We start from the raw sequence: 72,089 nt of genomic DNA, 5'->3' as shown, positions 1-72,089 counted from the left end.
GATTGTACAATTTTTTTTTTCATAGAGGAGAATTATGTTGCCTATGAATACTTAATGCAAGCCAACATTCTATCTTCTAAAATATAATCATGACAATTTAACTTTCTCCTGAAAATTTTTGGCTCTGGTATGGGGGAAACTGGAGTGTGTCAGTCCTTTCATCATATATTCAGAATAGGCAGCTCTTTGTTTTCTATCAAAAACTTTGCTTTTTGGATTAAATGCTCTGAAACTTTCTTCAGTGAAAATTTGATTTTGATTTCCCTAGGATCTTATACTTAGAGGAGACAAAAGCCTTTGGAAGGAAGATTTGAGAAGGGGCTGGAGCAGTGATTGCGGTCCCATCCTTGAAAGTCATAGTGAGGACAATGTGGGTGGAGAGAGAACTAGATTGAATGAGGTTCCAGTGTCTACTTTAAAATGAAAATCTTTGGGCCTGTGTTGGGTTAAGTTATTTGGTGAGATCTTTCTTATTAAAGTTTCTTTTATTCATTTACCAGTGAAAATCATTCAATAAACTTTAATAGTTCACAGTTCTACTCAAAAGAAAGGTCTCTTTCTTTTAAAAGATATAATATGTAGTATTATATCATATACTATATGATACATCATATATTATATCATATACTATAGTATCATATACTATAATATGTAGTATTATATCACTTGAAAATTCTTTAAATCTCTGTAAGGAGCAATTATTTATCTAGATCAGGGGTCCTCAACCCCCGGGCCATGGGCTGGCACTGGTCCACGGCCTGTTAGGAACCAGGCTGCACAGCGGGAGGTGAGTGGCGGGAAGCTTCATCTGCCGCTCCCCATAGCTCCCCATCACTGGCATTACCGCCTGAACCATCCCCCCTCCATACCTTCAAATGTGTTCCTGAGTCTTTCTTTGGACAGAATGCTCTCAGAGGGAGACTTCTAAATTGAATTTTGATCATATAACTCTCCTGCTTAAAACCTTTAATATTTTCACACTATAACCAGGATAATGTCTAGGTTCCTTAACTTAGTTTTCCATAGACCAGCATGATTTGGCTTCCACCTGCCTCTCTAGACTTATCTTTCACAAGTCCCTAACGCCTTGGCACTCTCTGCTTCAAAATACTGATCTTCTTTTAGTTTCTTGAAAACATTGTGCTGTTTCTCATCTCAGGGTCTTTGCCTGTGTTGTTCCCCTACTCAGCGTCTCCCTATACTCTTTCCCCTTCATCTGTCTAGCTATTGTCTCAGCTCAGTTTAATGGAATTTCTTCCAAGAAGTATTCCCTGATCCCATTTTAAAAATATAAATATATTACACGTCCCTGATATACATTCACCATAAGATCTTGAATTCTCTTGTCATAGTATTTATGACATTTTATTGCAAGGGCTTGCTTAACTGTCTATGTCCCTCACTAGAGAGTAAGCTCAGTGAGGGTGGGGACAATGGCCGTTTTGCTTATTTTTTCTTGTCATCTATCATAATTTCCTGCATTACAGAAGGCTCTTTCAATATTACTGAGTGAATAAAGAAACCTTCTCAATGGCAGTTTCTGATTTTACAATGATTATTTTAACACCCTATGAAAGAGAACCTGAAGTTCAGTATGAGAATCTCATGTCCTGTCTATAAAAATTGGATTTCCATGATGAGTCAAATCGTAATCCAAATCTAGAGACTGGACAGTAAACATATCAAGGAAATGAAGGTGTCTTTAAGGACATCCAAGTTAGATAGCCTGCTGCATCTATTTGACCATGGGTTCACCCCAACAATGGGTGCTGAACAAGTCAGATTACTGGCTAATGTGCACTTTTTCCTCATTAGTATTTAGAGGGCCTAGGGAAAGTTTACTTTGATTCCCTCTCTCATATACACTTTCTATCTCAATGATTGATAAATTCACCTTCTGGCTAACATATTTTCTTTAAATATTTTGAAGTTCTGGTTCTATTCTCAGAAGCAGCCTGCTTCATACCCCCAGAGAGCTTGGAAAATGCTACTTTTTGCACTTGAACTGACCAACGCATGTACAAAATAAATAATTGTTGAATAAATTAATTAAAAGAAATAGCCATTGTTGATAACAATGGACAATTTGTTTTAGATCAGTAGATCTAAAATTGTCTGAGATTCAAATCACATGGGAGTTTTGTAAAAATATAGATGCTTAGTCTTCTTTCTTTGAGATTTTTATTCACTAAATAATGAAATGATCAAGGAATTTATGGAATGGTCATTTTCACTTTTATCATCTTACCATAAGATTCTTTTCATTAGATGTGCTAGGAAACAGCTATTTCCTTAGATGAAATATGCTAGCTTTCAATGTTTACAGTACCATGTATGTGTGTGTATATTTATTTATATAAATGCATGTGAATAGATATGCTTATTCTCCTTATGTAGAATAGGCAAATTTTGTTGTGTCCCTGAAGGCTTCACTCTAATCTCATCTTTACTGGCAATACATTCTTATCAGACATTTCACAGAGTATTTAATTTACAACCCTACAAAATACATTGACATATTGCATTGATTTGAGGACTCTAAAAACTGGATTGTGCAAAATTTTCAACTTGAATGAAAACAGTTTTAATTAAACTTTACTTTAAGGTTTTAGGCCACTATTCCTATAACTTAATTTTTCCCTATAACCAGTACCTAGATATACTTATAAATCTGAAAGTTAGTAAAATTATGTCCAAAAATAAAATGTTATCTTAATAAAAATACAAAGATACTGATGGCTCTCTGAAAGACTGGACCCTGAGAAATATTTGGGCTAGTACCTAATAAAGTAATTAAAGATAAAAAAAAAAATTATCTTAGTAAAAATACAAATGACGACTAGGTGACTGAAGAGTTTTCTATCAGGTACAAGCTATTATACCAATGTGCAGGGTTTTTAAAAAATATAGTTTATTCAATACATACTCATGTTTTCTCTATATATTAAGTGCTGTGTAAGAAATTGGAGATTACTGGAGTGAATAAGGCAGATATGATACCCATCCTCATGGAACTAAGAGTCCAGTATGTAACACAGTTGTTAAGCGAATATCTGTTTATAATTATGATACATGCCGTGCAGGAAAAGATCAGAGTAACTATCCAGAAAAATTCCTATGAAAAAATCATACAATATGTGATCTTTTGTGACTGTTTTTTACCTTAGCATAATGTTTTCAAGGTTTATCTATATCTTAGCATGTATTAGTACTTCTTTCCTTTTTATCACTGAATAATATTCCATTGTATAGATATGGCATACTTTTTTAATAGAATTTTTGCTGTATCCTTTGGTAGAACCATGCCCACTCTTGAATCTAAGGCATTTTGACCGAAAGAGCCTGGAGTTGCAGGGGAGAGAAATACAAATTCTCTAAGTGGATTCACTGGGCCTGAAGGAAAATAGGGTCACTTCTACTTTCACCCTGTGGTTCTTGAACTCAAGTATTCTACCTATTAGACATAAAACACCATATAATTGTCATTGATTTAGGGCATACACTGCATCTTGGGGGATGGGTCCCTATCCTCTCAGGGTCTTCTCTTCAGGGTTGCAACTCAAAAGGTTGTTTTCTCATTTCATCAGCTGACAGCTTCTAAGCAGTATGGTATATGAAACGACTCATGGATCCCATGGTTATGTGTCCACTGCTGAACCTCATTTTCTCTAAAGCAGATCATTGTCCCCAGTTAAATATGATGGAGGATGCTATGTTGATGAGTCAAACACTGAAAGCCTTGGGAAGGTGGTGCTGGCTGAGGCACTGTGGGAAGAAAAAGCAAACAAGATGATTTGCTGTCCCTTGCAGGTTATATTGGTTCAATGTAATCAACCTGTCACCAAGTGGCTAGTTGTCCTTCTTAAGAGATGCTGACATTTTTGGTCTGTATTGCTGAGAGTTTTAGTCATTTGGTAATAGCAGTAACTAAATAGGCCTTGGTGAGTGAGAGCTTATGCTGTTATATCTATTCCTACACCCCATTCCTGCCACCGTGGGCCTTTGTACAGTACTGAGGTAGATCAGGAAAGTATTTGGCTAATATCAACTGCCCATTATTATGTCTACTTGGTTGTTTGAGAAACCTTCAATGGCTGATGCTTTCTAGAGGCTGTTAGTATATGATATAAGATCTTCACATTCTGTGCTCAGCATAATGGATCTATTTATATGCCTCTTCCCTAGGATTTTTTGTTCTCAATTTTCCAATTATTTTTTTTCCAGATCCCTGACCAACTAACAAAGGAATTTGGAACTGCCCATTTGTCTTTGTATAGTCTTGCTTCATGCCACTTTCCACACAAAGTGGATGACCAGGTGCATCTTCCAAAGCTATAGCATTTGGTAAGTTTTTTCCTCACTGTTGCTTTTCAGGTGCTGTAGTGTTGAAAACATTCTGTTGTACCCATATCTGAGTTGACTATTCTGTGAACAAAGTCAGCCTTTATTCTCCTCCATCATTTGGTCATTAAGGATACTCCCCTTCCTGACATGTGTCCATAAGCATGAGTTGAAGATAAATGCAGGAAAAATAATGTCATGGCCTTTGGGTCGTCTGCTCATGCATCTTACTTGTGCCTTCTGACTTTGTTTTTGTCTGATCCAAGATGTATCGTTCTACCTTATGATAAATTTTTGTTGGGCTGGCACAAGTTTATCACTTTGTGTAAATATAACAGAACCCAGATTGTAAAGAAAAGTTCCAGCTGCATGGTCTTTATTTGTCTTATAATCAGGCACCCCTTCTCTACCAAGATCCACTAGGAATCTAAGACCTACTATTTGAATGGCTATTCTCTGTTGGAAAGGACATGGTTATGCAGGTGACTTACAGTGAAGTACTCTTGGGATAAATTTCTGTAAAAGAATGAATAAAGCAAGATTGGGCAGAAAGAAGTTAAACTGTGGTGAAGTTACAAGAGTGACCTCAGTTAACCTCTCAGGGAAGTCTGAGGCTGAGATTTTCAGAGACATTCCAAATTAAAGCAAGGGTTTTGATCTTTGTACCTATACATCGACCGATTATTAGAAGCTGACTTCCCCTAAGGAAGAGCTTTATTCTTGGACAAAGCAGTCATGGAGAGTGACTCAGCTATGGAAATTGGGGAAAATGAGTTCCTGAATCCTGAGGGAGAGATTTGGGTGGTGTATCAAAACTTTCGCTAGATGTAGTGCTCCTAAATAGGTGAAGAATAAACATCACCATCTATATTTGGTATTTTTCTCTTCTTTCTACTGCCTTTTTAAAGTTTTGCATGCTGTTAGCCTATGTAAAGGTTTCAGTAGTTCCATCTTTCAAATATCCAAACTTTTGACCACACTTATTAAGAAACTGCTTCCAAGAGAAATTAGTGAGGGAGAATACAGGAAGCAGGAAAAGGAAGGGGAAGAAAACCAATAAGACTGTGGTTCAGGCACAGTTCCACAGAGGGTTGTTTCTCCTTATCCTGGAGGATGACTCTGGTATGAATTACACTTTAGGTGATGGAATTACAGTTTCAAAGTTCCATACCCTTCAGTCATTGGTTAACTGGATCATAAACTCCCTGGCTTCTAGCTCTGTACTATGAAGGCAAACAGTTCTAGCAATCTCTGTAGAGCACACTAAAGAAAATCAAAGATGTGGGCCACAAAAGGCAAAAGCACACCAGAAAAGAAGAGGGCATATTAAAAAAGTCAAAAGGAGATAGAAGGTAATCTGATTTGAACACCAACAGTGTTAGTTACAGGGAGTAATGTGGGAATAACCACGTAAAAATAATAGTTTGTAGCCTAAACTACTTTTTTTAACTTTATTTTTTTTCTGTTTTTGTTTGTTCACTCTCTAACATTTGCAACTATTAGAATATTTAATTATCCCTATCATTTTCTACTGAGCAGAGTGATGCCTTCTTTTGCTTAGAGTGTTTTAGTATTTTTTCCAAGCTGATGCAGAAAATTAATGCTATTTTGGTATTGATAGATTTATTGATTTTGGAGATTGGTGAACAACTATGAGATATTTTAGGTGTCCAGATGTCAAATAAAGGCCTGAACTATTTGGAAACGTTTCAGTTTTTAGTGTGGACTAAATAAGATGCCAAGGGCTTACAAAAGATGAGACCTTAGAGAACAGTCACTTCTAATTAAAGGAGAATGTTACATTCATAAGCTGATTCCTTCCACATAGCTTGCTAATTTCTCATCTGCTTCACTTAGGATGTCCCTTGTTATAGTACTTGGAGGGGAATGGAAGTTGGAATAAGACAGCAAAATGCCAAAATGAGAGAAAAGTTTCCGTGTGGTGTTTGTGTGTGTGTGTGTGTATGTGTGTGTGTTATATGTTTTAGTCAAAATGTAGTTCTTGAGCCAGGAAGGAGATTCCATAGCCTTGTTTCCACTTAGTAGCAAACATCAGGGCATAAACAAAATATTCTATGATTTTGCTAGTCAAACTAGATCCATCTTCTCTTTCTGATTGTAGAATCCTAAAGGTCCATGAAGCCTCAAAAGTATGGTAGGGTTCTGATACTTTTATCAGGATAACTAAAGCATTGCTTCTTTTTAAAGCCTTTTGACCAACCTGAAACCATATTCATAGTCATTTCTCAGAATCATTTTCCACTTTTTGCCTAGATCATGCAATTGTCACTTAATGAATTAAGTAATAAATCACAATAAACAACCTATTCATTCACTGAACATGTACATATTCATTCAATGCATGAGTATGTTGTTGTTTCTTTCTGAAGATTTTCTGAAAGGCATTCATTAACCTACAGCTCTCCCTATTAAAATCTTCAATAGCTTTTCACTGCTTTCAGGAAAAATGACAACCTCCCTCCATGACATAAACAGCTTCTTCACCACCTAGGCTTTGCCTCTTTCTCCAATTTCCTTTTGTACTTTTCCCTATATGGCCCAAACTTCAGCTATACCAAGCAAATTTTCACAATTTTCTAGATGGGTCATATTTTCTTCTATATGTATTTATACTATATATACATATAAATATAATATATAAATATAAAAATATAGAATATAAATACATATATTATACATTATGTATATGTACACAAAATATATATATATATTTTTACTTTTCATTTTTCACAGTTCATCATTGTACTGACTCCTGTTTTTCAGAACTTATCTCATGTCCAAAATATTTTCTAAGTTTTCTCTAACTTGTTCCCTTCTAGGATGAGTTAAGAGTTCTCTCCCATTCTTCCACATGTAATGTCAACATTGCATATATTCCACTTTATTGCATGTGTTGGTTTCCTTGTGTCTCTCTCCTGTCATAATTCATCAAAAGCATTTTACTGATTATTTAAAATTTTCCAGTCTAAGTGCTTGGGGTATGAAGATGAATGAAATAATCCCTGTTCTCTAGTAGCTCCAAAAGTAATACTATTATATTACAAAATAAATATTATGAGTGAGATATGAAAAAGAAACAAAAGAACATCTATGACATTATTTGGGACAAAGGAACAGTTTGGAAAAGTGATAGAGGAAGGAGGACAGTCAAGCTAGATGTGGAATAATGAATAGGACTTTTCTAGACTGAGTTCAGGATGAAGGTGAAAAGAGTATTCCATACAAAGGAAATGGAATAATCAAAGGGAAGTATGAAATATTATAGTATTTCTAGAAGAACTAATAATTGGAGTATATGATGAGGTTAAACTGTGTGCAATGAACAAGGTTTCTTTTTGTTTAACTTCTTCCCCTTTCTTTTATAACGTTAATAAATTTATTGTTTTAAAACAGTACATCATTTTTCATAAAATTATTATGTAATTAGGGAAAGCACACAAAAATGGAATGTATTAAAACAGCCACTATGCCACCATTCAAAAATAACATTGTTTACACTTAGTGAACATAATTTGAGTCTTCTAAATCTGTAGGTATGGTTTGTGTGGTGTATGCAGAGAGAGAGAGAGAGAGAGAAAGAAAGAGAGGGAGACTTTTATAAGAATGGGATCATAATATTTAAGATATTTAAAATATAAAAACATTAAATTTCTTTTATCTATAGAAAAGAAATCTGTTTTCTGTTTAAACAATTGCTTTTTAAAACTCTGATATGTATTAATTTCTACAGTGTCTCTTTGAGATTAAGCAAAAAATGATCAACCTTGTGAAGGGGATAAATACAATACTTATTTTTAAAAGTAATTTCAGTTAATGACAGTATAGATCAACTTGCTACTACAAACTATTAGGCAATTAGCAATATTACTTTTCCTACCTCTTCCACACCACCCAGCACTCATTTTCTTTTTTTAATTTTGCTTCTGTTATGTTTGTTTTGTCAGACTTATTTCACTAAGATTCTGTTCTAAAATAATTGTCTCAGTTGCTGTTTTTTAAATTTTTCACAGAATTTTAAAATCACTGTTTCATTATCTCTGGGCATTTTGGCCTCTATCGCTGTAGAGGACTCTGCTGCCAGCCAGATACATTCCCCCTACTCCATAGACAGCTTATGTTTTAGAACTGAATGATTTAAAATGTTTCTCTTTATTTTAAAATATATAACATAAATATGGGTTTGATTTTGATCATTTTATATCATTGCTTGGAGTATATCATGCTGTACAACAGCAAAACCTTCTCTTCTCCTGACTGTTCTTTCAAATTTTATTATACAAGGTAAAAGACTTTCCTTTGTTCAGTGCTTCAGGTGACTTATTTATCAAAACAAACAACAAAAAAAACTCCAAAAAAACAAAAATTAAAAAACAAAAACCCTCTATGTTTTCCAACTTATTGGCTGTTAGGTAAGAGTCTGTGATCATAGTTCACAATGTCATCAATATCTAAAAAGACCACCAATTTGGATAACAAAAGACTGTTTTTCTTTTTTTCCTGTCACATCTCTAGCATCTAGAACAGAGTAAGAATTTAATAAATATTTGTTGAATATTTTAAAAAAAAAAGGTAAATAAATAATTTACCATTGCAACAAAAAGAATAAAATACCTAGGAATAAACCTACCTAAGGAGACGAAAGACCTGTATGCAGAAAACTATAAGACACTGATGAAAGAAATTAAAGATGATACCAACAGATTGAGAGATATACCATGTTCTTGGATTGGAAGAATCAATATTGTGAAAATGACTATACTACCCAAAGCAATCTACAGATTCCATGCAATCCCTATCAAATTACCAATGGCATTTTTTACAGAGCTACAGAAAATCTTAAAATTTGTATGGAGACACAAAAGAACCCGAATAGCCAAAGCACTCTTGAGGGAAAAAAACGGAGCTGGAGGATGTAGGCTCCCTGACTTCAGACTATACTACAAAGTGACAGTAATCAAGACAATATGGTACTGGCACAAAAACAGAAATATAGATCAATGGAACAGGATAGAAAACCCAGAGATAAACCCACGCACCTATGGTCATCTAATCTATGACAAAGGAGGCAAGGATATACAGTGGAGAAAAGACACTCTCTTCAATAAGTGGTGCTGGGAAAACTGGACAGCTACATGTAAAAGAATGAAATTTGAATACTCCTTAACACCATTCACAAAAATAAACTCAAAATGGATTAAAGACCTAAATCTAAGGCCAAACACTATAAAACTCTTAGAGGAAAACATAGGCAGAACACTCTATGACATAAATCACAGCAAGATCCTTTATGACCCACCTCCTAGAGTAATGGAAATAAAAAAAATATAAACAAATGGGACCTAATGAAACTTAAAAGCTTTGGCACAGCAAAGGAAACCATAAATAAGATGAGAAGACAACACTCAGAATGGGAGAAAATACTTGCAAATGAAGCAACTGACAAAGGGTTAATCTCCAAAATATACAAACAGCCCATGCAGCTCAATATTAAAAAAACAAACAACCCAATCCAAAAATGGGGAGAAGACCTAAATAGACATTTCTCCAAAGAAGACATACAGATGGCCAAGAAGCACGTGAAAAGCTCTCAACATCACTAATTATTAGAGAAATGCAAATCAAAACTACAATGAGGTATCACCTCACACCAGTTAGAATGGGCATCATCAGAAAATCTACAAACAACAAATGCTGGAGAGGGTGTGGAGAAAAGGGAACCCTCTTGCACTGTTGGAATGTAAATTGATACAACCACTATGGAGAACAGTATGGAGGTTCCTTAAAAAACTAAAAATAGAATTACCATATGACCCAGCAATCCCACTACTGGACATATACCCAGAGAAAACCATAATTCAAAAAGACACATGCACCCCAATGTTCATTGCAGCACTGTTTACAATAGCCAGGTCATGGAAGCAACCTAAATGCCCATCGACAGATGAATGGATAAAGAAGATGTGGCACATATATACAATGGAATATTACTCAGCCATAAAAAGGAATGAAATTGGGTCATTTGTAGAGATGTGGATGCATCTAGAGAATGTCATACAGCGTGAAGTAAGTCAGAAAAAGAAAAACAAATATCGTATATTAACACATATATGTGGAACCTAGAAAATGGTACAGATGAACCAGTTTGCAGAGCAGAAACTGAGACACAGAAGTAGAGAAAAAAAACGTATGGACACCAAGGGGGGGGAAGCGGCGGGGGGTGGGGGTGGTGGTGTGCTGAATTGGGCGATTGGGATTGACATGTATACACTGATGTGTATAAAATGGATGACTAATAAGAATAAATACATAAACATTAAAAAAGGAACTTAATATTTGTTGAATAGTTAAAAAAATAAATGAACAAGTTGAGATTAGTTTATGTGGTAACAAATTGTCTATTGTAAAATATTTTATTGTGAAAATTTCACAGTAATATTATTTGTTCCATTTTGAATCTTCCAGACTTTATATTTCTGTGATTTCAATACTATATTGAGGAGTTGTTGAAATAGTTTTTTTCCCTACACTTTCACCTTAAATGTGTCTATAAGTCTACAAAACTTTGTTTAATCATTCTCAAATAATCTTTTTCCTCCATTTAAAAGGGTATTTTAAAAATCACAAGATTTTTGTCTAAGTTTTGACATGTAAAGAGCTTAGAGGTCATCATTTCTATCCTTACAAAAAGAAAAAGCTGGACATACTAGAAATCAGTCACTCTTCTTGGATTCATGAAAGAACTTATGTCAGGGAAAATCATCACTGCAAAAATCTGAAAAGGCTACAAGATACAGCAACTGAGATCTGCTTACCCGCAAGAGAAGTCACTAGAGCCATAACCTAAAAGGAGCAAGAGAAAAAAAATCAAAGAGAAGAATGTTAAGAATTATGGCATGCCCATTGTCAAAAATCATGCAAAGCACTAGAGAATGAATGAAATATTTAAAGAAGAAGCCACCAAATTAGAATTGTACATCCAATAAAGTTATTGTTTAAAAGTAAAGGAGAGACTTCCCTGGTGGCGCAGTGGTTAAGAATCCACTTGCCAATTCAGGGGACACGGGTTCGATCCCTGGTCTGGGAAGATCCCACATGCCACGGAGCAACCAAGCCCATGTACCACAACTGCTAAGCCTGTGCTCTAGAGCCCGTGTGCCACCGCTACTGAGCCCGCGTGCTGCAGCTGCTGAGGCCTGTGCGCCTAGAGCCTGTGCTCCACAACAAGAGAAGCCACTGCAATGAGAAGCCCGCACACTGCAGTGAAGAGCGGCCCCTGCTCACCGCAGCTAGAGAAAGCCCGTGAGCAGCAACAAAGACCCAACACAGCCAAAAATAAATAAATAAATATATTTATATTAAAAAAAAAAGTAAAGGAGAAATAGACTTTCTCAGAAAAATAAAAACTGGATAAATTTGATGACTTGTCATGCAAGAAATGTTAAATGAATTTCTTTAAGCTGAAGAAAAATAAGTGAAAAACTTAGATCTACACAAAGATAAGAAGATTATAGGAAAAGGAATAAATGAAGGTAAAATAATATCTTTTATTTTTCTTGTTCTTAGTTGAACTAAAAGATAACTGTATCTTTAACTCAATAATAATAACAATATATCAAGTGACTATAACTTATGGATAATTGTAATGAGTGACAGCAATACTATAGGGACAGGAGGGAGGAACTGAGGGTGATCCGTTATAAGATACTTTCACTACACATTAAGTGGTAGAGTGTTATTTGAAGGTGAACTTAGATGATCTAAAAACATATAATGTAAACTCTAGGGAAATCATTGGAAAAATGGTTGATTCTGGGATAGGAGCAGGAAATATATAAGATGTACCTTCAGCATCTTGCAGTGCCAGAAAGTAAGCAAGTGCTGAAAATAAAAAAAATTAAAAATAGACACACAATAATGGGAGTATGTAAAAGGGACACAGGAGCCAAATGAAAGAATGCCCAGTGGCCAGAAATGGAACACTTTGAGCAACAATGTGAATAAAATAGTATTGGATTAAAACAGAAAGTGTAAAATAAATAAATATAAAGTAAATATCCACGAGTTCATTCTGATAGAAAGAAATGATTAAATAAATTAAAAAATGGGAAGAATAGACAAATCTCTTGAACCCCCAAATTCCAAATAATTTATGTAGATACCACCTCCTCTTTAAGAAGGTAGATCATAACTCTCCAGCTCTTACCTGTAGGATGCTTATAGTGACTTCTTTTAAAGACAACTGTGTTGTAAGGGGAAAAGAATAACTTCATGGTGGAGAAGGCTGACAAACACTAAATACCACCTTAGCCAGGTGATCAAGGTCAGCATCAGTAGTGATAAATCATATGGACTGCATGAATCCTTAATATGATGTGATGAGAATGGCACATAATCTCAGTCTAATCATGAGAAAAACATCTGACAAACACCATTTGAGGGATATTCTACCTAATGCCTGAGCTGTATTTCTTAAAACTGTCAAAATCAAGAACAAAGTTGGGAAAAGTGTCACAATCAAAAAAAAAAAAAATCGTTCTGAAGAACCTAGGGACAGGACAGGAATAAAAATGCAGACGTAGAGAATAGACTTGAGGACATGGAGAGGGGGAAGGGTAAACTGAGATGAAGTGAGAGAGTGGCATGGACATATATACACTACCAAATGTAAAATAGATAGCTAGTGGGAAGTAGCCACATAACACTGGGAGATCAGCTCGGTGCTTTGTGACCACCTAGAGGGGTGGGATAGGAAGGGTGGGAGGGAGCTGCAAGAGGGAGGAGATATGGGGATATATGTATATGTATAGCTGATTCACTTTGGTATAATGCAGAAACTAACACACCATTGTAAAGCAATTATACTCCAATAAAGTGTTAAAAAAAAAAAAAGAGGAAACTAAGAAGATGTGATGACTAAATGTAATGTGGCATCCTGTATGGGATCTTGGAATAGAAAGAAAAAGTACATTACATTAAAAACTCTGAAAGTCTGAATAAAGTATGGATTTAAGTTAATAATAATGTGTAAATGTTGGCTCATTAACTGGAGAACTATGCCATACTAATGTACGGTGTTAGCAATATGGGAAATTGGGTTTGGGATATATGGGAACTCTACTACATTCATTTTTTTCTGTAAATATAAAATTATTACAAAATTAAAGGTTTATTTTTAAAAGTCACTATTTCTTCTCTTACTTACCACTTGCCCAATTGTAAGGAACCAGACATTAGTGGTTGCCCTAAATATGAATCATAAAAAGCTATTCTTATTAAAAGAGTGAACTCCTGCTCCAGGAAGCCATGAGTTTGACTGAAGTTTCAGAATTTGGACTTCCTTGCCCATTAAACCAAAGAAGAGAATCTTAAGCACTATTATTTTTAAAAAGCACTAAGCAGAGTAAATATTAGTTTTAGTAGATTATTCCTTTCCCTTGTATTTCTCAAATAATCTGTAACTGTACTCTCCATACCAGCCACAAACTTTGGATTCTCTTTATGCAATTGTATGAAATAAAAATACAATCCCTTTCCTTATAAATTGTAATCTAGATCTCCAGGATTCTTCTGGTATTTTATTTCTAAAATTAGATGTTTCTCAAATTCTAAAATTGTGAAGAAATTTGACTAGATAGTCGAAAACATGGATGGATAAAGGACAATGCTTTTTTTCTGGTTGTTGCTGTTGTTATTGTTTGATTTGTAAGATATCCTTATTGATATTCACTTTCCTAATGAATTTGAATTTTTTGCTTTCAAATTCTTCCTGGGTAGGAGTTTCTTGTATTTACTGTGTTGCTTCCTTTTTTTCTCCCTAAGCTCACATACAGGTGAATACCTTTTATCTCTTTTAAACTTCATATTATACGAATGTAATACATGTGGCAGAATGGGGACGTGAAATTGAAAAAAAGAATGATTCAGTAGTAGAAAAATAGAACCATTTTTTTGCATATCTGAATTTTTGCCTGAGATTCTTGTTGACCAAATAGCACATTTTATGCTATGTTCATTATTATTTCAAGAAGGGGGGATAAGGAGATGTAAGAAACAGATTAGAATATTGTCCTAGGAGTTAAGATAGGGGGTTCAAGTCCTGGGACTTCGATGGATCAACTATTTGACCAAGAGTAGGTCTAAATGGACTCAACTGCAAAATGGAGTGATCACTTTAAATAATTTCTAGAGTCCTTCCTGGCTTTAACCTATTTTTGTAACACAATTAATAGTCAAAACTCAAGTGCAAAAGTGTTTGAAAAATTCGCCAAACTTATGTGAAATTCTGTTGGTAACTCTTTCCTATAACCAATTCATATTCACATAAGGGGCCTGGGTTCCTCCACTAGGGTTTTTGCTTTGTTTTTGTATTATATTACATTAGTGTTAATGTAACTCAGTAATTGAACAAATCGCAAAACATAATTTGGATATCAAATAAAGGGAATAGAGATCTCTTAATCACTATCTTTAAATGAGCTTCAGAAATAATTTCAAGAGAACTGTGACCTTTTTAAAAGAATTCTAGAGAATGGACTTGAGGACATGGGGAGGGGGGAAAGGTAAGCTGGGACGAAGTGAGAGAGTGGCATGGACATATATACATTACCATATGTAAAATAGATAGCTAGTGGGAAGCAGCTGTATAGCACCGGGAGATCAGCTCGGTGCTTTGTGACCACCCAGAGGGGTGGGATAGGGAGAGTGGGAGGGAGACACAAGAGGGAGGAGATATGGGGATATATGTCTATATACAGCTGATTCACTTTGTTATAAAGCAGAAACTAACACACCATTGTAAAGCAATTATACTCCAATAAAGATGTTTTAAAAAAAAAAAGAATTCTACTATGTGTAAAAAATAGAGACAAAGGTTTCTTTCCCTCTCAGACTCCATCTCTCTTTAAAACTTACTTTCTCTGCTCATTTGGCCTATATGACTGCATTAGTTTCCTGAGGCTGAGGTAATGAAGTTCCACAAACTGCTGAGTTGCTTAAATTAAGATAAATTGATTTATTGTCTCACCGTTCTGGAGGCTAGATGTGCAAAAAGCAGGGCCAGCCTCCTTCTGAAACTTGTAGGGCAGAATCTTTCCTTGCTTCTGCGAAGCTTCTGGAGATGGCCATCCATCCTTGGCACTTCTTGGTTTGTAGCTGAATCCACTTCAATCTCTGCCTCGGTCATCAAATGATATTCTCCCTCTGTTTTGGTTTCTTCTCTGTTATAAGAACACTGGTTATATCGTGTTAAGGGCTCAGCTTATACCAGTATGATCCCTCTTAATGAGATTATTAATTACATCTGCAATGACCCCATTTCTAAATAATGTCACCTTCTGAGATGGTGGGGTTAGGATTCAGCATATCTTTTTGGGGTACACAATTCAACTCATAACAATAATACAGTACAGATTAAATATACACAGAAACTCAACCATGGAATCATTCTAAAATGATACTTTAAATATAGCAAGCATAGTTCATTCAATTGATTGATGCAAGGAGATGGTAATGGCAGCTCAGCATGACTTTAAAAATCAAGTAAACTAGTAATAAACCTGGAAAAAAAGTGAAGGGATTATTTCTAGGTAAATAAGCATCGTATCACAACTTTTCCCAGGAAGCAGTTATATGTTAAGCTCTCATTTGAACTTATGGAAAATAATAGGAAACTGTTCGCTGTTCTTATTTTTTCAGCACATGGTATATGCATATTGTATATTCATGGAGTTTTTTGCAACTTAATGGAATGGATAGCACCTGTGAGTTTCAGACAACTAAGAATTGGGACCTCATTAGGGCATGCTGTTTGCTGCTGCCTGTGGCTCAGTTGATGACCATGTAAATGATTCACTGACATCCTGTTACTAATTTCTGATCAACATGTGGTCCCTGACTATTTTAATACATACCACCAGAATGCATTAACCTCTAAAACAATTCCGTTTTCATTAGCTCTCAGACTGGAACCACTTAATTTAGACAATAAGATAAGGTATTGGAAGTCTTTAATAATTACTCTTTTTAATCACTGCTGTGGCCTTTATCAATATTTCAGCATAGAATTTGTTTTCTGGAGTATTTATCTTTAAAATAGATTTTTAAAAAAATTAACATTTATTATTCAAGACATTTTGTTTCAATCTGTTTCTTTTTTATTTTAAGCTGCATTATCTATCCAAATAAAACTCCTCAATAAGCAGCATTTATGAATACATTTTTTAATCCTTTTATATTTTGGTAAAAAACACATAACAAAATTTACTATCCTAACCATTTCTAAGTGTACAATTCAGTAGGTTAAGTACAATTACATTGTTTTGCAAACAGAATATTATTTTTTATAAATTCTACATTTTCTTATACTAATCTATTTTGTGTATGTGTGTACAAATTGCTATTTGATAGTTTCTTTAGAAATCTGTATCAACAGGTACTTTGCCACATAATATTGTGTGTATTTACTTAAGGTATAATTGCACGTGGGTATTGATGTTCAAATTGTGACCCAATATAGGGTTTATTTATCCTCAAATAGTGTGCATTAAATACTCCAACTTTTTTCTAGTATGAAGTAAGGTCATAGAATTAATTGTTAGAAAAAACCTACAGAATTCAGTCCAGAATGAATTGTGTCACCATGGCTTTTGTCTTAAACAGCACTAGAAGAAGGATCTGCTTAATGGCTTGTTACAACAGAGACCCGCAAAATGTTAGCTAAGTTGAATCTGAAGGCAAATTCATGCTCTTTTCTAATGTCATTGTTACCAGTTATTTCCTTGTCCTTTTGCAATAGTACAGGATCTCTTCAACTATTTATAGTAGAGTTAAAATTCCTTTAAAATATACTTTGAATGAGAATTCATTTTATAAAGCCCAGGCAACTTCTCACTTATTGCCAAATGTTTCTTTGAAACCGCCGGGGTGGGAGTGGAGGGTACAATTAGAAAACAACTATGATCCTTGTAAGGTGTGTTGCATTTTTTTTATTTAAACGGAAATTTTGTTCCTGATGGAGAACTTAATATCAACTCAGTCATAGCCATAGAGCCTCATATTCTAAAGCACAAAAAAAATTTTATAATATTTATCTTAATTTACATTTGAAATGTAAAACTTAAGCTTAAATGAACATTATATACATTTACATATGATAAATAGGAATTGATCTTACTATAAATTTGCCTCAAATTTTTGGTAAATGTTCCCTAAGTTGACCATCATGTTTATAATAAGCAATATTTAAATAAAGTAAGATTATATTCTGTCTTAGAATATTAACATTTTTTTGCCAATTATTTGAAGGACCTGTAACTCTTAAAAATAAGCAATATTTCAAAATTTGAATCAATACCATTTCTTCCTTTTTAATTTCTTTTAGCAATAAGAGATATGCAAGTTGTTTCTGTTAACTTTAGAGCTGCCTGCAGAATACTGCAGAATTACTTCAATTATGAAACACTTTATATCCACTGGAAAGCCATAAAAATATAGTTGCGTGGTCATCTGTCAGAACTTTTAAGTAAAAGCTTCAGTGTAGCACTGTAGAAGTTACTTGGAGGTTTATGCTGATTCTACTGACTCAGTTTCTGTGTGACCTTGAGCAATTTACTCAAACTTTTGAAGTTTCCTTTGCCCTTATTTGTGAAAAGGAATGACTGTGAGTCTCTGATATCCAAAGTTCTAGGCAGTTCTCACATCCTGTGAATAAGTTACAGAATTTTAAGAGCAGGCCCAATATAATATCCTATTCATATGCTCACATTTGTGCTTTAACCTGAAGGGTTTAGAAAATTTTGAGAGTACAGAGATATTTGGTTTGTTTGCAAGAATGGCATGCATACGTGAAACTATTCAAGATAGTTTACACCTGCCAAGATGCACAAACTTTATTTTCATGGAGTTTCTTTTCTTGATTTTAAATCCTAGTAATATTTTATTAGAGAAAAACAATACAAAAAATCCTCTTTAACAGCCAATTTCCCAAACAGTAGACTTTCATTAATAATCTTAATTTCATTAAAAAATTTTTTTAAAATTAATTAATTAATTTATTTTTGGCTGCGTTGGGTCTTCGCTGCTGCGTGCAGATTTTCTCTAGTTGCAGCGAGCAGGAGCTACTCTTCGTTGTGGTGCGCGGGCTTCTCATTGCGGTGGCTTGTTGCGGAGCACTGGCTCTAGGCGCGTGGGCTTCAGTAGTTGTGGCACACGGGGTTAGTTGCTCCGCCGTACGTGGTATCTTCCTGTACCAGGGCTCGAACCCGTGTCCCCTGCATTGGCAGGCGGATTCTTAACCACTGGCCACCAAGAAAGCCCTCATTTTTTAGCTTTTGATATAAACTATACAAATTAGTCAAAATTGCAATGATGGTTGCATTTAACCATGCTTAATATCACAAAATTTCTTGAATTTAATTTAAAATTATGGCCTACCAATGTAAAAATCATTCTTAATATTGCTTTTAGGAGCATTAGTGAGCATTTGTTTCAGTAATATGTCTTGTTTATGCTTTGCAAATATGATAGGAAATTAGATGGCTTTCTATTTGTAGTTTCTGAAAGTGTAAACACAAAATTGCATCTGGCAGTTGTTTCAGCTTAATAAAATCCCTCTAAAGAAGTATCATAAAAGAAGTACAGGACTTCCTTGGTGGTGCAGTGGTTAAGAATCTGCCTGCCAATGCAGGGGACACGGGTTCGAGCCCTGGTATGGGAAGATCCCACATGCGGCAGAGCAATTAAGCCCGGGCACCACAACTACTGAGCCTGCCTCTAGAGCCCGTGAGCCACAACTGCTGATGCCCGTGCGCCTAGAGCCTGTGCTCCGCAACAAGAGAAGCCCATGTACTGCAACGAAGAGTAGCCCCTGCCTGCTGCAATTAGAGAAAGCCCACGTGCAGCAACGAAGACCCAAGGCAGCCAAATGAATAGATAAACAAATAAATAAATAAAATAAAATTATAACAAATTAAAAAATACAAGTATAGTATTAATCACCTATTTCTTAGGATTATGCTTTAATATGTTTGATATAGTCAATATGCATTACTTTGAATTTTGAAATAGTAACCTGGAAAAACATATCTACATATACATATTATATACATAATTATATATATATATATATAATTCTGTACACATATGGTCAGTTTAATGCTGGCCATTTTCCTAGCAATATAGAACCCTGCCAATACAGCATCTTTGTCAATTGATTTAACTCAGTAAGTAGCTATATTTAGACAGATGTGAGAGCCTATCAAACTATAAACCTCAAAAGTAGGTATGACTTTTATTTGCAATAGTTCTTGTATCAGAGCTCTATTTAGTTTGAACTATTTGGAAATAATAGAGAAAATAATGAAACTGGGACAGAGTTAAACTGATGATCCATGAGCTGAATTCTGTCCACAGATGCATTTTTTTTGCCTTCATAGTTTATCCAAAAAGTGATTTAAAAATATTTCCCAGTCAAAGGCTAACCGTAAATCATTAGCAGCATGAAGGCAGTGGTCTTTGCATTCTGCGGTTCCAACATGCAAACAATCTGCTGTAGTTGCTCCCATTGCAAGGGACATGCTTTCTAGACCATCCTACTTAGTCTGATTCAGCCAGTTAACATTACTTTCGGTCCATGGAGGTATCTGAGTCCTTTACCTTGTGTAGTACAGTTTATTCTGCCTTTGCACTGCTTCTTGAATACTGTTTATCAATGTCATGATCCCTTAGTTATTGGTGCAATTGCAAAATTACCAGGGCAGAAGTTACTTATCTTGGTTTTTTCTTTTTTGTTTTTCTCATCTTAGCCCTAATCCTTTTCTCCTCACTTTCCTGAGCATTTCCCAAGATAAAATTTTTTACCAAGTCCAAGCTTGTACTTCTCGCCCCATGACAGGCCAATAAATCGAGAGATGAGGTGTTGGGGCAAGGAATAGCGACTTTATTTGGAAAGCCGGAAGACCAAGAAGATGGTGCTGTAGTGTCCCAAAGCACCATCTTACTCGAGTTAGAATTCAGGCTTTGTTGCAGACTTTTTGGTGCCAGCCAGACCCCGGAGGGGATGTGATAATCCTTTGTTCTTGCAGCTGTCCGCTTAGGTCTGGTCACAATGTTTCTGTAAACCTCCAACTAGACAATTGTTATTTTCTCTTCCTCAACTTTTTATCTCTATGGTAATAGAAGAGTGTTATACCTTTAAAGTTCAAGCCTGGAAGGCGGAACCTTGAGAATGGGCAATGATGTATATTTCAGACTATAGGCAACATTATTTTACAGATGTGCAGAGTCAGCATGGCTAAGCATAGGCAACAGAGCACAAAGCTTAGAGCTAAAGGAATAGATCCAATATGGATTCAGGTTTGTTCTTTTCTTTTACAAAATCATGTCTAAATTTTACTAAACTTTTTAATATATCGCCTAAATTTGAGAATGGAGAAGGGAAGGAACATACTCCCATCCTCACAGGGATATTAGTTTTTATCCCTGGGAAAATCATGGCAGTGAAAAAAAAGAATAGGAAAGAGTGAAGGGAGACAAATGGAAACCCAAAAACTCCTCCCCACCAATGTATAAAGAATACTCTTCAGACCCCTAGCAGGGAACAACAGCAACAGAAATTAGAACTAGAAACTTGGCTTAAAAAGCTATAACAAACTAAATGTGGTAGGAAATGGGTCACAAGTGCTTTATTCATATATCTCTTACAGGTTCGCAAAAACAACAAAATCAAAACGAATAAAAATGTATGCACAAAGATACAGCTCAGTTTAATCATCCTTCCCCTACTTCTCCATTAGAATAGCGTAGAAATTCACTATTATCTGAATCCAAGAGTGACTTCTCTTCCAGTATTTATAGAGAGCTTGACATTAGACACATTCAGCAGATAATCATGCATTCATTTTCATTTTTATTATATGATAGCATTATGGATAATGTTTAACAATTTTGAATTCAGTTCCTTCATATACAAGGATTCATTTATGAAGAAGATAACTGAACTTCTGAGAGCTTGTGTTTAAACGAACATCATTTAAAAGAAGTAAGCACATAACTAACTAGCTTACTGGGAGGTAAATGTGATACATTAAGGAGATTAAAATTATATTCAGGTATTTTTATTTGCCATTATCAGAATAACAAATGCTTTTTTTATAGAAAAGCTGGTTTTAGATAAGACCTACTCTATGGTTCTTCAAAATCTGAGTTCTGAAATCTGAGTTTAATTGCCCAGCCAATGTAGAAGAATTGTCTTAAAGGAGATACTCTCAGGATTTGGGGGACTGATATAATGATTAATTTGAATCAATTTTAAAACTGAACAAAATTATTATTGCAAATTTGAAAAATTTTGTCAAATTCAGCTATCTTATGCACCACATTTAAGGCAATTAGTTTGAGAATGACTATTTAACCAATATTGATTTCATTTTCCTGAATAAATTATCAATAAAGACAATCATGTTAAAAATGCAGTCCTTCAGAAGTGGCTTATTCAATGTGTTCTAATCATTTTTAAGCTATAGATAACACAACTTTAACTCTGAAAATAGTACAATTAGGATAATTTACGGGCTTAAAAGTAGCTGACTTTTACTCTTTAACCATCCTACATACATATAAAATTGTAGGTATTTTCCATTTGGCCAAATTTTTTTCATGTTGTAGGTACATCCTCCCTTTACATGGAGCAAGCTTCCTTTCCTCCATCTACAGGAATCACAAGGGATCCCCAACCCAGCATATTCTGAGAGAAACTGCCTATTCTTCCCTATGCAAATCTTACCGTGTCACCATGTCTACCTGACTCCAGACCACCAGAACTAATCCCGTAGTGCCAGGTGTCTCTGTAAATGTCAATCACCACCTGAAACCCCAGATTTCCAGGTCATCATTTCTCTAAATCTAATCCGGTGTTTTTCAAATCCAGTGTTTCTTATGACCATGCATAAGAATCACCTGTAGACTTGTTAAAACATAAATTTTTGAGTTCATCTCTCAGAAATTCTGGTTCAGTAGGTGAAGCTGAGGTTGCCAGTCCATAGACCACACTTTGAGTCTGCTGAATCTCCTTATCTCCTATCTCTCCCCATTTCTCACTGCTCCTCCACTTCTAAGTTGAGTCCTTTCCAATATGCTCTTTGGCCCTCATGGTCCATCAAAAAAATCTCTTATATCTTCGACATCTATGAATGTTTCCTCCACATATTTACTTTGACAATCAATAAATATTTTTGTCAATATTTTCAGAAAAGTGTTGTGCTCTTTCAGTATGTAGTTTTTTTTTTTTTAACATCTTTATTGATGTATAATTGCCTTACAATGGTGTGTTAGCTTCTGCTTTATAACAAAAGTGAATCAGTTATACATATACAGTATGTTCCCATTACTCTTCCCTCTTGCATCTCCCTCCCTCCCACCCTCCCCATCCCACCCCTCTAGGTGGTCACAAAGCACCGAGCTGATCTCCCTGTGCTATGTGGCTGCTTCCCACTAGTTATCTATTTTACATTTGGTAGTGTATATATGTCCATGACACTCTCTTACCCTGTCACATCTCACCCCACCCCCTCCCCATATCCTCAAGTCCATTCTCTAGTAGGTCTGTGTCTTTATTCCCGTCTTGCCACTAGGTTCTTCATGCCCTTTTTTTTTTTTTTTTTCCCTTAGATTCCGTATATATGTGTTAGCATACTGTATTTGTTTTTCTCTTTCTGACTTACTTCACTCTGTATGACAGACTCTAACTCCATCCACCTCATTACAAATACCTCCATTTCATTTCTTTTTATGGCTGAGTAATATTCCATTGTATATGTGTGCCACATCTTCTTTATCCATTCATCTGTCGATGGACATTTAGGTTGCTTCCATGTCCTGGCTATTGTAAATAGAGCTGCAATGAACATTTTGGTACATGACTCTTTTTGACCTATGGTTTTCTCAGGGTATATGCCCAGTAGTGGGATTGCTGGGTCGTATGGTAGTTCTATTTGTACTTTTTTAAGGAACCTCCATACTGTTCTCCATAGTGGCTGTATCAATTTACATTCCCACCAACAGTGCAAGAGGGTTCCCTTTCCTCCACACCCTCTCCAGCATTTATTGTTTCTAGATTTTTTGATGATGGCCATTCTGACCGGTGTGAGATGATATCTCATTGTAGTTTTGATTTGCATTTCTCTAATGATTAATGATGTTGAGCATTCTTTCATGTGTCTGTAGGCCATCTGTATATCTTCTTTGGAGAAATGTCTATTTAGGTCTTCTGCCCATTTTTGGATTGGGTTGTTGGTTTTTTTGTTATTGAGCTGCATGAGCTGCTTGTAAATCTTGGAGATTAATCCTTTGTCAGTTGCTTCATTTGCAAATATTTTCTCCCATTCTGAGGGTTGTCTTTTGGTCTTGTTTATGGTTTCCTTTGCTGTGCAAAAGCTTTTAAGTTTCATTAGGTCCCATTTGTTTATTTGTGTTCTTATTTCCATTTCTCTGGGAGCTGGGTCAAAAAGAATCTTGCTGTGATGTATGTCATAGAGTGTTCTGCCTATGTTTTCCTCTAAGAGTTTGATAGTGTCTGCCCTTACACTTAGGTCTTTAATCCATTTTGAGTTTATTTTTGTGCATGGTGTCAGGGAGTGTTCTAATTTCATACTTTTACATGTACCTGTCCAATTTTCCCAGCACCACTTATTGAAGAGGCTGTCTTTTCTCCACTGTATATGCTTGCCTCCTTTATCAAAGATAAGGTGACCATATGTGTGTGGGTTTATGTCTGGGCTTTCTATCCTGTTCCATTGATCTATATTTCTGTTTTTGTGCCAGTACCAAACTGTCTTGATTACTGAAGCTTTGTAATATAGTCTGAAGTCAGGGAGCCTGATTCCCCCAGCTCCATTTTTCGTTCTCAAGATTGCTTTGGCTATTCGGGGTCTTTTGTGTTTCCATACAAATTGTGAAATATTTTGTTCTAATTCTGTGAAAAATGCCAGTGGTAGTTTGATAGGGATTGCATTGAATCTGTAGATTGCTTTGGGTAGTAGAGTCATTTTCACAATGTTGATTCTTCCAATCCAGGAACATGGTATATCTCTCCATCTATTTGTATCATCTTTAATTTCTTTCATCAGTGTCTTATAATTTTCTGCATACAGGTCTTTTGTCTCCTTAGGCAGGTTTATTCCTAGATATTTTATTCTTTTTGTTGCAATGGTAAATGGGAGTGTTTTCTTAATTTCACTTTCAGATTTTTCGTTATTAGTGTATAGAAATGCAAGAGATTTCTGTGCATTTATTTTGTATCCTGCTACTTTACCAAATTCATTGATTAGCTCTAGGAGTTTTCTGGTAGCATCTTTAGGATTCTCTATGTATAGTATCATGTCATCTGCAAATAGTGACAGCTTTACTTCTTCTTTTCCGATTTGGATTCCTTTTATTTCTTTGTCTTCTCTGATTGCTGTGGCTAACACTTCCAAAACTATGTTGAATAATAGTGGTGAGAGTGGGCAACCTTGTCTTGTTCCTGATCTTAGTGGAAATGGTTTCAGTTTTTCACCATTGAGGACAATGTTGGCTGTGGGTTTGTCATATATGGCCTTTATTATGTTGAGGAAAGTTCCCTCTATGCCTACTTTCTGCAGGGCTTTTATCATAAATGGGTGTTGAATTTTGTCGAAAGCTTTCTCTGCATCTATTGAGATGATCATATGGTTTTTCTCCTTCAATTTGTTAATATGGTGTATCACATTGATTGATTTGTGTATATTGAAGAATCCTTGCATTCCTGGGCTAAACCCCACTTGGTCATGGTGTATGATCCTTTTAATGTGCTGTTGGATTCTGTTTGCTAGTATTTTGTTGAGGATTTTTGCATCTATATTCATCAGTGATATTGGCCTGTAGTTTTCTTTCTTTGTGACATCTTTGTCTGGTTTTGGTATCAGGGTGATGGTGGCCTCGTAGAATGAGTTGGGGAGTGTTCCTCCCTCTGCAATATTTTGGAAGAGTTTGAGAAGGATAGGTGTTAGCTCGTCTCTAAATGTTTGATAGAATTCACCTGTGAAGCCATCTGGTCCTGGGCTTTTGTTTGTAGGAAGGTTTTTAATCACAGTTTCAATTTCAGTGCTTGTGATTGGTCTGTTCATATTTTCTATTTCTTCCTGGTTCAGTCTCGGCAGTTTGTGCATTTCTAAGAATCTGTCCATTTCTTCCAGGTTGTCCATTTTATTGGCATAGAGTTGCTTGTAGTAATCTCTCATGATCTTTTGTATTTCTGCAGTGTCAGTGGTTACTTCTCCTTTTTCCTTTCTAATTCTATTGATCTGAGTCTTCTCCCTTTTTCTCTTGATGAGTCTGGCTAATGGTTTATCAATTTTGTTTATCTTCTCAAAGAACCAGCTTTTAGTTTCATTGATTTTTGCTATTGTTTCCTTCATTTCTTTTTCATTTATTTCTGACCTGATCTTTATAATTTCTTTCCTTCTGCTGGCTTTGGGGTTTTTTTGTTCTTCTTTCTCTAATTGCTTCAGGTGCAAGGTTAGGTTGTTTATTCGAGATGTTTCCTGTTTCTTGAGGTAGGCTTGTATTGTTATAAACTTCCCTCGTAGCACTGCTTTTGCTGCATCCCATAGGTTTTGGGTCGTCGTATCTCCATTGTCATTTGTTTCTAGGTATTTTTTGATTTCCCCTTTGATTTCTTCAGTAATCACTTCGTTATTAAGTAATGTATTGTGTAGCCTCCATGTGTTTGTATTTTTTACAGATCTTTTCCTGTAATTGATATCTAGTCTCATAGCGTTGTGGTCGGAAAAGATACTTGATATGATTTCAATTTTCTTAAATTTACCAAGGCTTGATTTGTGACCCAAGATCTATCCTGGAGAATGTTCCATGAGCACTTGAGAAAAATGTGTATTCTGTTGTTTTTGGGTGGAATGTCCTATAAATATCAATTAAGTCCATCTTGTTTAATGTATCATTTAAAGCTTGTGTTTCCTTATTTATTTTCATTTTGGATGATCTGTCCATTGGTGAAAGTGGGGTGTTAAAGTCCCCTACTATGATTGTGTTGCTGTCGATTTCCCCTTTTATGGCTGTTAGTATTTGCCTTATCTATTGAGGTGCTCCTATGTTGGGTGCATAAATATTTACCATTGTTATAGCTTCCTCTTGGATCGATCCCTTGATCATTATATAGTGTCCTTCTTTGTCTCTTGTAATAGTCTTTATTTTAAAGTCTATTTTGTCTGATATGAGAATTGCTACTCCAGCTTTCTTTTGATTTCCATTTGCATGGAATATCTTTTTCCATCCCCTCACTTTCACTCTGTATGTGTCTCTAGGTCTGAAGTGGGTCTCTTGTAGACAGCATATATATGGGTCTTGTTTTTGTATCCATTCAGCCAGCCTGTGTCTTTTGGTGGGAGCATTTAATCCATTTACATTCAAGGTAATTATCGATATGTATGTTCCTATTCCCATTTTCTTAAACGTTTTGGGTTTGTTATTGTAGGTGTTTTCCTTCTCTTGTGTTTCTTGCCTAGAGAAGTTCCTTTAGCATTTGTTGTAAAGCTGGTTTGGTGGTGCTGAACTCTCTCAGCTTTTGCTTGTCTGAAAAGGTTTTAATTTCTCCATCGAATCTGAATGAGATCCTTGCTGGGTAGAGTAATCTTGGTTGTAGGTTTTTCTCCTTCATCACTTTAAGTATATCCTGCCACTCCCTTCTGGCTTGCAGAGTTCCTGCTGAAAGATCAGATGTTAACCTTATGGGGATTCCCTTGTGTGTTATTTGTTTTTTTTCCCTTGCTGCCTTTAATATGTTTTCCTTATATTTAATTTTTGACAGTTTGATTAATATGTGTCTTGGCGTGTTTCTCCTTGGGTTTATCCTGTATGGGACTCTCTGTGCTTCCAGGACTTGGTTAACTATTTCCTTTCCCATATTAGGGAAGTTTTCAACTATAATCTCTTCAAATATTTTCTCAGTCCCTTTCTTTTTCTCTTCTTCTTCTGGGACCCCTATAATTCGAATGTTGGTGCGTTTAATGTTGTCCCAGAGGTCTCTGAGACTGTCCTCAGTTCTTTTCATTCTTTTTTCTTTATCCTGCTCTGTAGTAGTTATTTCCACCATTTTATCTTCCAGGTCACTTATCCTTTCTTCTGCCTCAGTTATTCTGCTATTGATCCCATCTAGAGTATTTTTAATTTCATTTATTGTGTTTTTCATCATTGCTTGGTTCCTCTTTAGTTCTTCTACGTCCTTGTTAAATGTTTCTTGCATTTTGTCTATTCTATTTCCAAGATTTTGGATCATCCTTACTATCATTATTCTGAATTCTTTTTCAGGTAGACTACCTATTTCCTCTTCATTTGTTAAGTCTAGTGTGCTTTGACCCTGCTCCTTCATCTGCTGTGTGTTTTTCTGTCGTCTCATTTTGCTTATCTTACTGTGTTTGGGGTCTCCTTTTCACAGACTGCAGGTTTGTAGTTCCCGTTGTTTTTGGTATCTGTCCCCAGTGGCTAAGGTTGGTTCAGTGGATTGTGTAGGCTTCCTGGTGTAGGGAACTAGTGCCTGAGCTCCGGTGGATGAGGCTGGATCTTGTCTTTCTGGTGGGCACATCCATGTCTGGTGGTGTATTTTGGGGTGTCTGTGGCCTTATTATGATTTTAGGCAGCCTCTCTGCTAATGGATGGGGCTGTGTTCCTGTCTTGCTAGTTGTTTGGCATAGGGTGTTCAGCACTGTAGCTTGCTGGTCATTGAGTGATGCTGGGTCTTGATGTTGAGATGGAGATCTCTGAGAGATTTTTGCCGTTTGGTATTACGTGGAGCTGGGAGGTCTCTTGTGGACCAGTGTCCTGAAGTTGGCTCTCCCACCTCAGAGGCACGGCCCTGATGCCTGGCTGGAGCACCAAGAGCCTTTCGTCCACACGGCTCAGAGTAAAAGGGAGAAAAAATAGAAAGAAGGAAAGAAAGAGTCTATAATATAGTGAAGTAAAATAAAGCTATTGTAAAGCAAAGCTATACAGACAAAATCTCACCCAGAAGCATATACATATACACTCACAAAAAAAAAAGGAAAAGGGGAAAAATTAATATATCCTGCTCCCAAAGTCCACCTCCTGAATTTGGGATGATTCGTTGTCTATTCAGGTATTCAACAGATGCAGGCACATCAAGTTGTTTGTGGAGTTTTAATCCGCTGCTTCTGAGGCTGCTGGGAGAGATTTCCCCTTCTCTTCCCTGTTCGCACAGCTCCTGGGGTTCAGCTTTGGATTTGGACCCGCCTCTGCGTGTAGGTCGCCTGAGGGCGTCTATTCCCCGCCCAGACAGAACGGGGTTAAAGGAGCCGCTGCTTCGGGGGCGCTGGCTCACTCAGGCCGCGGGGAGGGAGGGGTACAGAGGAGGCAGGGCGAGCCTGCGGCGTCAGAGGCCGGCGTGACGTTGCACCAGCCTGAGGCGCGCAGTGCGTTCTCCCGGGGAATTTGTCCCTGGATCATGGGACCCTGGCAGTGGCGGGCTGCACCGGCTCCCGGGAGGGGCGGTGTGGAGAGTGACCTGTGCTCACACACAGGCTTTTTGGAGGCGGCAGCAGCAGCCTCAGCGTCTCACGCCCGTCTCTGGGGTCCGCGCTGATCGCCACGGCTCGCGCCCTTCTCTGGAGTTCGTTTAGGCGGCGCTCTGAATCCCCTCTCCTTGCGCGCAGCGAAACAAAGAGGCAAGAAAGTCTCTTGCCTCTTTGGCAGCTGCAGACTTTTTCCCGGTCTCCCTCCCAGCCAGCTGTGGTGCGCTAACCCCTTCAGGCTGTGTTCACGCCGCCAGCCCCAGTCCTCTCCCTGCGATCCAACCAAAGCTGAGCCTCAGCTCCCAGCCCCTCCTGCCCCGGCGGGGGAGCAGACAAGCCTCTCGGGCTGGTGAGCGCTGCTCGGCGCCGAGCCTCTGTGCGGGAGTCTCTCTGCTTTTTCCTCTGCGCCCCTGTTGCTGTGGGATCCGCGCTGTTAGCTGCGGCTCGCGCCCGTCTCTGAAGTTCGTTTAGGCGGCGCTCTGAATCCCCTCTCCTCGCGCACCAGGAAACAAAGAGGGAAGAAAATGTCTCTTGCCTCTTCGGCAGCTGCAGACTTTTTCCTGGGCTCCCTCCCGGCTAGCTGTGGTGCACTAACCCCTTCAGGCTGTGTTCACGCCGCCAACCCCCGTCCTCTCCCTGCGATCCGACCAAAGTCCGAGCCTCAGCTCCCAGCCCCGCCCGCCCCGGCAGGTGAGCAGACAAGCCTCTCGGGCTGGTGAGTGCTGCTCGGCACCGAGCCTCCGTGCGGGAGTCTCTCCGCTTTGCCCTCCGCACCCCTGTGGCTGCGCTCTCCTCCGTGGCTCCGAAGCTTCCCCCCTCTTCCACCCGCAGTCTCCGCCCACGAAGGGGCTTCCTAGTGCGTGGAAATCTTTCCTCCTTCACAGCTCCCTCCCACTGGTGCAGGTGCCGTCCCTATTCTTTTGTCTCTGTTATTTCTTTTTTCTTTTGCCCTACCCAAGTACGGGGGGAGTTTCTTGCCTTTTTGGAGGTCGGACGTTTTCTGCCAGCGTTCAGTGGGTGTTCTGTAGGAGCAGTTCCACGTGTAGATGTATTTCTACTGTATCTGTGGGAAGGAAGGTGATCTCCTCGTCTTACTCTTCCGCCATCTTCTCTCCTCCCCCCAGTATGTAGTTTTAAATCTTTTTCTAGGTTTATTTCAGGAAAGTTTTCCTTAATTAAAGATTTTTGTATTTGTTTGTTTTCCTTCCTTTCTTCCTCAGAGATTGCTATTATATATATGTTGAATCTTCACCTGTTAATCACTTTTTATATGCTTGTCTTATTTAAAAAAAAAAAGCTCTATTGAGATATAATTCATGTACCACACATTTTACCCATTTAAAGTGTATAAGGAAATGGTTTTTAGTATATTCACAGATATTTGAAATCACCACCACAGTAAATTTAAGACTGTTTCAATCTCCTAAAAAGGAAACCCATGTCCTTCTGTTGTTACTTCCCTGGGTGTAGTTCAGGAGAGCTTTTCTAACTTCACAAAGCTCTTTCCTCTTGATTTCATAGAGTGTTCAAAGATATGATAGTTTTTTCTCTGAGTTTTCTGCTCCATCCCTATTTCTCAGCTTTATCTAAACCTTCTTTTCCTTTTGTATGTTGTCCCCTTCTTGTCAACTTTATTCTATTCCCAGCAGTTTCCTGTTGGCTTTGGGATCTGTGCGAGAAGGATTTCCAGGTGGATTAGATTCTAGAGTTTAAAGGGGCTATATGGCTCCAGCTCCTTCAGACCTAACCATGGGCTTTTTGTATTTAACTATTACTAGATTTTAGTTGGGTAAAGTCACTCGCATTCTTAGTGGCTGTTCTTGATTTGGTGTGTAACGCTTTCCAGTGAATACCTGTGTCTGTTGGGGAGTTTCTTGTTAGATGTCCCATTGCTTCTTCTGCTTCCTCCTCCTACCCAGAGAATGAAAGTATATAGGACTTACGGTGGTGGTGTTTGTTAGTACCTGCTTATATTTTTAAATTTATAGATATACTTAATGGCCAACTTTGATGGTAGATGTTGTCCATGGATTTTGGTTTGCTACCTAGTTTCTCTCTGGTTTTTGTTTTGTTTTATTGTTTGTTTGGTGTGAATTCTATAATCCAGTTGTTATTTTTTGATGTGGGACCAAAAATAGTACTTAAAAATAATTAGGTTAAAGAGTTGAATAAGTTCTAGAGATATTTGTTGATGATCATAGCCAGAAAGTTAATTTCCTAATACAGAAAAAATATGCAATCAAGTTTTATAATAATGTTAATTAATTTTGGGCTCTGTGATGCTTTTCTCTTCTTTTATGCTTATAATTAATCCAGTAACTCATCAGATTCCATCATATTACTGATTTGTTTATGTTCTTTATGGCTAATCTTGACAAAACTAAGTTAAGTAAACTCGATTATGAGTTAGTCGTTTTTGTTTGTTTGTTTTGCTTTTTATGTTAGCCACTTTTTGATTTACAATTTTGCCTAAAAAACTTTAGACCATTTTCTCTTCCTTTTTGTTACACGAAACACATTTTTATACCTTATCAAAATTTATTTTAAATTTTATTTTCAATATTTCGTTGGAGAGGAAAAATTTTCCCTTCTTCTAGGTTCTTTGGCTGCCCTAGTAACTAAATTGACATAAGACAGATTAACAGAAGAAAAATGTTTAATTTCACATGTACAGGAGTCCAACAAAGATATGAGATTCCAAGGCAGTCAGGCAATTGAGGCTTATAAACCATCCTGAACTAAGGAAAAGGCTGGGGTCTTGGGCTTCAAAAGGGAAGGAGACAATTCACAGGGAGATGAGAAGAGCAAATGTTTGGTAAACATATTTGTCTTGCTATGCAGATAATTCTTTTACATATAGAAAGTTATTTCTGGTAATATTTCTCTTCCTGATACATAACCCCTTTCTAAATTCTTTTAGGCTGTTAAGGGGGAGGTAGAAAGCTTTTCCTGAGTCTGCTTGGTTTTGATTGCCTTTAGCTCAAAATAATCCACAGGACAAAGTGGCACATTTTGGCACATTTCTGCTCCCTTTTAACTTCTAAAAAGTAAAACATTTAAACTAGATTCCTTATTTCCCTAACATCTTTTATCTTTAAACAGTGATAAAATTCTACAGTTCTTTTAACATTCCTTCCCAATGCCACATATGAAGAATAAAATACCCATGAAAGACATAGTCCTTCTTTGGATGGTGTCTGAGATATTAAGTGAGAGTGATGTTATTTATGGGGATAACCTTGACCAGACTGTAATTCATCAACAGTGAATCATTCCCAAACTGTGGTACCTTAAATATTGTTTGTAACAAGTTACCTATAACACATCCCTATGACTGATTACAACAAACCAATTTGTCACTGCTCTGTAGCTGAAAATCACTGGATTACAAAAAATTGAACTTTTCAATGGCTTTTCTAAAGGGTTTGTGCAAATCTTACATTTTAAAGGAAGCTTCTTCTGTGTGTTATAAAATGTCATCATAATTTGTCTTCACTGCTGTAGGCATTTTTATTTACTCAGGAGAATTACCTTGCCTTAGGAAGAAGATTTTTGTTCCTGGCATTCTTTAACTTCACCAGAGAACGATTTTTACAGAATGCCCTTCTAGTAACCATTGTAAACTTCATAAACATAAACTTATTAATACACAGTTCTCCTTTGGTACCAGAGCAGTCATATACAGCTGACGGAGTTTTGTGGCTCTGTTGTTGAGAAGTAAGGATACTATAAATAGGTGTTTTTTTTTCTGATACTGCTATTCTGTGACCTCTCTTGAACTTTTTAAAAAGAAATGCATTGAGATAAGCTTAGGACCTCCACCTACCCATATTTTAATCAATGAAAAATATTATCCTAAGGTCAAAATACTATTTGTTTTAAAAGATATTTGAGATAGATAAAATTTTGTTTTTTGGCTGGCACAAAGTTTGGTAAGACATGGAGCTTGAAGGAGAGAATACAGGCCACTGTGTTTTATTTAAACTATTGCATGGCCTCGCTGCCAAGATGTCATTTTGTTTTGTGGTAAAACACTTTCTCCCATGCTGATATTTACCTGTTCGTCCACCTTTAAATGCTTTTCTTCACATATGATTGTGTTATCTATGTATTTCTTTTTAAGCAGTGTACCTACCCAAGTAGACTCTTACAAATACATACAACATGGCCACATGAAAATGGAAATATGACTATTATGTTACTTAATGCAAACATTATTATTTTAATTATTTGAGTTTCATATTAGAAATATCCACATGTTCCTTTTTAAGTTAATGAAGAAAATAAGGACATGAAAGACTAAATCCCCAGGTAATAATGAAGCTTCATTTTATTTAAAGCAGTGACTACTTTTCTTACCAAGTCTTTTAATAGAACTTCTAGTCAGTAGTCATATTATGTTTAGCATCATTTTTGTTAAGTGTTTGATGAAAGGATAGAGCTGGTAGAAATAGCATAACACATTACTCTTTGGAAAAAAAGAAAATTGTTTTGAATTATGAAATGAAGATTTATTTCCCAAATAATTTGTACATTTTGAAAGAAAGTCACCAGCATTTGGCCAACCTCATCCCATGACCAGTGTTTCCGGTTGCAAGCCACAGAAATGTCTTTGGCTGTACTTATTAGTGAACTTATCAAAAGGATATGATGTAGCCTAAAGAAGATTCTAAGAGACTAAGTAGGCTGATTGTATCCAAAATTAAACTGCAGAGGGCACAATTCTCTACTATAACATGCACTCTAACTTGATACACTTCTACTATCAACACTGCATAGTGTGGATAGTAGAATGAATGCTATGACAGCAGAGCTGCCAATACTTCTTTTGGAAATTTGTTGCTGTTTTCACCAGTGTGGGTGCCGTTTAGGAAGCACTAGTCATTTCTTCCTAATTCACAATATGGGATAGGCATCTGGATCTTATTGGAAGGATCTAGGTCTTACGCTCACCCTCAAGCTGCGAAGGAGGCTAGGAAAGTGACTTCGGAATTTTCAGTTTCTATCATAAGTTTTGCCTCTCAGGTAGACTTATAAAGTCCCCCAAACATAGAGAAGAGGATTAGATACTGATTGGCTGAACTAAAGGAAAAATATCCTGTGCAAAGTTTCTAATTTTTCTGCAGATGATTTTTTTAAACAACTGTTTATTTTTCTTTTGTGTTTTACTGGTGTGGCTCCTGCAAATATTGATGAAACTGAACAAAAGCTACTAGTCGTTGGTTACCACTTAAAATCTAAAAATGTCCAAGTAATTTCCTTCAGTATTTCAAACTAGTTCTGTGTGTTCCGTTTGTCAAAAGAGAACACTGTAATCATTTCAGAACATGAATTCCTCAGTCTCTCTTTTGATTCTTTTAAGGAGATATAGAAAGCCCTTCCCAATGACAGTTGTCTATTCATGGAGTCAGTACTTTGATTGTGAAAGATTAATCATCAATCAATGTGCCTTTAAAAACTGTGAAGAAAATGCACTAACCTTTTCAAGTTTCTATCCTGAGCTTGGCCTGGGGGCTCAAGTGATTTAGTAACTTATTTGATTTTCTTTTCCTAAAGTTGAAAAACACAAAATTTCTTTGATTTTAGCCTTTTATATTCTCTGTGTTGCTTCCTGGACTCTGATTTCTGACAAAATGTCAAATAACTTAGGGAGAAGTTTTATTAAATGTTGCCTTTATGTCCTGCCACCTGGAGGTGATTCTGGTTCTGGTTCAAATCCAGACTTCTGCCAGGATTTGGAAAAGTTCCTATTTGGCCTTGGGTCATACTCAAGCTGTGTATACTCAAAAGCCTCTGAAAGTTTTGAAAATGGAATAGGGGATTCAGTCAGAGATAAAGGCCCTCAGTATGGTTCATTATTGCCTGGAAGAATCCGCTGTCACCCTCATAATGTATTACCAACATTTTCACTCTTAAGGATACATACCTAACAGAAATGTGTATATTTAATCACAAAATACATGCATTAGAATGTTCAAAGAAATACTATTTATAAGAATCAGAACTGGAAAGAGCCCAGATGTTCATCAACAGTACAATAGATAAATAAATTATGTTGTAGTTAGTAAAATGAACACTAAAACAGCAATGAGAAAAAATGAAATATTGATATAGCAGCAACATATTTGAATAACACAAAAATGATTTTGAGCCAAAGAAGCAAGACGCAAAGGTATGTGTACAGGATTTTATTTTTTTTAAGTACCAAAATAAGCAAAATTAATCTCTACTCATAGAAGTAATGATATTGGTTTCCTCTGGGTGAAAGATAGTGACCGGAAGGTAATACACGGGGGTTTTTAGTTACCAGTCACATATTTCTTCATGTGGGTGCTATTTTCACAGGGGTGTTCACTTTGTGCAAAGCTCTTGAGTTGAAAACATACCTTTGTACATTTTTGGATATATGTTATACTTCAGTAAAAGTTAAATATAAATTTCACTAAACTCCAAATAATTCATATTAATAAATTTGAATATTGCTTTTACTCTTTTTTTATTCAAGTTGATTTACAATATTGTGTTAGTTTCAGATGTACAGCATAGTGATTCAGTATTTTTGCAGATTATATCCATTATAGGTTATCACAAGATGATGGGTATATTGCTTTCAGTCTTAAAGCTGTGGTATTACTCTCTAGATCAGGGTAACTTTCAGGTTTTTTTTTTTTTAATATTGATTCTGATTGTCCTGAACATTATTACCATGCTCTATTTATGGGCAATCCACTCAACTCTATTACTGAATAGTTATCTAGTAATAAACTGCAAATAAGTCATCTGTGAGTGGTATCATTTTGAAGTAAACTAATGAAACAAACAGTTTTATTCGACTCTCATAGAAAAGTGAAAGACATGCTGCCTGAGAAAGCTTCAATGGTATAATAACACGAAAGCATCCCTCTACTGCAATTGCTCTTAATTCAAATTCAAATTTGAATTAATTCAAATTAATTAATTCAAATTAATTTAAATTTGAATTAATTCAAATTTCTATACTTAACTATATAAATGCCTAATATTATCACCAGCCTATGTAAATGCTAAACTGCCTGTATTTTATTTTAATATGAAAACATACCAAACTCCTAATATGTGTTCTTACAACATCCAGCACCTCCCCAGTAGTATTCCTGTCATACCTCATTGCACTTTCTTGATTAACTGCTAGTCTTTCCAGCTAGAATGTAAGCTCCATCAGGGACTACACAATGTCTATATTGTTCACTGTTTCATCTCCAACATCTTACACATTAAATGATACATATTAGATACTTAAATAATATTTAGAGATGACTGGATAAAGTAATCCAACTAGAAGTATTCAAGCAGGAACATCTTCCTGGTTTTTCTTGGAAAATTTATACATTCTTCTAAATGCCAAATCCTGATAACAAGCAGCTGACAAAGTGGGAAAATTATATATATACATATACATATAATATATACATACATGTATGTGTATATATATTTATTTATAATTCTCTTGTGAGAATTAAAGCGTAACTATAAATGTAAAGACTACTGATTTGAAGGAACCTAATAATAACAAGTCAACAGCAAGAGCAGGAAACATTGGTACACTTTGAAGATTAAGGTTAACATTTTCGAGAACTGGAACAGAAACCTGTAGGAAAGAATCGGTCACCTTATAATCAGGCAGTATTACTTGTAGCTGTTAACATGTTAAAGTGTGTTTGCAATCTTTTCTGTTTCTAAAGGTGAGTCATTTGTGCACCTTGGATGATAGATAGATGATAGATGGATAGATAGATATTATAATTTGCACAAATCTTAGTAATGGTGTTCCAAAAAATAACAGGTTTAGGATGCTAAATAAATACTTAGATTGGCTGTTTTTACACATGATTCTTTATCTTCCTGTTACTTTGCTAGAAGATCAGAATGCTAAGTTATTCAAAGACTTCCCGGTATTGTACACTGATGTTTTCCAGTATTTGAATTTTTGCTTAGGTTACAATTCTTAGTAAATATAGCTAAAATATCACTAAAATAATAAAAAAATTACTACTACAAATAGTGCTAACATACTAAGTACTCTTCCATTTCTAAATACAGTTGACCCTTGAACAACTCAGGGTTAGGGGCATCTATCCTCGGTGTAGTCGGAAATCCATAAATAACTTTATAATCAGCCATCCATATCCACGGTTCTGCAACCTTGGATTTAACCAACAGTGGATCTTGTAGTGGTGTGGTATTTACTATTGAAAAAATTTGCATATAAGTGGACCCATGTGGTTCAAACCCATGTTTTTCAAGGGCCAATTGTACTACAAAATGCAGAAAAAATCAAGATTTCAGGAATTCCTAAGAATTACTGGGAATTCTAATCTTCTCAGATTATGAAGATTATATCTATCAGATATTTGGAAACAGTAAGTCCAACTTGGTACTTGATCTTAAGATGCTTTATCTATTTGGAAAGAAAACCCTATTTATAAAATACAAATTACCTGTATGACAGAGTATACTAAGTACCTGACAGTAGAAAATTGGCTACAACGTTATTAGAGGTAGATTTCAAAAGGGTGGAGGAAGAGTTGTGATGGCTTTGTGGGGGAGGAGGATTTGGGGATTTCAAGTCTAGATTACACTGAAATAAGAGGGCAAGGAATGTAAAGAAGACGGTATTTTAGGCAAAAAAAAATTGAATAATTGAAGTATATAGAAAAAGAATTACAATGGCTAAATCATAGAACAAGTTTTTCTTTTTTCAAGCAATGAAAGTTCATTGGAGAATAAAATTATAAAACCTTGGAAAAATAAGTAAAAATAACTTGCGTTAGTACTTGAACAATTGTTAAACAGTAGTACTTGAATGATGTCAAAGTTGGTTGGTGTTTACCCTAAAGGCTGCTGGAGTTTTGATCGAGATGTGGGAAAATTCTGTGTGTAAGGCACTGATGGAAGTGGTGTATGAATGAATCCAATATTTATTTTAATTAAAAATAAATTCCATCCCTATTTTGAGTAATTTATTGAAATACAATCAATGCCATTATTAGTAATTAAAATCTCTGAAACAAAATCTCCCAACATAGACAAAATCTATAATAAACTTATGTAATTATTTAAAATATTGAGTAAAGATATCAGGTTAGAATTATTTAAAAAAACAATGCAAAATTTATCTAACATCAAATTTATTCATTTATTTATTTGTTCATATATCCTTCAAAAGTTTAATGGTTCCCTGCTATTTCCCAAATAGTTGATGGTGTTGAATAACTTTTGAATGTTTTAACAGTCCTTAAATAGAGTCCCTAAAGTGGGAGAAAGTCTAGAATTTTTCAGAGGTAATTTGGAGGTAGTGTGGTTAGGACAAAATGAGCATGGCTGGGGGCTGATAATATCAGAGGATATCTAAGAGGTAGGGTAGGGCCAAGGGTGGTGGGTTGCAGGTTCAGTAGGGCTTTGAAGGCCTTTGGGAGGACTATGATTTTTACTCTGAGAGAGATGGGATACCACTGGATAGTTTTAAAGAAAAAGTGACATGATCTGGTTTATGTTTTTAAAAGATCACTCTAACTTGTGTGGAAAGAAAATTAAAATGGAATCTGTATTGCTAAGAGAGCTGTCTAAATTGGAGCCAGGAGGCCACTGAGGAAGTGTGCCTTATGCATGTCTCAGGCTGGATGGAATCTGACATTTTGATCACTTATTATCCTAACAAAGGCATCCAGAACATCTGCCAGAAACTCAAGATACTTAATCCAGCCCCTTATCCTAAAATAACTTGTGACAGCCTATCTACTTATGGGACCCCTACCCTAAAACAACTTGTGATTCCTTAAGGACAGACATTTGCTGACTTCCATCAGAGTCTATCACAATTTTCACAGGGCAGAGAATTTTAACAACCTCATGGCTTTTTGTCTTTAACCCTTCTTTCTCTTTCCTAGAATACTCTTTTAGTTTTACGCAAATCTGTGTCTCCTGAATTGCAATTCTTAAGATCCCAAATAAATTATTTTCTTATTCACAGCCTTCTGCATTGTGTTTTGGTCAATGCTAGCTTAAGAATAGATTATGGAAAGAAAAAAGTGAAAACAGAGACCAGTTAAAATCTTTTGCGATATTGTATGATCTCACTTATATGTGGAATCTAAACAAAAACCAAAAACACCAGGCTCATAGATACAGAGAACAGATTGGTGGTTGCCAGAGGTAGGGGGTGGGGGTAGGGGAAATGGGTGAAGGCAGACAAAATGTACAAACTTTCAGTTATAAAATAAGCCATGGAGATGTAATATAGAGCATGGTGACTATAGTTAACAATACCGTATCATATATTTGAAAGTTGCTTAGAGAGTAGATCTTAAAAGTTCTCATCACAAGAAAAAAAATGTTTTTGTAACTGTGTATGGTGATGGATGTTAACTAGACTTATCATGGTGATAACTTTGCAATATATACAAATGTTGAATCATTATGTTCTACAACTGAAACAAATATGATGTTATAAGTCAGTTATACCTCAATTCAAAAAAAATTAGATAACCAAAAAAAGAAAAGCCCCAAAACTTTTGCAATAATGCAGGAAAGAAATGATGATGGCTTGGTGATGGTTGCCATGAAAACTGGCAACAAATGGTCTGATTCTGGGTACATTCTTAGAGTAGAACTAATTAGATTTCCTGACACATTGAATACAGGTTATGAGAAAAATGAGCATTCAAAAATGGCTCCAAATTTTGGGGAGGATGAAGTTGCCATCCATTGTGATTTGTGATATTCTGAGTAAAGACAGAATACTGGGAGAAGATCCACAGTTTAGCTTAAAATGTAAGTTTGAGATGTCTGTTAAACAAAGTTATGTTTTTAGCTAGTGAACCATGGTTTCATATCACTGATTTCCTTCAAACATTACATACATTCTAGCATTTACCTTTATTCTGTTGAAAAATCTGGCAGTGAAAATAATTTACAATTACAATTGCTGTTGGTAAGAATCCCTTGACACAAAAGTTGCATTTGGAAAGTTTATGAAGTCACTGTTCAATTGCTTTTTAAAAATTTCTTTTTGGACAAATTTAGCATCTACAAAATACTATGGTACCACATAATTTCCTTTCTTTAAAATTAGATCCAGATGTTTAGAATAACATCATATTTGTAGGGTTCAGAAATGACTAATTATTTGGTGGAAAGAAAGTAAATAATAGTTTAAAAATAAATATATATTTAAATAAATAAACATTTTTTCTATTTTTAGAAACTTTTTTTTCATTTCCTTCTTCTCTTCAATTCTTCTAATATCCCCCTTCCTTTTTTTCCCCCTTTCCTTCTTTCCTTCCATATTTTTCCTTTAATTATAATTCATTTAATTGAACATGTACTATATTCCAGGTACTAAACTGGGCATTTTAAAAGATACAAAGGAAAATAAGTTGCAGGTGCATTTAAACACTTGAAAGCTTATTATAGGATACAAAACATTGCCCTTGGTATATATAACACAATGCTGGAGATGTTAAGTGGAATGAGAAAGGTACAGATAAATTTTTAAAAATCCACTGTTTTATTTTGTCCTGTATTCTATCTTATATAAATAGATTTTATGTGCTAAAATAATTGTCAGTTATGTGATTTAGTGTGCCAAATTTCCTATTGGTACACCAGGATTTATCATCAAGTGGACTCATATTTAATAGGGAAAAAAATAAAATGTAAAGTTTCTACACATTTTCTATGACTATAAGCATTTAAGAATAGAGAAGAAATAAAGTGCAAGGGTAATTGAAATCTTTTTATCTATATAAATATTAAATACATATCGTGCTTACATAAGTCTTGGAAGAATTCTATAGAAAGATTCAATCTTATTTTCACAAATAACCCTTGGCAGTTATTATTCCATGAGGTCCTTGAAATTCCTACTAATAATATTGTCTGAATGTCACATGAAACTGCTGTGCTTAACTCTCAGATTTATTTCCCATCTACTTACTGGATTGCTAGATTCAGAATCTGAATTTAACTGTCTGACCCTGAGAAAGCAAGGTGAACAAAATGCAGAGATGTGTCATTAGTTTGAATAAAACATATCTGTCCTTAGAAGGCCCATTTATCTCCACTAAACCGAAAGGTCTCCTGGGCTGAAGAAAGAGATATAAACTAATGGATATAGGTGCTGTTTCTTACACAGTTCCTGAGGAGGTGGACCAGAATTTTGTAGATAAGGACTTTAACTAATTCACTGAAAAATTATGTGAAGAGTTTGGAATGGCTTCTTATCATGGCAAATATATAATATTACAATGATATACTGATATTTAGAAATTTAGAAATGAAATATTAGCATCTACATCTTTATTAGAAGCCACATTGATAACCCTAGCATTGAGAATATAACCCTCCCCAGCCTTAACTCCAGGAAAGGATGAAACTCTAAATGACCAATTTGAGAAAATGGATTCCAGAGACACCAAGCAACATATAGGTCTACCCTATTCTCCTAAAAGAGATAATATGGCTGCAGAGCATAGTAAGATGCCTATGAACATATGAGTTGGTATCTGCTGATAGGTGTGAGATTTACTAAGGAAACAGTATGGGAATAAAAAGTAAAAATTTGAACCCTTCCAGATGTTAGATCAACTCTGGTCTCTTGTTACTTCAATACACTTTATGAATAGTCCTTTGAGACCTAAGTTCAATTTTAATTTCATTGATGTCTCAAAGACTTAACTTTTGGATCATAAACAAATCCTGGATCCTTCTGCCTCATCACACATATCTATTCTTGTTTAGGCTTTGGCCAGGATTTCTACAATATTGCACAAGCCCTTCTTTAAGTCACTGGGTTTTACTCAAGCTAGCAGTCTGGTTTCAGTCTACTTCAATCTATTTCTGATATAGCTACACTCCTTCCTATGATAGCTGACACATCTCCATCAGGAAACTTTTGCATGGACTTTTCCACTCTGAGTGTTTTCAGTGTTGCTTATCTTGAAACTATCCAATACAATAAAAAAACTCTTTTTGTGTGTGTGTTAGAAGCACTCTGATAATAATTAACAAACACCTTCATGCTACTTTCTCTATGAGAATAATAAACAATTTAATTTGAGTAAAATTTTGTTGGAGACATAGGATCCATGAAGTGGCTCTCTGGTAAACTCACTCCTCAATTTGACTCCAATTTTTCTCCAAATGTTGTTCAGGGTTTCCTCAAAAGCCAATGAATATTTTTGAAATCATCATCTGTGTTTGTTGAAATGGAAAATGCTAACATTTATGGGACTACTAGGACAAAGAATGCTCATCAAACTCTGTGTTTTTTCTCATCTTCCTATGTTCAGTGCTCCTCAGTGTTTCTCAGATCCTTTACATTTAGGTTAGGGATAAAGAATTGAGTCTGACCAGTGAAAGGTATACAAAATTATACACACTGCTTCAAGGCCCATAAAAGTCCTATGTGTAAAATTCCATTCTCTTTTCCCATTGCATAGCAGTTGTGGAGACAACATTGAAAACCATGGTACCTAAGATGAAAATGCCAGGGCTCCTAAGTGACTCTATGGAACATAGCAGTCTCCCCCACCTAACTGATTCTTTTTGGAAGCTTCTGTACCAAAAAGAGCCACACCTGACCCAATAGATATGACCGAGCAACACAGTACCTCTAATCTAGTCTTTCAGCTGGATGCAAAGGTGAGATGGAATTTGGGGTCATCTCCTCTGGAGAGGGTTTTCTGTGTGTGAAAAGAAAAAAGTAAATAAAGATCTGATCATTAAGTAAACCATCAATGACATAGGTTCCTGAGATTTTGGGGCTGCTTGATATAACAGCATATAGATAGTACTAAAACTGAAATCTTGAAGTAGGGTACTACTTTAAAATAAAAACCCTCAAAATATAGGATATTGGCAGAATTGTCTAAACGTGGGCAAAACACAGATATTGGAGTGGAAATACAGTGATATATATATGTTAATGAAATATCAGAATCCTTGATAAAAATGTTGCCTGTATTAACTGATGACAGATTGAAATTGTAACGGAGTAATCATAGTTCAGGAATACAAAAAAGAGTTGTGGAAATTTTACACATAGGATTTTTATAAAATAAAACCTAAATTGAGGCTCTGGGTCTCAGACACATCCCTGCACCACTGAGAACTTGAACTTTCTGTGAACTATACCTAACCCAAGGACACCAGCCATTTTTAAAACAATATCTGCTAGCTGCAATCTGTGTCTTAAGGTTGTTCCCCCTTCTAACTATGCAACCATTTGGGCAAGCACCCTTACTTCTTGCCAGCTTATGTAACTGTGGCCTTGCAGTTTTTGCCTTTACGATGCTCCCCAATTTTGTAGTCCGGAGGAACACAATTCAAGTGCTTCTTGAATCTGTGTCTCCCAGGCTGCAATCCTAACAAGCCCCAAATAAATGCCTCTTTATTTCAATCAGGTCTCGGCTTCTGAAATTTCGGTTAACATAACACTGAAGACAATCTATGCACCTATTGAGCTAACATCTCTAAGGGAATTGGCTGAAGAAAAAAGAGTTAGTGAGTATTGATATTGGCTGTATTTAGCACAGTATTTCAAAAAGTGATGAGTACAGAAGAGAATTAGAAATTGAATGGTTTGAAAGCAAAAATAAAGGAAAACGGCTTCTAAATATCATATAGTGGGCAATAGGATGGAGAACTTTTTCACCCCTAAAGGTCCATTAAGACCCATACTTGGGTCAAAGATTAGATAAAAGGTAGCTTTCTCTTGTTCACACCTGGTAATCTCAATGTTACTTCCGGCAAGATGAGAGAGAGAAGCATGGGGGCAAGGAAGCAATTATAAAGAAAATTTGAGTCTTGTGTCTAAAAAGAACTTCTAGTGTTTTTCTGGTACATGGAATAACTTAGAAATCTTAGAAGTACCAGACAAGGTATGCTCCTCAATCAAAGTTTCAGCTATGTCTAAGGGTATCTTATTCCTAACCCGTCACTGAAATTTTAGTGTGGGGTTGCAGGGTGAGCAGATAACTAATGTTTAGACCTTAAGTTGTTGGCCCAAGAGGAGCCACATCTGATCCCAATAGAGATGACTAGATAACACATCTAAAATTTCTGGTCTTGCAGCTGAATGCAAAATGGAATTTGGAGTTATCTTCTTTGGGGAAGGGAAAGACAGTATTCTATGTGTGGAAGGAATAGAGCAAAAGTATATTTGGTGATAGAATGATGGAATGTAGCAGAGAAAACTAGTGCTTACTAGTGTTTTCCCTCTCCTTTCTAGATATGTAAATAAAGGGCACTTCCTTTTCAGTTAGATTGGAACCATACACCTGAGTTTCTGTCAATGGAATGTAAATAGAAGTGAGGTATGCTGCTTCCGGGCCTGACACAAAAAAATCTGTCAGATACTATCCACCATCTATCCCTCCATTCTGTAGACCCAGGGTTGGATTTGAAGATGGTGGTACCACAGAAACGAATAAACTAGGGACTCTGAATAACTGTTTAGCAATGTTCCCTTTCCTTTCCTATTCCTCACTACCCAACTCAGACTGGAATATAACATGAGAAACAAATAAATCTTTGTTTATTTGTGTTAAGCCATTGATATTTGGAGTTTGTCTTTTAAATACACACACATAGACACACAAAGACACACACACATACACACTAGATTGAAACTGGGACTTTCTGAAACATCTGAGACATGTAGTTATCGTACATATTATATAAAAACTCCAAGAAATGGGTTCTAAAGCCCATATAATCTTGTCATCTGAAAAAGAAAAGTGACCAAACTTGTAGGAGGGAAACTTACTGGGAATGGATGGTGTATGATGATTTAGGAGGAAATTTAAAATATTCCCATGCTCCCTTTCCTAAAGACAATTTAAAAATAGACAAAAAAAATACAGAAAATCTCTAGGCTGAGCTTTTGAAATTTGTAGAATAGTGTGGCATACATAAATCAGAGTGCTCAATACAAAGGAATTCTTTTGAATAAAGAAAAATGGAGGGTAGAGATAGGGTATATCATGTAGGACAAACGCATCATGTAGAAATCAGGATGTCCCCAAAATGTAGGTGCCTAAGAGTTCTAGGTACCCGAGAGACATGGGTACAACTGGAGAGGAAGTAGTGTAGAGAGTCCTAGAGAAATGTAGGAAGCTAGCACTCAATACAGTGTGGAAATGCCTGGATCCTGGGGAGTAGCCCAGATCTAACTATCTGCAAACCATGATAGTCCATATGACAGACTGAAAGATGGGAGTGGAGGGGGGTACAAGAGCTAGAGGACACCCAGATGCTCCCTGGGGGCTGCTGAAATAGAGTCTAGTCACGAAAAAGGGTTTACATGTGTAGTTTTTTTTTTTTTTTTTTGATTGGTTACTGCTTTTCTTTCACTGTTGCTCCTCCTATAAAAATAAATTTTGTGGACTTCCCTGGTGGTGCAGTGGTTAAGAATCCACCTGCCAATGCAGGGGACGTAGGTTCGAGCCCTGGTCCAGGAAGATCCCACATGCCGCAGAGCAACTAAGCCTATGCACCACAACTACTGAGCCTGCGCTCTAAAGCCCGCAAGTCACAACTACTGATCCCACATGTCACAACTACTGAAGCCTGTGCACCTAGAGCCCATGCCCCACAACAAGAGAAGCCACCACAGTGAGAAGCCTGCTCATCACAACAAAGAGTAGCCCCTGCTTGCAGCAACTAGAGAAAGCCTGTGCGCAGCAATGAAGACCCAATGCAGCCAAAAATTTAAAAAAAAATTTTTTTTAATTAAAAAAATAAATTTTGTGTTTGGCACATGGAAGATATGCAATGAGAATTTATTCAATAAATAATAGATATATTCTGTTGATATGACTTAGTCTGTCTGGCTGTATTCTAATACATGTGTATTCGTTGGTTTTTTTGGTAGAGGCAAGAGAGGGTTCTAAGTGTTAAGAGAAAACAGAAATAGAATAATTTTTTTCAAGATTAGAATCTGAAATAATAATCTAGATAAAACTATAATTATATTATTATAATGTGAAAAAAGCCAAACTACTGTAATTTCATCTTTGTCTTTTTGCCATGCTATTTAGGTAAGAAATAAAATTAGATAGTTTATTTCAAAATTACATTTAGAATTTCAAAGAATTAATGTTCTTATTTTAGCCTGAGTTTTTGAAATGCTTATTATTGAACCCGTCTTTAGTGTTTGGTCTTAGTTTACTAATTGTTTTTTGAAGGTCCTCATTACCAGAGCCCTGTAGAGCTTCCTCTCCCTCACCACCACCCCTCCACCATGTTTGTTCTCTTCCTTTCTTAGAATAAAAAAATGACAAAAAAGCAACTACATTCACAACTGCTTGAATGTCAGAGTATTCGATGAGTCAAGGTATTGTGGATATAGTGATACATCTGTCATTGCCTTTCTTGTTATTAATGGGATTCTAATTAGACCAATCAGTTTTAATTAGTATGCTGCGGTGTAGCAATCTAATAAGATACTGTGTCTAGGAAAATTGATCTGGCCCTGATGCTAATTACCCTCCTAGATTCTAAGCTTTATAAAAATAGGAATTGATTGCTTCTAGGCAACCTATGTTCTTTCTCCTTTCCTTTGTCTTCTCTTGCTTTCTTATACACAGAGTTTTCTACTTAAGTTGTCTCCTTAATTCATATTGTGTTTTCATTCTCAATTTATTTTAGCCAAACCTTGGACTTTGGTGTAACCTGAAAAGAGTAGGGCTTTGTCACTTGTCAGAGAAAACAGTCCTCAGTTAAACTTTTCCTCTAGGGAATGCAACAGGTCATAGCCTCATAATCTTAAAGGCTGGCTCAGAGTTAAGGCTGACAGGATTAGTCCCAGGTCAACCTCCGCATAAATCAGAGTCAGAGAGAGCTGGGGCTGTGGCTAGAATCAGGGAAGACAGTAACATTAACATTACAAAGGAAATATCTTAATAATTTTCACGTGGGATTTGCTACCACTGTTTTCTCAAAGCAGCATGGCATTTTTAAGGTTAAACAAATGAATATTTCCAGTAATCAAGTGACTGGTTGATATTTCCCTAGCTTCTATTTAAATTTAAAATCAGAATAATTTGAGATAATTTCTGCTTTCTTTTAGTTATGAGGTACTTGGTCTACAAATCTTGAAGACTGACAAAGTTTTAGACGTGTTTTAGCTCATTAACTGTGCATCTGGGCTTTTTATGAAATTGCTGCTGGAAACAAAATATAAACATATCTTCCTACCTAAAAATAAATTGAATTATATTTTTTCTTCCTTCCTTTTAAACAAAATTTATTTTAATGGTGTTTTAAATCCAAGGCCAAAGAAAGAGATTTTTTTGATCTTCATAAAAGTTTTTTTCTATTATGTTAGCATAACCGTGGCTTCAGACATTGATGATCTTCATTAACTGTCTCAATTTGTTTTTTGGGGGGGGTGGTCCTCAAGAAGTGAGTAGCTCTAAAATTTTCTGAAATCCCCATAAAATGCCTTATAAGGTTACTGGGTACATATTCATGGTTTTATGCATGTTTGCCTTTAGGAATTCATTAAATTTTACCTTGTGAGGTTAAAGGAAAGTTAAATTGAAGTGATATTGAATCCTTAGACCAGTGTCTTTCACAGTGTGATCTGGCACAGCAACCAATCCATGAACTATTTGTTACCTGTGCATAATGACATGGAAGTTTATGCCAGAATGAAAATCATGTAAACCATTAAGCACACTGTTTAGGTCAGCTGACTTTCTTTTTTTTTTTTAATAACAAGTCTTTATCAATGAATGAAACAGCAAATTGAATTATATTCTGGCACAAGCTCCTTATTTCACTATGTGCTGTCACTTTGAGTAGCCCTGATATAGACAGTCTGGCAATATTGAAAAGATAAAAGATGTCTTCCAGTGATAAATATTTACACAGATCATATACTAATGATGGAGGATGTGAGCTCCAACCATCCTATGTTCATTTAGGAGTTTCAGTATGTTCTAAGCATATCATTTGTTATATTCTTGATTAACCTCACTGGAATTTCACTGTTGGTGTGTGGAGGAAACAATATCAGGAAGGAGTAATGTTTATTTCATTCTAACCAGCAAAAACTACCTGATTGATAAGTTGAAAGTGATGAAGCTTTTGAAAGAATATGGCTTTTCCATGGAAGAAGTCTTTGCACAGTTATAAAGGACATTCTGATCATAGTTAGACATGTAAATGAATATTTGAGAGAAAAAAATTTTTTTTAAAAAGCAGAGAAAAGATATGCTGAATCCTGCAGTCAGAGAGTCTACAGGAGACTATAAGAAAAATTCAAGGCACTGCAGCATGATATGCCTACTCCAAACTCTTTGAGGATAAGAACTCTGCCTTGGCCACTACTGAGTCCGTAGTTGCCTGGCCTGGCCCTGCTTGTTCTTATTTCTCTTCAATTATGCATAGCAATAGGATCTTAAAAATGACCATTTGAATAACTTTTCCTGTAACTCTTGGACTCTTTGTTGGTCAAACACTAAGTGAGACCTACACTGGAAAAGCATAATGGTGAGAAATGATAGCTAACTAGCTGTTCTGCCTAGGGGAAGGGAAAGGGAAAGAAAACAATGCCATGAATCACCTGCCCTCCCAGAATTTGTTGAGGAAGTGAGAGTGTTTCTCATAGTCCAGATGTGGGTCATTTGGGAAAATAATCCACTTTGAGTTGTTAAAGTAGCTTTGACCAAGCGGTCTGATTAGAAGAGCAAAGGCATTTCAACAGTTAGAGATTTACAGTGTAGGTTTTAGAAAACCAGGGCTGCGGAAGGTGTTGCCCTCTCAGTCAGAGTAAATGTCTGAATTAGTGGACGACAGGGAAGAGAGCCCCCATGAAGAAGAAGGAATTCTCTGCAGAGTCATGAAAACAGACGCTGAACTCTGAATGCTCAGAAAGCCCAGGGAGAAACAGGTATAAACAATAGCCTGGCCAGAGAAAATTTGGGATCAGGCAAATATAGCCTCTCCTGACCCTCAAATTTGTCTTTTCCCCCTACTTTTCTCCAAATCCAGAGAAACTAAAAGGCAGCCTAGTGATGATGTGATAACGGGGGTGGTGGAAGATAGAGGTGGGAATTATAGTCCATTATACCCTTCTTCCCAGTCCAGGCTTCTGAAAGATTTTGATTTTTCCAGAGAGTAGCAGATAAAATAGTGTAAACAAGGGTATTTAATTGAGGACTATTTCCAGAACTAATAACATAACTTAGAGAATTCAGGTAATGAGTAGAAAACATTGTATACTTTCCTTTTACGGATTTTTTTCCCCAAAAGATTGCATTTAAGTTTTGGCTCTACCTTTTAAGATGGGTGTTACTGGCAGGCTATATAGATTCAGATCTGGATAACAAAATGGTGAAGAAATGTATGAGAGACAGTGAAAGTAATTGAGTATGTTTCACTATGAGCAAAGGGAGGCTTGAGGGAGCCAAATATCTGAAAAGTTATTACTGAAAAGGAATTAGACTTATCAGGCAGAGATAAGATTAAACAGAGCTATGGAATCACAGATGCCAGAGGATAGAGATCATGAAACATGGGGTAATCATATGGTGGGTTGGTAGTCATCTTCCAGTCCCAGGTTTTTCTAGTATGCTGTCCTATCCTTCAGGTTCTAGAAAGCTAAAGCCCACTGTTCTCAGCTTCCCTTTCAGATCAGATTCCCCCAAATAAAGTTGTTTATATAAAATTTTGCGGGCAGAATTGAAGAAGATGCCATCTTCCTGCTGCTGATATTGGATTTCTTTTTGTTTATTCTTTAAAATCGTATGTGCCAAGAAACAGATGGGTTGTCAGTGACAGCTAGACTCAAGAAGGTTTCTGTGACTGTTGCAGCAGTCAAAGGGCAGTTACAGAGGCAACAGGAATAGCTTCCTTACTCCTTTGTCACACTTTTGTTTCTCATTCATGCTGAACACCAATATTTCAGGCATTCTTCTTCCAAACACATGGTAAGACTGCACTTCTTCAACCTCTTGAAGTAGGTAGGGTCAGGTCACTTGCTTTGATCAATAGAATGTGAAGGAAGTAGTATATATCATTTCCATGTAGAAGCATATAAGAACTGGTATGTCATTTCTTATCTTTTCTCTTCCCTTGGCCAGAGCAAAGGTGGAAGTATGTGTTGCAAAGGAGTTACAATGCTCAGCCGTCACATGCATAACAGTTGCCCTGGAGAGTCTTCCAGATATGCAGTAGATCTTGTCTGGGTAAGAAATATATCATCATTTTTGTTTGGGTTTCTTTTTTTCCATTGTTTTAAATCACCATGATTTTGGATTTATTTGTTACCATAGCAAGACCTAGACTAGTCTCAATACTGCAGAAATTGACACCAGGTTTGGAATGTTGTAATAACAAAGCCTAAAATATGTAGCATTGACTTGGGCAGAATTGTTGAGGAAACTGAGTTCAAAAATTGACGGTCTGTGCTATTCACTGGGAAAATAATTTGTTAAGTGGACTTCTGAGTTAACATGGAAGGATAGTCATGTACTTGATGACCCTGCAGGTCTAGAGGAAGAAGATAGCAAACTGAACATGGGTAGTGTGTATTGATTACTATCGACTGTGGTTGGAAGGTATTATATGAAAGAAGTGAGTTCAGAAAAGAATTGGACAATTTAACAAACAAGAATAAAAAGGAAGAGAAATAAACTAGAAATTTGGGGATTCCTGGGGTTGGAAGAGGCAGCTATTTCTCAGCCCCTCACAGCACATGTAAAAACTAAAGAAGGCTTTGAATCACAGGATTCAAATGAAGGGGATGGCCATCACATCTGTTATTATAATCTCTGGATGGATTAAAGTATCTCAGGTTTAAGATCCAATTAAAAGTATGGCTGAGTAAATCTTTTAATTACTTAAAATGTCTCATGGAAAAGAGATTAAGGCATGTCTCAATCACAGAGCTACCAAATCAAACCAAATTGAATCACAACTAGGTCAAAAGAGAGAGATGGTCATGAGACCAAAACTAAATAAATACTGCAAATTTGAAAACAGTGTCCTAAGAGGAACCGTGCATTTGGCTATTATCATTCGTTATTGATTGGACTCAGTCTACTAAATTTTTCAAGAGGTTTTCTATCAAAAGAAACAAAGTCTAAACTAAAAGTAATCTCTAACTGAAGAATTAAAGTGAACCTTTTGCTTACAAACAAGTATAAGCAGAAATTAGTCTGAGAAAACTGCTCAGCCACAAGGAAAGCTTATTTCCCCAATTCCCAGTTGTGATGTAATCAAGAAGGAAAATGGCAAAGGAAGGATTTCTCAGCTACCACAGAGAAGCCGGTCATGCACAAAGCTGATCATGCACAACATAGGACTTTTGAAAGCAAATGTGGGACTTCAAAATAAAGCAACTGTTAAGTATCAGCTTGAATAGTGAATATTTATTTAAAAAAAGAATCTTTTGAGTATTCAGTAACGTACTTTCCGCTTCACACCATTGTGAAGGCTGTCAAGTCCAGACCCTGCAGGTCAGGCAGCAGACTGGAGACACAAAGAGAAGCTGTTATTGCAGCTCCAGTCCAAGGCAGTCTGGAGGCAGAATTCCCTCTTTCTCAGGGAACCTCAGATTTTTTTTCTCTTAAGACCTTCAACTGATTGAGGTATACCACATTACAGAGTAACCTCCTTTACTAAAAGTCCACTGATTTAAATATTAATCCCATCTAAAAAATACTTTCACAGAAACATATAGACTGGTTTTTGACCAAATGTCTGGGCACCATGGCTTAGTCAAGTTGGCACATAAAATTAACCATTACAACTTATAAAGGAGCCCAGAACTCTCCCAATCTTTTCTCTTTTCTTTCCCCTGCAATGTATATGACTGACTCTCTGGACTGAATTCCTAATAACAGCTTAACATTTCACTCCACTCTTAAAGGGATTTGTATTTTAATGAGATAAAGTTTCTAACCTAAAATTAAACTATCAATATATATTGACAATTGCAGTTTTACTTGATCAGCAGAAAATGATTATTTTGAGTAATAAAATTTGCTTTGGTTCATCAGTCCAACACCTAATCAGATTTCTGTTCTACACAAACACAGAGTTTGTCCTGGTTATAAGCATCCAGATATGCCAATTAATTCAATTTAATAACATTGATTAAGTGCCTATTCTGTGCCAGGACTCTGCTAGAAATCTGAAGGTAAAAGCAGATAACCTCATAAAAGAACTTATAGTCTGGCAAAGAAGTTGTGTACACAAATAAAACATAGCTTGACAAGTGCTGCACTAATTGTATAAACAAACTATTATAAGAGAGAAAGGAGCTAGTCACAGTTTCAATCCTGGGTCGTCAAAGGAATTTTCAAAAATATAAGATGATAATTAGCTGTGTGTTGAAAGATGACTCACTCGATGGATTACAGACAAGGGAAGAAAGGAATGAAATTTAGGAGACAGGGAAAGCAGGGGTTGTTTGTGGGAAGAACTGAAGGTGCCTAGTGCATAGCCTATATGAAAAGATTGGTGGGGACCAAGCTGAGGGAGATGGGTTGGGACAGATATGAATGTATAATAGAAAGATTGGACTTGATCCTATAGAGAATTCAGAGCCATTGAAAGTACTCAAAGTGAGAAGCAACCAGATCAGATCTCTGTTTTAGATATTTAATTCTAGTAGGTAAGTAGAAGATAAATTAGAGTCTCAGAGAGACTCTAGTCAGATTAACCATTTAGGGAAAACTTGTAACTGCCAACGAGAGAAAATCTAAAATATGTTTGTGGAGAAGAGAAAATGGATTTGAAAATATATGTTTGGAAGAAACTTGACAGGACATTTGACTATATGAATGTAGAAAGATGAGGATTCAAAGATTATCTTTGGGTTTATTATAACTTCGAATGTCACAATTCTAAGTATTTTAATTGAAATCTTTCTAAATGTTATTGGACACTTTCCTGTAGTTTCAAAAAAGCTACTGAACATAATTTCACTTTTGAATAGAGTCATCAGTATGAACATTCAGTATGTTACTTTATTGTAATTTATAGCATAGCTTTATTTACATTTGTGAGACTTTTTCTGTTTTTAGTCTGCTTTTCTGTGGCCATTGTTAGAGATCTGTTTATTAAAGATTTTCCATAATATGTAGGTCTCATGGGTTGTCTACATACAGGTGAAAAAGCATTAATTATTAGTTATTTAATTATTAGTTCATTGTCTCTAACTCCATTGTTAATAGTAGAAATGCACTGTTTAAATTTTTTTTAAAAAATTATTTTATTTATTTATTTATTTATCTATTTTTGGCTGTGTTGGGTCTTCGTTTCTGTGCGAGGGCTTTCTCTAGTTGGCGGCGAGTGGGGGCCGCTCTTCATCGCGGTGCGCAGGCCTCTCACTATCGCGGCCTCTCTTGTTGCAGAGCACAGGCTCCAGACGCGCAGGCTCAGTAGTTGTGGCTCACGGGCCTAGTTGCTCCGCGGCATGTGGGATCTTCCCAGACCAGGGCTCGAACCCGTGTCCCCTGCATTGGCAGGCGGACTCTCAACCACTGCGCCACCAGGGAAGCCCTGCACTGTTATCAACATATTGTTACAGGTCAGACATTGGCAAAACTATGGCCCACAGGCCAGATCTGGTCTGCCACCTGTTTTTTTTTTTTTTAATATCCCTAAGAATGTTTTTTTATATTTTTAAAGAGATATAATAAAGAAAAAGTTGAATATAAGAAAGAGAAAATATAAGGCCCATAAACCCTAAAATATTTAATATGTGGACCTTTACAGAAAACATTTGCAGACCATAGTTATGAATAAAGGTTTATTTCTTATACATGCCTTTTGTTGTCACTTTCATTTTTGTTTACATATATACCGTCTCACTAAATGAATGATCAGCTCATTGAAAGCAGGAATCAGGCCTTGGATTTGTGTAGCCCCCTGAGCATTTGGTACTATATATATCTATGATTCTGTTATTATAAAGTTTATATAGATTACAAAGCTTCCTAACATTTGTAGGCTCCAGAAAAGGGAAGAGGGAGAATGGTAAATTCTGCAGAAAAAAAAGAAACAAAAGACATTCTTATAAGAATTCCAGTTTGTGATGTCAAGAACCCTCTGAGGCTCATTTTTCATTAATTTTTTTATCCTTGTACGAATAGTAATTTAAAAGATTTTTATAAATCACTATGGAGAGAGGCAGGCAGTTAACAAAATGTATGACCATCTGAGTTTTAAGCATTATATGACTAACTAATGCCCTTTTAAATAAGGGATGAATTTATGATAAGTAGAATAGATGCTTTAATGATCTTCTAAAGAGGTCCTGTGAAAAATATATGGCATAGCCAATGAGACCTGAATTCTAAGAGGAAGTATTAATCCTTTGACCATATTAGTTTACCTCATCTGCTTTGAAATTAAATAATAACTTCTATAACACTCTTTGAAAGATTCATATTGGTTTTAAATATGTGTATATTTCTGAAATATATTTACCTATTTAATGAAGAAGATAATTCAGTAAAAGAACAGATAGGCAACACTATAGTGGTTAAGTGTGAAGCCTCTGGCCTGAGATTGCTTTAGTCTGAATACCACTTCTCTCTCTGGCTGTCCCTGCAAAAGGTAAATGAGAGCAGTTTCCTCACCTGTAAAATGGGTATAATTCTAGGGCCTTCTTTATAGAGTTCATGAAAATATTAAAAATGAGATAATATATATAGAGACACTTATAAAGTACTAAAAACAACTAGCAAAAGGAAAAAGAAATTATTGGCTAATTTTTTTCTTCTATCTATTAGAAATACTGGCTAGCTCCTGTTCTATCTATGAAGCACACAATATTCTACCGATCATAGCCTAAATATCTTCTAGTTCTATAAAAAGATGGGAGAGTAATTGGGCCAGCTGCAAGCACCTCTTTGGGAATTTACATTTGATGTTTATATTTTCTAAGAAATGGTGTAACTTTCTGATACGTAGTTGTTTTTCTTCATGGATCCATTATATGCTATTCCAATTTGCTCCTCCTCCCCTCCCTTCCCCTCTCTTTCCCTCCCCTCCCCTCCCCTCCCCTTCCCTCCCCTCCTCTCCCCTCCCCTTCCCTCCCCTCCCCTTCCCTCCCCTCCTCTTCCCTCCCCTCCTCTTCCCTCCCCTTCCCTCCCCTTCCCTTCCCTCCCCTTCCCTTCCTGTCCTTGTTACCATTTGTGTGCCAAGGAGTGTTTGGCTTTATTCACTGCAGGAATGGAATGTATAGGATGCTTTGTTCAAAAGACTTTAATTTTGTCTCAAATCTCCATAATTTCTGGAAAACCCTTTCAGGAATGGGCTTGAGGGAAGAAAATATGATTTTTCCTTTCTGCAGCTATTCTATTTAACCAACTGGGATGTAAATTAACACTCACAACAATTCTGTATTTTGTAGACTGTACTGTATTTTTAAAATGATAAAGATATCGTAACTTTAATGGTTCTAGAGTGAAACAAGTAACTTGAATTTCTGGTCATCATGCAAGATTTCCTCTTCTGGTCTCATGACCAGAGAACAACATAAAAGTATTGATTTGTTTATGTAGCCATTATAGTCATCACCTTACATCACCATCATACTAAAAAATCAGGGTACTTAAAACAATTTTTTTAAAAAAGCAACCTTAAAAATAGTAGATACTGTATTCTACTATAGACAGAAAACTTGAGAAAGATCATACACAATGTAGCTGACATATTAGCAATATTTTGCTTCAGGTTGTATATAAATTCAATAGAAAAAAATGCTTTCAAACAGATATTAGGTACTAAAAAATGTCAAAAGCAATCCTTAGCAGCTTAAATATACCAAGTAAAAATGTACACTGGCATATAAAATGCATATCTTGATGTAGGTTGTAATTCAAAATAAACTCATATTTGATCATCTAGATAGAACTTGATGCTTTTTATTATCATTATTATCCTTAATCATGTGGATAAAACCTATGAAAGGAGGTTCTTAAATGTAAGTATCATTTATGTAATAAAGCACAAACTCTTTAATATTCTTGACTTTCTATTTGAGAGATGCACCAATACACAAAGCAGGGATGGAGGATCCAGCACTGAAAAGATAGCACCACTCTGAAAATGGTAGCGTAGTATGATTTCAACTATATGACGTTGTGGAAAAGGAAAACATACAGAGGCAGTAAAAACATCAACGGTAGCCAGGGAGGGACAAATACGTAAAACTCTTCTGTAAGAAACATTAATGGTGAATACATGACATTATGCATTCTTCAAGACCCATAGAACTGAACCCTAATGTAAACTATGGACTTCAATTAGTAATAATGTATCAACATTTGTTCATAAGTTGTAACGAATGTACCATGCTAATGCAAGATGTTAATAATAGGGAAAATTGTGCAGCAGGTGGAGAGGAGAGGGGCTGTATAAGAACTCTCTGTACTTTCTGCTTAATTTTTCTGTAAACCTAAAACTGCTTTGAAAAAAATCTATTAATTAATTTTTAAAAGTTGCATATATGAGGCATTTTCGTCAAATGCAGCAGATGGAAACTGCTAAAATGATATCAAGAAATAAATACCACAAAATATCCCAGAATTAAAGAACTATAGAGCTAAAAGACACCCAGAGAAAAATATCTACTCTAGCCTTAAAGATTTCTATGGAAAGAGATCCTACCTCTTTCCCTGGCAGCCGATTCTAGGATTTAATTACTTTCTGAGTCCACCAAACTACCCTGTATATTAATAATTCTGTCTTCTCTGAAGTAAAGAGCGATTTGATCAATAGCCCCCTTAAATAACCATTCTCTGCTAGAGTTTACTTCTTAAGTAAATTATCGCTTTGCTTTTTTGTCTGGTTCTGATTAAATGGACCCAACACCTTTAATCTTTTGTGACAAATGCAAGATATAATGCACTAATAGGGAGCTGATGAACAAAAATAGTTCATCCATAGCAAGCCTGTCATTTAAAATTTACATTTCTAATGTAGAAATTGTCAAGTTCTAGAAGATTAAAAACTATGTATTACAGCACACACTTGGGTAAAGGAAAGTTACTTTTTATATTGACCCTTACACTTTTGTTCTCACACTGGATTCTGTTCACTTTTAAATGTAATAATGGGCAAAAATTTTGACTATCCTAGAAATAATTTGATTAAACTTGTGTTCAAAACCTGATTTAGCACAGGAAACTCTATTCAATACTCTGTAATAACCTGTATGGCAAAGTAATCTGAAAAAAGAATAGATATATGTATAACTGAATCACTTTATTGTACACCTGAAACTAACACAACATTGTAAAATCAACTATACTCCAATATAAAATAAAAATTTAATAAAAACCTGATCTAATTCACTCCTTTGATAAAGTCAATGTCTACAACTCTAATTTTTCAAATAAAACCTCTTTATTGAAATAATCAAATGCCAAACACCCATTCTCAAGAAGAGGTAAAACCATAAAGGATAGTTACATGTTGACATTGACAGTTGCGCAAGGGAAGATGTAATAGAGAACCCACATTATATATAGCTCATTTCTGAGATAAGTCTGCAGATGAATTAAAATGTTAATGTTTGAATCTTTTTAACTGCCAATTGCCCATGAAATGGTAAATACCACTGAAGACATGGTAATAAAATGCGCAACAAAATTATAAAGAGCATAATTTCTGTGAACATGTGCTCTTTCTGAGTGTAATAAATTATACTCATCTTAACTATGGGAGGACAAAAGAGATTATATTTTTTTCCGTGAAGAATAAGTACTACATCCTAGCACATTTCAAATCAATATTGTATTGTCTAATACTCAACATTAAGGGCTCTTTTATAATCTTAAAAATTATTTTTATGTTAATTTGTATTTCAATTATTTGGAAATTATACATTTCTGTTTAAAATGATTCATGGAATCAAGATGAAGTTCAGAACATATTTCTTCCTCTGTCTTTGTTGTGCTTTAAATTTATACCTCTTCTCAATTTTAAGGTGTTAATCATGAACACATATTTTTTTTTCTCTCTGTTCTAGAAGACAGCTGTTGATACAAGGTTATGAGATTATGGCTCTTTTACGTGTCAAGTTGAAAACTCATAGCTTGACTATTCAGTCATAAATCTTCCTTTTGAATTTTTTTCCCTCTGTTGACAATATAGTAATAAATCACGAGGCTGACTAAAATGTCTTGCTTTATCAGCATATAAAAAATCGTCATTCCCATATCGTGGCTTCCTATTAATCTAGTTGCAAAATGATATGATATTAGTATACATTTCTAAAAGAGCTTTCCATAATGACATCAGAGAACGTTTGGAGACTGACTAGTTGGGGCAAGCTGGGTTCTCTGGGAAGCAGGTGCCAAGATGAAGTTAGGTGTGTGAAAGATTTATCGGTGAGTAATAACTGTGGGAGGAAAGGAGAGGAAGCAGGATTGGATGGGGTAGTTATCAGACCTTGTTGCTGACCCTCCATAGTCTTCTTTAGCCCAACATGGAGCAACAGAACACGGACTGCCATCTGAGGAGTCCTGTCTGGGGAGGGAATGACTAGGCTGTCGCCCACCACCTTACACAATCATTGGTTGAAAGCCACCCTGAAACAAAAGCACTTTGCCTTGAAATCTGAGATGGACCTTGAATGAGTTAACAGCTAAAGGCTATCAGCTAGTCACACTCATCACAAGTGGGCAGCAAGACCTCTCTCTCCCTTTTTTTTAAAAATAATTACTTGTATTTGCTTTTTATTATTATTTTTTAAATTTTACTTATTTTTGGCTGTGTTAGATCTTCGTTGCAGCCCACGGGCTTTCTCTAGTTGCAACGAGCGGGGGCTACTCTTCGTTGCCATGCAGGGGCTTCTCAGTGCGGTGGCTTCTCTTGTTGCAGAGCACGGGCTCTAGGCGCGCAGGCTTCAGCGGTTGCAGCACGCAAGCTCAGTAGTTGTGGCACGCAGGCTCTAGGGCGTGCAGGCTTCAGTAGTTGTGGCTCGTGGGCTCTAGAGCGCAGGCTCAGTAGTTGTGGTGCATGGGCTTAGCTGCTCCGCAGCTTGTGGGAACTTCCTGGACCAGGGATCAAACCCGTGTCCCCTGCATTGGCAGACAGATTCTTAGCCACTGCGCCACCAGGGAAGTCCCAAGACCTCTCTTGAAGGGGGTTCTGAGTGGCTCTTCTCTGTCTGCCACAGTCCACTCTTTGGGCCATGTAGCTTCACCTCTCCACACAGGTTCAGTGAGCAGCTCCTTCAGGAACTGGTGAGGCTTCTTCCTGAGGAGAAACTTGGAAAAAGGAGGTCAGAGACCTCCCAGCAGTTAGCCTCGAGGCTGGAACTGGTACTCATCATTATCTACAATAAATTTTTCTTGCCACAAGGTACCACCTCTGCTGATCTTTATGGCTTACCTCATAGAATGACCCAAACCTCATTCCTTAAGATTCTGAACCCCTGGCAAGCATCATTTTTTCAGGTCAGAATTGCTGTTCATTCATAATTTGTTCATTCATAGTTACAATGGCTTACCCAATTCATTCAGTTATAGACTTTGAGATGGTACTTCAGCTACACCTACACCAGGTAATTCTAATGTTCTATCAGGCTGCTATCTTGCTGATGGTGAATGTAACCTGTGGATTCCATATTCATGGGGCTCCTTCCACATGTCCTTCAATGTAAAGTAGGTTCCCTGTTTATTTATGGCTAAACATTCCAACTCTACCAGGGCCCAGCAGCATGCCAGTAGCTGTACTTTAAAACATATGTAATTCTCTGCTAGAGATGACATGGCTTTACTCCAGACACCCAGGGGCCCATTTGTGACTTTTCCAGTGGTGCTTTCCTTAAAGTCCACATTGAATTTTTTCCACCACTGAAATCTCCAATACAGTATGGTGTGCTGGATCACATGATCTGAGTGGCAGGACTGCTTGCATTGCAGCATGACCTGGTGCCAGACCTTTCTTGTTCCAGGTCTCATTCAAACTGGCAGACTCCCATATCACACTATAACTGGACCAGAATAGCACTTCTAGGTGTGGAATATGGTATTTGTAGAATTTAAGAGGCCTTCTGACAGTGAGCTTCATTTTTGGTAAAAAGGGATGTAAGATACAACAATTTGTTTTTTGTTTTGAAGGGGAGGTATTGGCATGCTCATGGCCATTGGACTTCTAAATTTTTTTTTCTGAAGTACCAGATTCCTAATTCTTCATGTAGTTTACCTAGCACCCTTAAGAGCTCATGTCATTTAAAAAGATCACATAGTCACCTCTTGCTCATCCTGCCTAATCATCATTATAATGAATCAACATGATATTTTGTGAAAATATCTCTTGGGACTATATTAAGAGGATAGAATGGTTAGCCATGGGGCAAAGCTAATAAATGCTGTGGTACATTCTAAGTGAATGTGAACTGTTCTTGATTTTCTTTCCTAATAGACTAGAAAGCCCTAAATCACTGACTGCATAGCAGGTATCTGAGGCTGTATTAGTCTGCCCTAGTAACAATGCTATGTCAGATCTGACAGTTGTGATTGAACATACTATTTAATTGATCTTGTGGTGGTCGATACTGACTCTCCAAGGTCAATTCAATTTTGGCAGAGTCCAGACTTGTGAATTAAAACCATGATGAGATACCACCTCACACCTGTCAGAATGGCTATCATGAAAAAGTCTACAAATAACAAATGTTGGTGAGGATGTGGAGAAAAGGGAACCCTCGTACACTGTTGGTGAGAATGTAAATTGGTGCAGCCGCTGTGGAAAACAGTCTAGAGTTCCTCAAAAAATTAAAAATAGAGCTACCATATGATCCAGCAATTCCACTCCTTGGTAAATATCTGAAGAAAACAAAGGCACTATTTGAAAAGATACATGCATGCATCCCAATGGTCATAGCAGCATTATTTACAATAGACAAGATATGGAAGTAACCTAAGTGTCCATAAACAGATGAATGGATAAAGAAGGTGTGAGATATATATATATATATATATATATATATATATATATATATATATATATATCACACAATGAAATATTACTCAGCCTTAAAAAATGAAATTCTGCCGTTTGCAACATCATGAATGGACCTAGAGGGTATTATTCCTAGTGAAATAAATCAGAACGAGAAAGACAAATACTGTATGTTATCACTTACATGTGGAATCTAAAAAATAAAGCAAATGAATATAACAAAACAGATTCAAAGACCTAGAGATCAAATTAGTGGTCAGTGGAAAGAAAGAAAGGGGAAGGGGCAAGATAGGCATAGGGGATTAAGAGGCACAAACTATGTATGAAACAAACAAGCTACAAGGATATATTGTACAGCACAGGGAATATAGCCAATATTTTAAAATAACTTTAAATAGAGTATAATCTATAAAAATATCGAATCACTATGTTGTACGCCTAAAACTAGTATAATATTGTAAGTCAACTATACTTCAATTTAAAGAAAAGAAATATGACAAAAATCAATTCCGTTACATTTTTGAAATCTTATGGCGTGTCATTCATCTCTACCTTTTCTGCCCCCCTTCACACCAGAGGCAATACTATTCAATCCTAACCATAGGGGCATGCAGTTTAGTAGCTTTTACCCCATTGCCCAAGGATCCAATGTGAGCATTTCTAAAACGGCCAACTGTGTCAATCCCAAAAAAATGCATCTGGAGACCATACAAATGACCAATGCTTGGATTTATAGACGTAAGTCACCTACTGTAAGCTGGAACTAGGCCAAGACTTCATTTATTATTTGCCACTTGCATGCTCCCACCCTCACAGGGGCCATGATAAAGCTTGAAGTCTGCAAGTATCAATGTCAACTGAACCCTGTGTCCAATGGTCTTTGAAGTGTCTGTGTATTCCTCTTAACCCAGTGTATAATCACTCAAGTATGTAGCCATAGGTCCCTTTGTGGAAGATCTGGAGGAATCACAACAGTATATGTTGGATATGGTATTTCAGGGTCCTTCCTTTGGGGATCAGGTCATCTGACCCGTCAACAGGTTCTGGCTTAGGTTTGAAAACCAGCTCAGATTTGGAAGCTGGGCAGAGTAATACAGTTTTTATTGGAGTGACTGCTTTCAACTTTCAGCTCATCATCTACACACACACACACACACAATTTAGTGGTACTTTGGTTAACTGCCATTTATTTGACACTTAGGGATGCCATGGTCCTTGAAACATCTCCATGGCTCTGTATGTGTCAGGTGCCCTTAGCCAAGGGGCCATTCCAATTTGTCTGTAATTATGATGAATTACATCCCCCTGACTTCTGGTGGCTCAACACGGCCACCTGGATCCTGCTACTTTGGGATCATATCATTGTTATCATTGCTTTCAGCAAGCCAAGCATGTGACAGCCTCTCTACCATCTGCCCTAACCTAAACAGGAGAGCCACAGCTAAAGTTCCTAACTGTGCCTGCCACTAAGCATTTTTCTCAAGAGTGTATTTCTGATAGATTTTGTGAATGGTGCGTCTTGGAGGTCATGGAACATAATTCTCTGGATGTTCTCATAATTCTGAGTGACCTCACATAATCTTTAGGCCTCACTTAATATATCTCTTCCAGTATACCCACTTTCTTTGGCCTTTAATCCCTTTCCTATCTGCTCTAAAATGTAAGCATTTTAATCTCACTCAGTATGGGCCATTATGTTTTCTAAGCTTCTAGATCCAGTCCTAGCAGCAAATTTGCTGCATGCCCTGGGGGTCTTGCCAGGAAGTTAAATCCTGTTTACTGAGATAGTGCCCTGAGTCAACAAACTGTTTCAGTTCCTTCTATCAGGCACCCTCAGATCCCTGTCTCACTGTTCCTAGTGATAAATGCTTTCTTGTGCCAGCAGTGGCTTTAAGATGTAGTCTATTTGCTTTCCTATTAGTCCCAGCATGGCACAGCTGGGCTATGCAGCCACTTGACTCTACTTACCAGCGTGCAGGAGAAAAGGTGGGGGCATCTCCGGAAGGTAGCAACTATGGCCTTGTGAGAAATGATATCTGTATTTTCATCCTGAAGTAAGGGCCAACTCTTAACAGAGCGGGGGAGGATGGATCAATTCTTTGTTTCAAGTGGTTTAGAAAAATATAAGGGGTTACAGTCTTCAGAGACATCTACACAGATGTCCTCAAACCATGTGTCAAAGTCCCAGGTTTTCTCAACTTGGGTCCTGACTTTGGCATAAGAGACCTACCTCGGTTGAACATTCAACAATCTTTGAAATTCAGCCACTTTGACTAAAGATCTTATGCTGGTCTTCCCCTTTTTCTATCTTTCTGCTGCACGAGATGAAGCTTCTTTGTGTTCCCAGAGACTCTGGTTCTCACACTAAGTTTCCAGTTCTTAGTACTTACCTTCAACTTTTCATTATCTGCATGTGAGGAATCAATGCAATTTAGTGACAACATCCAATTCCTCAGTCCTTATATCTGTTATTTACCTTGTATGTTTCAAATGTCTGAATAATGGCATTGACCAGGGTAGTTCTGTCCTCCATCAGGCCAAGCCAGCACACCATCAGTGAATGGTTGAAAAATGGGGCTGCCACATTGTGTCAGGGCAACAACACTTACCACGAGTCCTGTGTTGAACAGGATCTGAGTGGTGCATACTCCTGTCTGCCACAACAGAGGTTTAAGATTAAAATATCTGGATGCTTTAAAGCATCCAAATTTATTTGACTTCTTTTATTCCAAATATCCCAGATTAATTGATAACAAAATTTCTACTATCCTCCTATGATCTAAGGTCCCACTGAACACATTTTGAGAATCACTGATTGGGATGGATGTTATCTTCTGAGCCTATTCTCATCCTGTTATCGCAAAGCTTTGAATAGCTTGTAGTTTAATGGTTGTACCTGTACTAATAGAGATAAGGAAAGATTTGTGAATCCACACTTGGGCTGCAGCAATTATTCTGAACCTTAGAGTCCCAATAAAATCATCAAGTGGTGCTAAAAAGTTGGTAGTTTTAAAACTCCCTGGGCTAATATAATGTGCAGCCAGAGTTAAGTACCATGCGATAGAGCAGTAAAGCAGGAACTCAGTCCTGGGGAAATCATAAAGAATGGAAGTCTAGAGTCTATATGTTATTCTGTCAATATGATAGCTGCTAGCCACATGCTACTTTATAAATTTTAGTTTAAATTAATATAGTTAAACAAAACTTAAAACTCTATTTCTCAGTCATTCTTAGTCACATTCCACATACTCAATAGCCACATGGAGCTAGTGGCTACAGTACTGAACATCATATGTGTGTGTGTGTATATATAATGTTTCCATCATCACAGAAAATTTTACTGGACAGTGCTTGTATGTAAGTTCCAGAGATCTCTTCTTGCATGGCCATAGCCAAATTTAGAGGTCCCAGATTTGGTTTTGTTAAGGCAGTCAGTGGTCTTTCCTAAGGGGGAGCAAAGAGGATGTGTATGGAATGTGTGCGATGTATGCACGTGTGAGGGTGTGTGAGTGCGCACGCGTGTGTGTGCATGTGCTGTGGGAATAATTGTGATAGTCTCACTCCTTTAGCCCTATGAAATGTAATATGCTCTAAAATCGTGCTAATATAGGAAAAATTGTAATGAAAGACTTAATATCCTTAGAAGCCCAGCTTTAGGAATGTTTCCAATCAGTGCTTATTGTCTTAACATTACTTCGCTAAAGGACTTTCTCTAATGTCATTAACTATTGGTTTTCTCCCTGAGGGTCCCTGATTTCTCTAGCTGTTGTCCTGGAATCACCCCATAGCTAGAGAAGAAATCATGACCATTAGTTATGTTCACTGTTTTCTAAGACATTGCCATTAGCTGCAAAATCTAAAACTATAACCTAATTTTTTAAATTTAATATACTCAAAAGAAAGGGCTAGGAAAATATCTCAGAGAACAAATGAAAACAAGCAAAAGGAAATTATTTGGCGTTATAAAAACTCCTCATTGTTTTGTTACATAGGAATTTTTAAAAACTTCTTGCAAAGATGGTTTTAATATTAAGCTATTCAGTATAAACTGTGAAGATAAAAAAGGGTCCTCTATAAAAGTTTATGATTATCAAGTATGTGTCATTTAGTGAATGACATGAAGTGTGTGAGGAATAAATAATCCTTCTTTCATGATCACTCATGTCATTTTTAAAAACAGTGCTTAGCTATAGGAAAGGGTGATTAGCTGTTTTCTTTCTATGGGAAAACTGAGAAAGGGAGAAGCCAAGAACATAATTGTCTGACTCTAATCCAGGTTTATTGGCCACAAACTTTCATCAAATAGGAAAATACAAATACTTTTGATGAATGACAAAATGTCCATTCTTAATACTCTAATACTGTGTTCATATTGCTGTCACTTTACGGAACTAAGAAAAAGGACTAAATGCTCCAGTTTTGTATCATATTTTTTGCTTGTTCTGCTTTTATTCATGGCAATTTTGCAAGGAATATGAGATTAGGGAGCAATATTGATTGAATTTAATAATTACCTCAATTACCCCCCAAAATATCCTTAAACTAGACCTTTTTGAGCAGTACAATAGAAGGAATTAAAGGATAATAAAAGAATATTATAATTAATTCTATGCTCACCAATATGATAAGCTGGATGAAATAGACCAATTCTTTGAAAGACACAGTCTGCCAAAACCCACCCAAGAAGAAATAGATGATCTGAATGGACCTATATCTATTAATGAAATTGAATCAATAACGATTAACCTTCCCAAACAGAAAGCACCAGGCCCAGATGGGTATATTATGAATCCTACCAAACATTTAAGGGAGAAATTACACCAATTTTCTACTATGTTAGCAGAGTGAATACTCCCTACCTCATGCTATGAAGTCAGCATTACCCTAATACCGAAAACAAAAACCTTACAAGAAAACTACAGAACAGTATCTCTCATGAACATTGATGCAAAAATTCCCAACAAAACATTACCAAATCAAATTCAACAATGTATACAAAAATTATACACAATGCTCAAGTGAGACTTATCCAAGTTATGCAGGGTTGGTTCAGCATTCAAAAATCAATTAATGTAACCCATTATATCAAAAGGGTGAAGAAGAAAAATTACATGATCATATCAATAGATACAGAAAAACCATTTGAAAAAAATCTAATACTCACTCATGATAAAATCTCTCAGCAAACTAGGAATAGAGGGGAACTTCCTCAGCTTGATAAAGAACATCTATAAAATACTTAGAGCTGACATCATACTGAACAGTAAGAAACTTGAAACTTCCCCACTAAGATCAGAAACAAGGCGAGGATGTCCCTTGTCACCACTGCTTTTCTAATTCATATTGGAAGTCCTGGCTAATGCAATAAGACAGAGAAAGGATAGAATGTATGCAGATCAGGAGGAAGAAATGAAACTCTCTTTGTTCTCAGATGACCTGATTGTCTACATAGAAAATCCAAAAGAATTAACAAAAGGACTCCTAGAAATAATGAGCAATTATAGCAAGATTTCAGGATATAAGGTTGATATACAACAATCATTTTCCTATGTACCAGCAATGAACAAGTGTAATTTGATATTAAAATGTAATACTATGTAAGCACCTAAAATATGAAATACTTAGGTATAAATTTAATAAAACATGTACAAGATCTATAGGAGGAAAACTACAAAACCCTGATGAAAGATATCAAAGAATAACTGAATAAATGGAGAGATAGTCAATTTTCACAGATGGAAAGACTCAAGATGTCAGTTCTTCCCAACAAGATCTATAGATTCAATGCAATCCCAATGAAAATTCTGTTAGATTATTTTGTGGATACTGATAAACTAATTCTAAACTTTATATAGAAAAGCAAGAGACACAGAGTAGCCACCATGATCTTGAAGGAGAAGAATAAAGTCAGACCACTGATACTACTAGACTTTAAGACTTAACATAAAGCTACAGGAATCAAGACAGTGTGGTACTGGTTAAAGAATAGACAAATAGATCTATAGAACATAATAGAAAGCACAGAAATAACCCCACATAAATAGAGTCAACTGGTTTTTGACAAAAGAGCAAAGTCAATACAATGGAACAATGATAGTTTTTTTAGCAAATAATGTTGGAACAACTGGACATCAATGTGCAAAAAAGTGAATTTGGACACAGACCTTTCACCTTTCACAAAAATTAACTCAAAATGGATCACAGACCTAAATGTAATATGTTAAACTATAAAACTCCTGGAAGAGAACATAGGAGAAACCCTAGATGATCTTGGGTATGGTGATGCCGTTTTGGATACAATACCAAAAGCACAATACATGAATGAAAGAATTGATAAGATGGATTTCACTAAAATTTAAAATACCTTCCCTGAAAAAGATACAGTCATGAGAATGAGAAGACAAGCCGAAGTTTGGGAGAAAATATTCACAAAAGATACAACTGATAAAGTGCTGTTATGCAAAATACATGAAGAACTTTTACAACTCAACAATAAGGAAGAAACAACTCAATTTAAAAATGATCTAAGATCTGAACAGAAGACACACCAAAGGAGATATACAAGTGGCAAATAAGCATATGAAAAGATTATCAATATCATATGCCATCAGGGAATTAAAAATTGAGACACAACTGAGATATCACAACACATCTATTAGGATGACCAAAATCCAAAGCACTAACAACACCAAATGCTAGCAAGAGTGGGGAGCAATCTCATTCATTGCTGTTGGGAATGCAAAATGGTATAGCCACTTTGGAAGACCGTTTGGCTGTTTCTTACAAACAAAACGTACTCTTACCATACAATGCAGCAATTGTGCTCCTGGGTATTTACCCAAAGGAGTTGAAATGGGTAAATACACACACACCATACACACAATGTATGTCCGCACAAACCATACACACAATGTTTATAAAAGCTTTATTCATAATTGCCAAAACTGGGAAGCAACCAAGATATTCTCCTTCAGTAGGTGAGTAGATAAATAAACTGTAGCACATACAATGGAATATTTTTCTGAGCTAAAATAAATGTGCTTCAAACATGAAAAGATATAGAGGATTCTTAAATACATTACTAAGTGATTCAAGCCAATCTGAAAAGGCTACATACTGTATGATTCCAAGTATATAACATTCTGGAAAAGGCAAAACTATGGAAACAGTAAAAGGATTAGTGGTAATTAGGACTTAGCCTGGAGGGAGGGATAAATAGGCAGGGCACAGAGGGTTTTTAGAGTAGTAAAACTAATTTATTTGATACTATATTAGTGTACATATGTTGTTAAACATTTGCCCAAAACTTTGGGTGATAATGTGTCAATGTAAGTTTATCAATTGTAGCAAATGTACTACTCTAGTGTGGCATTTTGATAGTGAAGGAGGCTTTGCATATGTGGGGACAGGGGGTTATATGGGGTCTCTGTAACTTCCACTTATTATGCTGTGAACCCAAAACTACTGTATAAAATAGAGTCTATTAAAAATATTTCACATATTTTTTGTTTTCATCCTCTTTAAAACCACACAAATTCAGAAGATTCAGTTACATAGGGAATTCAGTTATATATATATATGTATATTATAATTTTTCTAAGTATTTAGCAGACAAAATAGTATGAATTTAGTAAGTATTAAATTAATGCCTTTTATTTGGAATACATAAAAATTACACATTTAGTACTTCATAAAATAGGAAATAGAAAATGAGTTATGCTATGAGTTAAAACTACAGGACTGGCTTGCAGATTTGGCAAAATACTTTAACTATATAACATTAATATTGAAATATAGCAAACAGTATTCCAAACTTGTCCATTTTTAGGAGGTTCCAGATAAAAAGGTCCACAGCCTGAACCAGATGTAGTTGAATTAACTGTCTCTTTCAGAAGTTCACTTGTAGATACAATTTCCCAGCAAAATATCATTGCAAAGTAACCAGGTAGTGAGGGGAAATATTTTTATTAGATAGTAACTAATGCTGTGCTTCTAAGCCCAGCTTATAGTAACAATCACGGGTAAAAGATATATTTGAAAGTAAATACAGCACACGTCTGGCAAAACAATCTATCTGGTCCAGCCTATGATTTTTTCCTGGAAAGTGACTATAAACTTTGTTAATCTATATACATGCAAATATGCACTTAAAATCCCCATTAGCTCAAGTTATTGATATTCCTTACTGTAAATATTTCTGCTCTTTGTAATATATTGATCTTGTTTCCACTAAAAAAAGAGGGAGTACCTAACTCTGAAAGATTTTTGTCTCTGTTCTGTTTGTTTGTTTTTAGCTCAGGAAATGTAATTTCAAGGGTTACATTTCCTTGCTAGCTCATGTGCAATTGTAGGGATTTTGTAGGTAAACTTGCCCTTCCTCTAGTACGCTGCTGCCCTAAGTCACACCCTCCTCTCATTCAGCCCCATACTCCAGAGGACCAGCATCTTCTCCAAGTCCTCCTCCAGTCCTACCTTCTTAAACAGCCCTCTCCTTTCTCAGGTCCCCCCTCTCCACCTACTTTACCACCCCCACTAAGCCACAGTCTTCATTTTTCATAAACATGAAATTCAAAAGAGGTGCCTGTCTGTGATTTTGCTTCTGCATCAACCTTAAGCTCATACATTGAGTATGGTATAAAAAACTCAAAGTGAATTTATTTACTTTATTGTTCTTTCAAAATAGGTCTGTTGCTAACAGGTCTCCTGATATGCATACAAAATTCATATGGCTGTAAAATGCCAGACACAAATGCCAGACACACAGCGCCAAGCTGAGAAACCAGATGTTAAGCAGGGACAATGAAGGGGCTGAGCTTGGAGGCTGGCAATGAGACTCAGTACTGACTGCTATTAGGAATATCAAACATTCTAACAAGTATGCAGCATTATAGGATTCCCAAGTAATAAGGTTGGCATCAGTGCCCACATTGTAGCCACATTACAGCCAAAAATTTAAGGATGAGATGATAGAAGGAAAAAATAATTTCATAGTCTCCATCACACAAAGGAATAGAGTGGTAATATTTTAATTCTTTCCCCCTTCAAGGCAAATAAATTAATAATGTAATTAATAACAACTTGTGAAAAATACAGTAAATGCAGAAGTTAGTCAACAGGAAAGATGGTGCGCCTGTTAAATGTGATCTAAGTTCACCAAGGGACTGAAATATTACTGGATACTCTGGAAAATGTTTCAGAGAAATTCTGTTCCAGGATTAAAGGCATTGTGTGTATTGCTGTGAGTAAACCCTCAGATACTTTCAGTTGCAGTGCAATTTGCTACATCTGAGGGATGTTTGGTGACTTGCCAAGAAATTTCCAATGTAGAGCAGTTTGCCATTAACTTTGAAACTAGAGGTCCAGTCTTGGAGAAAACCACCCTCTGGGTCAGCTATTGTGTACCTGTGACATCAGGAATGACAGATTATGTGCTAATGCCCCTTCCCTTTCACCAGTTGTAGTTCATAGGGAAAGCTGAGGAAAAGAGAAAGAATCAGAATTCTGGCTGTCTCATGGTCCTTAAGCCTCTGTCACAACTGCTGTATTTAGTCCTGGCAAAAGGGTCTGAAAATGAGCTTTCCAGTTATTTACCTGAAATTTCTTCCTTGTTCACAGTGTTGGCTCTCATCCCCATCCTTGTGTCTCTAAATACTTTTGTAAGAATTGTGATCATTCTGGCATTTCAAAATCAGTTTTCCTAATTTAGAGTTCAAGTACCTTTATAAATTCCCCAGCAATTTTATTTATAGGTAGACAGGGAAATTTTATTATATTACAATGTTAATGGATATTTAAAGATTTAAAATAATGGGCCAGGCTGATAATACACCATTATGTACTAACCATCAGAAAAATGTCTATTTAAAAAAAAATTGCTGTATTCTTTCTCTATGATTTTCTTTCTTTATATTCATTTAATCCTAAATACAAAGATCTTAGAAAAACAAAGGGTAAAAAACAAAATCATTTTTCTTGGCTAACTCCATGGTAGTTGACAATTAAGAAATATTTCAAATCAGTTCACCCTAAATAATTTATGTATTTACAACAGAACATCCCAAACTCAGTTGTATGAATTTTCCTAAGACACTACTGCTTATTAACAGCTGAGCCTTTGCTACTTTTCCAAGGTGAATAGGCCTAAAAGTCAATGCAACAAGTATTTGTAGAGGACTTCTTAAACTTAAGTCAATGGTAAGCGTTATGGGATTCAAAGATAAAAAAAAAGGATGGATCTTATCTTCAAGTAATATGTACTATTCAGTGTAATGGAGTACAGAATGAGATAGGCAGCATAGTAGAAGCGTAAACAAAGTGCTCAGAGAAACTAGAGGAGGGAATAATCAGTGAGAAAGGAGAGATTGATTGAATAAATGCTAATTGATCTGGACTCTAAACAATGAATTGAATTTAGGTAAGCAAAGAAGAGGATAATTCACTATAGACACAAGTTTATAGGGAGAAAAGAAAGTAATCCTGATCTGGACTCTAAACAATGAACTGAACTTAGGGGATCGAAGAAGAGGATAATTCACTATAGACACAAGTTTATATGGAGATACGCAAGTAATCCCTTATGCACAAAATCAAGATCAAAACCAGCGATATGGTGAACATGGTTTTGCTCCCACTGTTAAGGGTCAAACATGGATTAGACATTCCCATCTCTCGTTTCAACTTTGTTTTTCTCCAGAGCGCATTTTACACTCTAATATACTCATATTCATTGTCTAACTCTCAGTGACAGAATTGCTAGCTATGTACACACACACATACACACTCACACACAAATACTTTCTATTCTTGCTTGACTTAGAGCTTAACTACATTTTCCATTCTCCCTTGTAATTAGGTGTGTCCATGTGAAGGAGTTCTACTCATGGCCACCCTTGGAATTTGCAGAGACCCAGGAAAATATTTTTGTGGGGCCCTCATCTATTTAAACAATTTGACTAAAAATGTGTTATTGAATTCATGGGCCTATGTGAGGTATGATAATTTATCAGTGAAAATTTAGAATAATTAGTAGAGAATAGTTACTCCTGAATTGGTTTACTGTCCAATAAATGCATGCAAAGAATCTCTACAGTGTCCAGGCACCATCTCCTCTTGTTCAGATTAAGAGGCCCCTCTGGGTTCTTTATTGTCAAATGTAACATTCCTGGCTAATTTCTTATCTCCCATTGTGAGTAAAAG

The sequence above is a fragment of the Eschrichtius robustus genome, chromosome 6, assembly GCF_028021215.1.
Source record: "Eschrichtius robustus isolate mEscRob2 chromosome 6, mEscRob2.pri, whole genome shotgun sequence".
NCBI classification, from domain to species: domain Eukaryota; kingdom Metazoa; phylum Chordata; class Mammalia; order Artiodactyla; family Eschrichtiidae; genus Eschrichtius; species Eschrichtius robustus.
This window is presented reverse-complemented; position numbering follows the sequence as displayed.